General features: G+C 43.4%; 1 protein-coding gene and 2 long non-coding RNA genes across 4 annotated transcripts in view; all 3 read right to left on the reverse strand.

The window, feature by feature from the left end:
- Window positions 1-10,406, reverse strand: part of LOC142765637 (uncharacterized) — a 13,237-nt gene extending 2,831 nt beyond the window's left edge. Inside the window, exons 1-3 of one of the 2 annotated variants that reach the window (XM_075866964.1) lie at window positions 8,468-10,406; window positions 3,432-3,486; window positions 1,204-1,292 (exon numbers count right to left, since the gene is read on the reverse strand). In XM_075866964.1, coding sequence (XP_075723079.1) covers window positions 1,204-1,292; window positions 3,432-3,486; window positions 8,468-8,614 — 291 coding nt within the window. In that variant the 5' untranslated portion in view covers window positions 8,615-10,406. Of the gene's footprint in view, window positions 1-1,203; window positions 1,293-3,431; window positions 3,495-8,467 lie in introns of both variants that reach the window. The other variant, XM_075866965.1, reaches the window with a different exon arrangement.
- Window positions 10,407-23,600: 13,194 nt separating this feature from the next.
- Window positions 23,601-42,761, reverse strand: LOC142765638 (uncharacterized). Its single transcript, XR_012884339.1, has 5 exons — window positions 42,540-42,761; window positions 42,020-42,150; window positions 34,588-34,677; window positions 28,783-28,893; window positions 23,601-23,724 (listed from the first exon to the last, which is right to left on the reverse strand). It is a non-coding gene; the product is annotated as an uncharacterized LOC142765638 (long non-coding RNA).
- A 6,412-nt stretch (window positions 42,762-49,173) lies between these two features.
- On the reverse strand, window positions 49,174-60,171 carry LOC119167934 (uncharacterized). The gene is made up of 6 exons (XR_005109360.2): window positions 59,983-60,171; window positions 57,747-57,875; window positions 56,240-56,335; window positions 54,553-54,654; window positions 53,007-53,046; window positions 49,174-49,433 (listed from the first exon to the last, which is right to left on the reverse strand). It is a non-coding gene; the product is annotated as an uncharacterized LOC119167934 (long non-coding RNA).
- Window positions 60,172-60,948: the final 777 nt, after the last annotated feature.

Raw genomic sequence — 60,948 nt, forward strand, 5'->3', positions numbered from 1 at the left:
CCAGCACCTGCTCGCTTTAAAATGGCTTTGCATAAGCCTTTTTCTAAGGCTAACTGCATAGCCTGCACTTGGAGCAGTTCTGTCGTCACGGGCCGCTGTGCCGCTCACTGCTTAATCACATACTCGCCGAGCAGCTCTTCAATTTGTGGAAACTGACCCTGCTGTGGTCCACTGAAGCCTTTGCGTGAATCTTTGCTGTCGACAATATTCTGCTTTTGTTTCCGCCAGTCCCGCACGCACGTTTCGGGAACTCCGAATGACCGCGATGCGGCCCGATTTCTGTCCGTTCCGGCACACGCGACGACTTTTCTTTTAGAAGCAGCATTGTGGTGCACTCGTCAAGTTTTTGGAGTCGGCCCTACCATGCCGTCGATGCTAATGTACAACAAGATGACGAACTCCTCAGCACATGTATGAAGTGCCGCGCATGGGAAACACATAGGCAGAAATGACCGACGTGCCATGCCGACGCACGTAGGGGGCGGCCATTTTGTAAGTGGCGATGGCAATAGAATGACCATATTCATTTTTTTTTTTCGTACTCGATTCTAACGCACATGCGATTAATGAACTCTCTTAACCGGAAAAAAGGTGCGTGTTAGATTCAAGTAATTACGGTAACTTTCATTATTTTGAACTTCTTTTGCCCCGCCGCGGTGGTCTAGTGGCTAAGGTACTCGGCTGCTGACCCGCAGGTCGCGGGTTCAAATCCCGGCTGCGGCGGCTGCATTTCCGATGGAGGCGGAAATGTCGAGGCCCGTGTGCTCAGATTTGGGTGCACGTTAAAGAACCCCAGGTGGTCAAAATTTCCGGAGCCCTTCACTACGGCGTCTCTCATAACCATATGGTGGTTTTGGGACGTTAAACCACACAAATCAATCAATTGAACTTCTTTTAATTTGAACAAATTTTCTGGCCTCTTTGAGTACGAATTATTCATATTCGACTGCAGTACAGTGGCTCATGAGATAACCTGACTAGTTTGTTTCCCGAAACACAGTATCTTAAAGCAGTACTAAATTTCTGCATGTTACATAGGCATATTAAAAATCAGGAAATATACACCAAAGCCGCAGCCACAGCTTTACTCTGCACAGCTGCCTCTGCTGCCTCCACTTCTCCAATCGTACCAGCAGGCAGCCGGGGAAGGTCAGAGGGGCGCTGTGCTGGCTGGGCGTGCTGAGGCACGGACAAGAGCCGTACCTTGTGCTTCAGCTGTCGCACCTCCTGCAGAACCTCTCTCTGTTGCTGCCGGATGCCAAGTTGGATCCGCAGGATCCGTAGCAATAGAGCTGAAACATACAAGAGTACATACCATATTTACTCGCACAATTTGCATCCTCACATAATTTGCTCACCAGTATAATTAGCCAGCCTGCTTTACTACAAGAAACTTTTTGCTCGCATACTTTGCCCTCCCCAACCAGCCCGAGCCACCTTGCCAGCACACACACAGACACATTTGACTTCATGATGCTCTGGTCAGGCACATCTCTTGTCGAGCAGGCGAGTGCAGTCTTACACAAAATGGACTGAGTGCAAGGTCCCTTCTTCCATGAACTTTTATGCTTTCCCTAGAATATCGAACTTGAAAACTGAAACCTGTTTATCTGTAGTCCGAAATGCCTAAAGGTTTGCCTCCTATCTTCCCACCTCTTCCACGGCAAGAATGTATTCCCGAGACACAGCACAGATGTTGAACGCGTGCAAGGACCTGTCACATCAACTAGATGAGGCAGGTTTTCGCACTCATTTTTTTTTTTTTTTTCGGTTTCGCCATCTGGCCATTGCGTTTTTACCGTTCCTTGTGATAGGCTACAATAATTATATACGAGGCAGATTGCTGTTATAAAGCTTACCGAAGAAAACTGAAACCGTGCTACCGCTAAGCACATCAGCGTGGAGTTCTTCGACATGCAATATTCAGTATGGGAGCCAGCAGAAGAGTGCGTTGAATAAGACTTAGCATAGAAGCTTGGGTGTGTTGGTTAGATATCGGAGGGAACACAACGCAATAGAAGACTGGGACAAGGAATGGACACACACACACATGAAGGGCGACACACACAGCACTGTGTTGGCATCGCGCTTCCTTGTCTGCATCTTACTTTACGTTGGGTTCCCGACAATTATTGGAGAGTACTTATGTTCTCTGGTATAACCCTGTCGTGGGAACTGGTTTTTGTGAGCACTGTTCGGAAGAACTTCAAGAAAATGGGGGCATTTGAACAGGCTTAGCAAACAAATGACAATCCGCTTTGAGACAGCTGTGACAGCGCCTGCAACATATATTCCCAGTTGAGCTTTCAGGCCAGCGATTCCTACTAGCTTCGCACATGACCGGATTGACAAAAAAAGTACACATAATACGCGAGTATATACCGCATTTGACTCTGTAGCTTTGATGAACCAGGCAGATACAAAAATTTATCCAAAACTCCATTGATTCTGTTGCAAAATTATTCAACAAACAAATTGCGATGTTATCCATGTTACTATACGATTGTGGCACTTTACCATTGCAGCTTTCCAGGAGGCACACATAGTGCAGCGTTAGTTCACCACTCGCAGTTAATTGTATGCAGTAGGTTGCTCACAGCAACTGACTGCATGCAATGGTGAACATCTTGCATGCTTGCACCGCTGTTTCAGCATGCTGGCTGCTTCCCATACGGCTATCAATTGATGTTCACAAAATTGGGAAGATGAAGAAAGACTACACAGTGCCCTCTGGCCACCCTATACTCCAAACCTCCAGCCAACAAACAAACAAAAGAAACAGAAGTATGCAAATGAATATTATTCCTAATGCAGCTGGAATGGAGTGTAGTTTTCACCAATTCTGTGTGTTAAGTCAATATGGAGTGAGTTAACTCCATAAAGTAGCTTTTCTCATAACAGTGTTCACTCTATTGTAACACAAGGAGTGACTTCATAGCATCTAGAAGGAAAAATAGAATCCTCAGTACTCTACCTTAAAACAACAATAATCTGGAAAAAGAACTCAATACATTCGAAAAAAAAAAGGTAGCACAGTTGATCCCCTTTACAAGAGACACTGATGTAACAGACAAACGGGGATAAGAGGCACCAGTGTGCAGGCTGACATTTGGCCCATCATGCATCAGGCACTCCGTAGATGCGCCTGTGCAGCCGGGAGCCCTGCAGTCAAGCATGCTGAGCAAGACTGTTGACCACTGTACAATGACACATTGCCACAAAATTTCAAAACTTCATTTCACAGACTTCTGCAAAAGCTTCTTACACTCTTGCATAATTTTTGCACAAGCTTCTCTCATTCTTGCGTGATTTTCGTCAGAACATATAAGTGTTGGAAGTTGTATGTCCCCAAAAACTTGCACAATACAAATAGCATACATTAAAGTCTATCACTTAATACGTGCATAGTGTAACAATGAAAGGAAACTCACGCATGGTTTGCTCCGAGCCTTCCCCGTGCGGTGCCTCCTTGAGCCTTGGAGAGCACTGTACAGCTAGAGCAAAGTAGCATCAATCCAGTGTTAATGGCAGGTTAACAAGACAACAAAACTAACCCCCATATTCATAAACGCTCCCCGACTCGACTTTCACCCTTCACTTGACAGAGTTGAGCACTGTGCCGCTGCTCGTTTGAAAGCGACGCTGCGCTACTCGAGAATCACAGCAGATTATTGCTGACATGCAGCAATTTTCTCTGCTTAGACACGGTGCTCCCATCAGCCATCTCAAGTGAAGGTGAAGCGTTGAGTGGAGGGACGTTCTAGAATACGGGGGTAAGATTGGTTGCAAGAACACTACAATAGACACACTTAATTTTTACACTTCATCTATATTGTACAGCTACACACATTCTGCATCCTTATAATGCAACATATACATACAGGCTTATAAAGTAAACACTGTAGGCTGCTCAAATAACACCAACACGAAAAAATTACCCAAAAGTGGCCATGCGCAAAGTACTTTTATTTGAAACTCACAAAACTTTTGCGGTGATGGAGAATAAATAAGACAGGTTACGCTTGGAGGCACATGAGACCTTCGCAGCTTTCATAAAGTACAAAAAACAATATGGTATGTGTGTGTGTATGTATGCATGAAGCTTCAGCCTTTACATCCGGTTTCTTGAAAGAATCGACTATGAATTTTATGGCACCTGTGTCCTTCAGCGCAATTGAAAGCCTGCTGATCAGTGTGTGATATTGTGGAATAGTTACATGGAAAATGGCGTGAAACACCTAAAATCAAATTTTTCTAGCTAGGAAATATGCAGCTGTGTATACACAACACATGCTGCAAACAGTGGGAGGTGACCACAAGAGTGATTTGAGTGTAAGCGTCAGTATTCCGCATTCATGCACCCCGCCATTTTCAACTGTTGCCCAAAAGCAGCACCACTTCAGCGTGCTACTTTTTTTTTTACATTATAAACAGCACGGAATACAGCGAGGATGAAAACAACATATGCAATTAAATTTTGAGCACTATTTATGGTGCGCATGATTGATTGATTGATATGAGGGGTTTAACGTCCTAAAACCACTATATGATTATGATAGACGCCGTAGTGGAGGGCTCCGAAAATTTAGACCACCTGGGGTTCTTTAACGTGCACCTAAATCTGAGCACACGGGCCTACAACATTCCCGCCTCCATCGGAAATGCAGCTGCCACAGCCGGGATTCGAACCCGCGCCCTGCGGGTCAGCAGCCGAGTACCTTAGCCACTAGACCACCGCGGCAAGGATGGTGCGCATGAAAAAAAAAAAAAAAAAAAGGCCTTTGTACAACGACGAATTCATAATTTGCCTTCACGGACCTTCTGTTAGGCTGCACCACATACAGATTTTTTGTGGCTTTCAAAAGAGATTTGAAAAAAAAAAATAACCGTGTTTACTCTCGTCATGAGCGCACTCACTAAGTCACCCTCATTTCAGTCGCCAAAATTTTGAATTTTTTTTTCTTCCACATATTAAACACACACCTTACGTTCATCCGCTGAAGTCCCACGGGCTCCCCCCCCCCCTTGCCCCCTTCGCTCGCTGCCACGTGCCATTTTATTTTTGTTTCTATTTGTTCACGGAACGTCCCCTGTCTTTTTTAATTATCTCTTGTAACATATGTGGCATTTCCTTGTTCCCGAGGTGCCACAGGTGCTTTGCTATGTAGATGCACCATTAAACTAGTATTTTTGATCAACTGTGCATTTCTGATGTTTACCTTGCAAGTACGTAAAACTGGCATGCTTCTTGATCTACGATACACATGTGGCTTGTCTCACTTTGAAGGAAAAGTTAGCATACAATGGTGTAAATGCTTAGAATTTGAAATATTGAGGCAGCATCACACCGGAGATGATCATATGGTAAAGAAACAAGTGCTGCCTTATTACTGGCAAGTTGTCACTTATATGTACAAATAAATTTTGCGAGCTAAAAATAGTACAAAAGCACAGCGAGGCTATGATGTGGTTCAACCTGTGGATTCGCTTCATTTATCACGCCATATGATGAAGCTTCCTTTGGTAAAACTGCTCAGATAAGAAAAAAAGTTTGCTGTCCAATACAGCAACTATACAAAGTGTGCACGTGCATCTCACAGCGCCTTTTCATTACTTCCGAAATGCGCCACCAACATGCCCGGGCACCAACCGAATCTATCGCCTACAACTGCCATGTTGTCTCCTCGTGCTTGCACCCGTTTAGTTTTGCCTCACGATGCAAGTTTGAGAAATTATGAGCTGCTAGTGAGGCAAGTTGATTTAGTAGTCCACGCAGAGGGAGCAGAGCTTAGGGTGTTTCTTCGCTGAAAGTTATAACCTGAAATTGAGAACGCACATTCCGATTTTCCTAAAAGTACCAGCGTATTTGGCTGGTGCAGATGAACAAAAGCTACTTGAGGAAACTTTGCAATATTTGCATCTTCAGGTGCAACTTCATTACGGGTAAGTGCCATAGCCAAGTATTTACCTGCAAACAGATATAGCTTACCAAGATACTGTACATACAAACTTGCCCACAGTTAAAATCATGATGGCAAGGAAGGCGGTTAAAATCGTGATGGCGATCGCAGAGATTTGGTATTGCATTGAAACAAACTATAAAAAATGGGAAACAATATTAGTTCACTTTGAAGTATAGCCGATCGGTTCAAGTTGGGCGTCAGGATTTTTTTTAATTAGTCAATTAATTCCATACACGGTCTCTATCATGTTCAGTGACTCCACTGTACATTAGCGTACAACAAAAGCAAAATACAAAGTGAAAAGTGTGTTAAAGCATACGCAAAAAATAAAGTGATGACTGGCATTACCGCGGCACACACCACGCAAAGTCGCTATCTGCCTTGTATAATATTTTCCTCGACTATTTCCACAAATTGCAATCAAAGAGGCTCAAGCTCAACATCAGCACTGTTTAAAACACTTCGGGGGGTGGGGGGGGGGGCATTGCTACTTTGGTGGCGTAGGCCGTGACAATATATTCATAATATTATATCTCTTGTAAACTTGCCTAGCTCTGCACGACTAGTTTTCGATGAGAGCAGCTGCGCTTCGCACATCCACTCTTAAAATTGCGGCTCGAAAGATTTTGAGCTTTCACTTGTTTTTAGGCCAGGCAATTTGTAGTGAAAGCAAGATAATAGGCCCTCATAGGTTGTGGCGGGCAGCCGGTGTACGCCGTGGCTGGTATATGTGTCGCACATCTTGATTATCTGGTCTTGTATCGAGTGAACGAGCGAGGCCTTCCTAATCCAATGAGCTCGTTAAAGTAAGACAACAAAAAACCACAATGCTTCCACATAGTTCACAGCAACAGATGGCGAGCCCCCAACAAACCGCACTGCAGCACGTGAACTGCCGTAGTTACCCAGGGAGTTACCCGGGCATGGCGGGAGAGGGCGACATGGGCAGAAGTGACATCACAAGAACACTACGTATAAAGGGGACATTTAAAGACTTTTTTCCCATTTATAAACTTCGTGCACTGTTCTGTCACAATTTATAGCTCAGAATAGTTGTATTTTGAAAAGGGCACTAATTCATAAGCCCAATGGTTCAAGGATGGGTGCATTTAGGGGGCCCATTCTACGTTTTACTTATGCCCTTCAAGAACTTGCTTACAGGGCCAAAGTCCTGTTTTAGAAAGAACACGCTAGTGCGTGGCCAGCAGTCCTTCAAGCATTAGTGCTGGTGAGATTTGGAAATGCAGCGCATGAGCATCCTCGTCTGCTACTTCTCTGCTCATGCTCTCGGGGCTTACTTGCGAGGCACGGACCTTCGCACTTTTCATTTTCACACTGTAAATCAAGTGATGCCAACTCTGCCTTCCATTATTTAATAAACCAATATTTCAAGGTCACGAGGACGAGCTTAAAATGTTTGCTACATCAAACCTGAACAGCATTTTGAGTCATCGAAACTTGCTAGTTGCCGCGAGCATTATGCGAAAAATATGATGTGCTTTACGGTGACAACTTGCAAAACACTGCAGCAACGATTAAAATCATGCATTTTTTGTGCTCACAGGAAATACCTGAAGCAGGAGGCACTGGGCTAAATAAATTGCGCAGCTAAAATACGGATGCGCTTTCCAATGCTGTCATGCGTACAGGCGGAGAAATGGCAGACAAAACTGGGCGCACCCCGATTCTATGCGCATGCGTCCCATTCACAAGCCTCGCTGCCAGTTAGCACCACATGGCTCACTGTCCATGAGCTCGCTTGTTTCCTGTAACAGTGGACCATACGGTACACCTATTTAAAAACGAGGATAGAATGTATATAATGCAGCATCTGATGAAGCCATGACGATGTGTTGCTGATGAAATCTGGAACTCTAGTTAGTACCCTTATTGTTAACCAGCCGACCGACTAGCAAAAAGATTTGCGACTGAAATGATGGCATCTACACCTGCCCTTAAAGGGACACTGAACAAAGTTTTTGCCGCCGAGATTTTCAGCCAAAGCAAAAGATTGGGCCATGAAATTCATAGACAATAATTTCAAGCAGAAACTACGAAAACATACTGAATTTAATGAGCCTTTTACAAAATGCCGCGTCTAGCTCTTAGACACGGCGTTTTCTAAAAGATCGCGACATTTATTTTTCAAGTTTTTTTTTTTGTTATTCAAGACAAATCTACGGTGCATTGTTCACAGAAAAAAAATTGCCTCGGTAAGGTTTCTTTGCGAGCAGCTTACTAATTTTGAGGCAGGCGCGTTAATTCGTGAACTGAAGCATGCGAGTGATCGATCTTGCCTGCTAGTGGCTAGGCGACAAAGGCTTTACCTCATGTCCTGGTGTAGCTAAGTCACGCAAATGGAGCAGAAAATGTGCATTATCATTTATTTCACCTAAATATCACACGTATGTGACTTATTGCCGGTGACAGGTGATCAGGATGAAGTCGACAAGTTGCAAATCTGAACAAGAATTCACTCGAATGAAAAACCAACCTATACTCACGTGCACTGTGAAGTCGAACACGTCGTCCGTCAATGTTGTCGCTGATGCCCGAAGGAAAAGAGAAGAGGACAAGCGACGGGGTCGTCTCTTTCTATAAAGTCGGCGGAACTGCCAGAACGGCCAACACAAAAGGCATCGGGTTGACATTCCTCCATCTGGGCATCAGTCGCTCCACCCGGGCATGCAGCTGCTACTGGTTCTACTACTATCCTCTTCCCCGTGCCTCTTCCCGACATTGCAGTGTTGCTGCCATACTCGCGAACCTTTTTAAATTAAAGCACGCAATCATGTATTATCGTGCGCCATAGTAAACTTAAAAACAGTGCGCCGGTACATGAGATCACGAAGCGCGGTCCACGCCATCACAAGAGCAATTAGAGAAATGAAACAAAGAAAACAAAATTGTATAAAATATTTTGTCTCAACACGATCCGCAATTCAGTTTCCTGCAGCGGCTTTTGGCTCTGTATGAACGGCCAAGCCAGTGCCAAGCCAAGCTTGCGTCCCTGATCAGCTGTTTGTTTCCATCGAGAATTCAACAGTGAACTGGCAATTTGTTTAGATGATATTGCTAAAGGGCTTGAAATTGAATATTTCTCTACGTACTACTGCTGTACTTTTCCTCTCTGTTTCCTGATCACAGTGATGAGATTGAGGAGGTTACAATTTAGAAAACAGCAAGTGCAGCTCAAGCATTGCTAGTATCGCTGTTTCGGTAATAAAATGTTACAAAGATTTTGCCCCGCGACCTGCTTGCCGTGTTCGAGCACCCAGTAGAAATTTACGGTGCCGCGTTTGAAAGAGTTGAATAAAATTGCAATATTACGAAAGAAAGGCTCTGAAGCAACATCGCATTTTATCAGGCCTACACCTCCCACACCTAGACGAGTAAAACTCGTCGATATTATCTTGCAAAGCTGTGTATAATATTTAAAACACATTATTTAGCCCACGATGAATTGTTCTCTCGTGTGGCTTCTCCATTTGGTACTGTCATGTTAACTTACAAAGGCAACTTTCCATATTTAGTCTCTTTAGATGTTGCAAAAGCTTGACACGTGGTGTGTATGCCATACTGATAATTCTCCTCGTAACCTGGGTCCGCCTCTTTAAACAGCGTCGCATTTTATTGTTCGCAATTGTGTTTATTTTATACTGTAAGCGAGCTGTGTGATTTCATCAATATTCACGAGTGTTCCCTGACTATACAAACACGTGCGTCTTATTTGGTGCGGTGCACGTTTGTATGTAGCAAAAAATGTCATTTCGTCAGCGTGTGTCTGCATACACTTGCATGCCCTGCAGTACGTGTACATAATTAATGCAGTAAGGACTGCAATGCATAGCCTTGCATGGGACATATATTCCATGCACCCTCAGAGAAATGTTGTTTCTTATGAGCCTATTGTTTATCATTACAATTTTTTTTTCGTTATAGTTTCATCTCCATATAAAACAGCTGTATACAGGCACGAGCTTCAGCAGCTTCCTCGTTGTTCCATTTTAAATAAAAACACCAAGCCTACCCGAATCAATGATCTGTTTGCTATCATTACTGTTATGTGTTCTACGATGTACACAAGGACAGTAGTATACAAAAAATAGGGAGGGAATTGAATGCCCTGCCTGCATGGCTGCGCCGTTTCACAAGATCAGGCGCTGCGCTGTGAAGCTTCCTACCGGCCTGCAGAAATTCAAGGGAGCGTACAATAGCGTGGTTCAAGAGGACTTGTGGGGAATACTAGACACACTGGGTGTAAAAGATGGAGTCACTAATCGTTTAAAGGAAATCTATAAAACTAACAAGGTAGTTAAAAAGTGGGAAAAACAGGTATCCAAGCCCACAGTGGTGAAACGTGGACTTAGGCAGGCGTGCCCACTGTCACCCTTCTTATTCATGATGTACCTACAAGGATTAGAGGCCAAGTTAGAGGCAAGGGGACTTGGCTTCAACCTCTCTTTAGTCAAACAAGGAAAACTCATTGATCAGGCACTACCAGCATTAATCTACGCAGATGATATAGTGCTAATGGCCGACAACAAGGAAGATTTGCAGAGGTTGATGGACATCTGCGGTAATGAGGGAGATAGGTTAGATTTTAGATTCAGTTAGGAAAAACCAGTAGTCATGATTTTTAATGATAACAAAGTTAGTGAGCTTAGAATACAGGAAGTCACGCTAGAGATAACAGATAAATACAAATAACTGGGCGTATGGATAAGCAATGGGACCGAGTACCTGAGGGAACACGAAATATGCGTGACGACTAAAGATAACAGGAATGCAGCAGTGATGAAAAATAGGGCACTGTGCAATTACAATAGGTATAATGTTGTGAGAGGAATATGGAAAGGGGTCATGGTTCCTGGGCTGACGTTCGGCAACGCGGTCTTGTGCATGAGGTCAGAAGTTCAAGCAAGATTAGAAATTAGGCAACGTGAAATATGTAGGCTTGCTTTAGGAGCTCACGGGAATACACCAAACCAGGGAGTACAAGGTGATATGGGATGGACATCATTTGATGGCAGGGAAGCTAGCAGCAAGATAAAATTTGAGAAGCGATTGAGAGACATGGGGGAGGAGCGTTGGGCTATGAAGGTTTTCAGCTACTTGTACATGAAGAATGTCAATACAAAATGGAGGAAGCGAACCAGGAAATTGACTAGTAAATACTTAGAAAACAGCAGGTGGCCAAACCAGAAAGAACTATCGGTTAAAAAGGAACTGCAGGAAACGGAGACTGTAATGTGTAGAATTGGCATGATTAAGAAGTCCGCACTAGAGATCTATCGAACTTTTAAACAGAAAATTGCCAAGGAAAGGATCTATGTTAATACTCGGGGTAGTTCTCTACTGTTTGAGGCAAGAACGGGAGTACTGCGAACCAAGACATATCGGGCCAAATACAAAGGGGTAGACACAGTATGCAGTGCGTGTGAAGAGGAAGAAGATACTGTCGAACACTTGAAAATGTTCTGTAGAGGGCTTCACTCTATGGTTCAGGATGATGGCGCAGAGTTTTTCAAAGCACTGGGGTTTAGGGACTGGGAGGGCAAAATAGAGTTTAAGCAAGTAGACTTAACTAGAAGGAGGTTATCTGATTGGTGGCTAAAGTCAAGGCACGATTGAAAATTAAACCCTTCACTTCAAAGTACCTGTCCAACTTTACTATTTAAAGGGGAAAAAAAAATATAGTGGTTAGTTCACTAAGCATTACGGCTAGGTGACGTTAGCCGCCGCCCGATCTAAAGGGTACGGCCACATCCATCCATCTATCCAGCCAAGAATATGCTCTCTGGCTTGTTGCTCCAGGCCTAGTCAGGTAGATTTTCTGGCCTCACCGTTGAATTGTTTGCTCGGGTTGTGGCTTGCAAACATTGCGGTTTTGGGCTTCGTATTATCTTGTTCCGTCATCATGTCCTCCAAGTGAAGGACATGTCGCAGTGTGAGGAGGGAGTACACGACAAGGCGCTGATAGAATGAGCTATCAGTCTTACCAGGCAGGCGGTTGAGAGCGCACCGAGGCAGCTGACGCACACCAGCACTATTCGCTTCCTGTATAATACAGGCTAGGGAATTATAGAAACACAGAGCAGAAATCAACTCTTGTGCCTCTCTCATGCACTCACAAGGCGGAACCTGCTTCGAACACTGAGGACCGAGCTAAGCAACACCATGCGTGACGATAAATCATGGTCTCCTATTGCAATAATGATTAAGGCACGCATGCAACTTAAACCATTGTCACGCAAGATGAATTCACAACACCATCGAAGTGAACCCAAGGCACGTGCTGATTATTATGTACGGTACTAGCGCTAAATTCATGCAGACGTTTAGTTGGCGCTGCAGTAGGCCTAGTTGAAGGAATGGCCACAGTTACTGCTGTGATGGAGAACGGGCTCATTAACATCTTCATGTAGATTAAAACGGCTTACCCCGAAATGGCTGGGAGTGTCACGCTATCCCTAGCAGTGGCACATGCAGTTGCATATTTAACGATTACAGAAATGGCGTACCGAATTCCAAAGCACCTATCAATACTTCCGTCAAGGCGTAGCACCAAACACTTTATCGCACATTTCGGGAAACATTCCTTTTTCTCCCAATCTGGTGGCTAGGCATGACTACGCCCAAGAATAAGCATGTTATTATGTATGTCGGAGGTATTTTCATCTGATCCCTGAAAAATTATTTCCCTAAACCCATGGAAAAAAAAGGAAATGGAATTCGCACCTGTCATCACATTGCACCCCATCACAGGAATGGGATCAGATTGGCCTGGCGCTCAATACTCCCTTACGCTTAATCAGAGCTCGGTCTGGCACCAGCTCCAGACAAAACCATTTATAATCTCCTGTCTGGCACATCTGTTTTACTCTGCTCTCTCTCAACCAGAGTGCAGCATGTACCTGTGGTTCACCCCTGGTGGATCTTTTTCACTGTTTGTGAATTGCACACAAAGCCCTTACTGGTACTATTCCCAATTCTTCACTATTCTCACGGGAGGCCACTCTTTGGGCAGCTTACATCACGACATGTGCGTGTCATGATGTCAGTGCCGTCTTTTTCAGTCGGCGCCGTCTTTTCTTTCTCTTTTGCTCCTTCCCTGTCCTGTGTTTCTGGTGTTGCGCTGCAAACAAGTGAAGATGTTAAAGAACACCAGATGTTCAAAATTTGCTTCTCATTAATATATCGTGGTTTTGGGAATTAAAACCCCAGATATATTAAAAGAAGATGCATGAAAAGGGAAGGATGATATTGGAAACTGGCAAAAAAGGGATGACAGACTTCTTAAGCTATGCTGCCATTGAGATTTTCAGCTGTTCACGCAATTCTCACACGTGGCTTTGATGCAGCTATGCACATATCACACAAGCATGCTGACTGTACAGTTAGTATAACTGCAACCTTCATGTACCCAGCCTTCATGTACCCTCTATGACATTTCAGAACATCTGAGTCAGTGTTAGCATCAAGTTATGTTCTTCATGCTGGGGAACCAGTGTGATGAGTTACCATTTCTACAGAATGAAGCCCTGTCTACCTGGAACAAGCTGCAAGATATATAACTAAACGGCCCTTTTCAGGGCCAGTCAATCTCTGTCCGGCTTGGATGCACCAACTGATTCCCTTTATCATCAACCCTCAATAAAACTAGCAAATGTTTGTACATGTGCAAGCAGTGTCATTCAATATCTTAGGAAATGCTTGTGAAGCAATTTCAAGGAGAATCGTTTTTCTGATCTCATAGTGAGGCATTAGGAACACCTTAGTCACACCAAATGCCATTATTCAATGAGAGGAACAAGAGAAATATTTCACTGGTAACTATGAAGTAAACAAAAAAACAAATGTTTTCAGATACTGCGAGATCATTTCATAAAAAAGCTCAGAAGTTGCTATGTGTGGCCACATTTAATCTGTGCAAGCATCGTGTGGTTACAAAATTCTGTACCAAACATAGGTTCAGCTTTCTGGAATAGACCGCGCTGCACAAGCTAGCTCAGTGCATGCACTTCTGTACCCTGCCAGAGAATATTTTTACCACCAGTATATATGTTGTAACGTGAAGTGAAATGGTGATTGCATACTAGGGCGCGTCCTGCAGGACCCCAATAAAGTTGTTTCACTTGATCGGTTGGTGTGCTGTAAGCAGAACATTTCCAAGAAAAATCGTATAGTTTGGAGGAGGACTTAAGCAAGGAAAGGTGTAGATAAAACACTGGATTCACTGGCATTATCCTCACCAAGTATAACATTGTTTTTCTGGTGAAGCTTTGTGTCTGAACAGCGAGCAGGATAAGTTGGTAAAAACATGCAAAATGGGAAGTCTAGCACAGCAATCTGTGCAGTACTGCTCATTTCATGGAGCATTAATTTCACAGGCTTTGCTCATTGTTAGCGTTAAGCCTATATTATGTCCACTGCAGGGTGGAAGCCCAATCAATGTTCCCTGTCCTGTATGAGCCAATTTCATATTATGGCTGATAATTTCTCGATCTCATTGGAACTAATCGCCTGCCACCCTCTGCTACATTTCATGTGTCCTAATATAAATTAATTGACATTACTGACCTGTCATCCATCTTTTTTTCTCATTCCCAACTAATGCATTCATTTTTGATAAACTCTGCTTTCTTCCCATGTCTTAATATTATGCTAGCCTTTTTTCATTTTTCTGAAACATTATCTTTGCTCAGAAGCTAGAAGTTATCAGAAAGAACATAACGACATTCTACCTCCTGAGCATATGGCATCATCAATACAAAAATGTAATAAAAGTGAGAAAACATCCTATCTATATAAGAGGCCCTAAAATACTGCAGGAGGCAACAAATAAACTGGTATTTGTATAAAAGCAGTGACAAAAACTTTGACTACTGTCACTTATTCTGATTCTTGGGACATCTTTTTTAGTACATCATAACACATGATTACACATTTACACAATTTACACAGAGGAATCGCCACCACGTGCATTGAGGCCACCCTTTAGAAGTCATGTGAGCACAAGGATGAGGTAAGCCTTAAAAACCAGATTAAAAGACTAAAGGATGCTGGATATCCCAACAGCACCATAACACCCGTGTGCTAAACCCTCCTGCAGAAAGTCAAGTTAAACAAAACAGGACCAAAATAAAAACAGAATGACCAAAGATCTTTGCGTGCTATACCGTACGTACATAAGGTGTTTCACAATATAAAGAAAATAGCGAGCCGATATGATTTTATCTTGTTATTTGCCATCCCTTGCAAGTTTTCAAAAAAGTGTGTACTAAAAAGCAACAGGAATAGCCATTATTTCACCGTTCGTCACGAGAATAGGTATACTGAATGCCAATATAATGTTGTGTATGAGATACTATTGACACATGGAAACGTAAACATAAGACAAACTGGGCAATGCCCCAATGTTTGAGCAAGACAGCATGCTTAAAATGTTAAGAATGGCTATGGTAGTCGCATGGCCATACACTGTAAAGAATGTAAGTGCAGTTCTATGTTTCATAAAACACTGTTTTTGAAAAAAGCAAGAACAAGAAATGAAAGAGAGACTGTGAAAGCATTTTCTTGTCAGGAAGGCCATGGATCAGTGCATCAGTATACCTTCACTCAATTATTCGGAGAGAGAGTATTCTTTTCTCAGTTAAGATTATATTATCATGGTCTCACATGTGTCGTTGTGCATGAGCACTGTTCTTGTACTCTGTAAAAAAGTGGGCGTAGTACCTTCAATAAAATTTAGTTGGCAGTCAGCGCTCTTTCCTGTCCTTTTTGTCTCTTCCTGAACTTCTCTCACTGTTACTAGAACACAACCACGATGAACCAACTTGCCCAGATTAAGCTATTGTTGGCGAAAAGTCAGAGCATGAAAATACTTCAGGGGCTCAGAACCTCCTCACTACCCGTCTAGTTACGGCCCTGGTCTATGTGTTCCGAGAGTGAAGCACTAGTGGAGCTATCTAACTACCTAACGGTGAGGAGGGTTTGTGTATACTCGAGCTTGTTTCATGACATGGTGAGAGGTGGCAGGTTGTTGAAATAATATGCTGTGTGGGAGGTCAAGATTTTGATTGAGAACGCTGAGTATGAGCCACTGACATTAGGCGTTCAAGACTTTTTGCGATATTCACTCTAGCATAGGACCTTGGTTGGTTGTTGACGTGTGCATTTGATCACATTGTTTCCATCATAATTTTTTTGCCACTTGGCGTCGACGCTCTTGAGTTGTACCAAAGTAATTAAGCATCCAGGTACAAGTATCTTCTGTCAGTGTTTCAATGAAGAGCTGAATATGAGTAATAGCTTCCATTGATACTTCTGGCATTGGTGTATGCACATTTCTTTTGAAGTTCTCTTGTAAAAAAGGTATTAAAGGTATGTTTTTCTGACTTTTTAGTGTTGGCCAGAACTGCTGGTGTGTCCGAACGGCTCTTCGATTGGTTGTGGTGTTGTCTTGTTCAGGGCCACAGAGCTTTCAGTCTTTTTTTATATTTGCCTTTACAGGAATGCTCTTTGCATGCTTCTTCAGTACTTTGTACTATTCCTAAAGCATTGACTTCCAGATTTTGATTGTGGTGCTTTAATCTAGTGTTCAACTTCACGCTAGCTTCATTTGCACGCAAAGCAAGAACTCAGGAGTATAGTAACTTTTGCTATGGGTTTTCCCTTCTTCAGTCTACTGTATTTTTGCCTGTGTTGTCTAAGCGCTGACAGCCTCGTGCGACAGCTTTTTTTTTTTTTTGTGCACTTAATGTGTGCCAATGACTTATTTGCCTCCTCAGCTAAAGACTTTTTGTATTATAAGAGAAAGCTCTGTCTGTATTGCTTTTGTCATTTGCTGATGGTGTATCTTCAGTATCTTTTCTCAGTGTACACTATACTTGAATGGAAGAGCAGCATGACTACCTTCAGCTGTTAGCAGGCTTTTAGCTGCTGTAATACTGATTGATGCTCCTTTCTCGGGCGTTCTATTTTGGATGGTTGGCATGTCATTGCTTCTTTTAAACTTTAAAACTGCAGGTGCACCTTTTTCTGGTTACACCTGGTATATTTTTCCAGTGGTTATATATATATATATATATATATATATATATATATAATATATATTGCTAACTTGAGAAACAAGGCCTCTTTACGTTAGGTGCAGATCAGGTGGGAAGAGTACTTCTATTACTTGCCAAGATTGTGGCCCCTTATGGTGGGAATCATAATGCACTGTTGATGTGTCAAATTCACATAGCATAATTCCAAGGCACTCGATCAATATCCAAGGAAGAAAATTATGTTCTTTTGCGTGAGTTTCAGCAACTCATAGTAATTTGTATGTAAATGAATACTTCATCATTCTTGGCTGTCATGTTTATGGAAGCACATGTGCTTCGTTAATAACAAAAAAACACGCACGCTCACGCCACTGCAGTGGCGTGAGCGTGCATGTTTTTTTTTTTTTGTCATTAACGATTTGCCCTATGCATTCACGTTTCTTCTTTTTTTGTGTGTCGTACTTCTCGTATCGCGCACACGTAAAAAAAAGTACATAAAAAAGATGCGTTCCACGCCGAAATTCGCGTTCGCAACGAGCTGGGCACCGAAAGGGTGCCCTACGACGCCCACACACTCCGCAACACCTTACCAACCGTTCGCTGCGATGTTGTTGGGAATTCGTGTGGTCGTTGCATGAATATAGCGCGTGCGTGCGTGCGCACGCGCGTCTGTGTGTTAGATCACGGCAACTGCATATGTTGTATGATTCAGTCACCATAACGCAACTGACGACCCCCGCTCTTCCCACACGTCAAGCAGCAGCAAGTGCCGTTAACCGTACTGTGCTGTGAACGCAAAACAGATTCGAATAGGTCGCGTAGATAGCTAGCCCGACACATGATACGATAAGATTTGCGTCAGATATTCGACGTCTACATGCACGCGTAAGACAGCGGTATCCGCAGTAGCTTTGTCATACGTACGGATAGCACCGCATCGGACGTCACGTCTGACAGAGAAACTTGATCGGTAATTTTTTTTCACTTAAAAAGTCTACCTTGCACAACTTCAACCAACGATTATGCATTTCAACGAGCTGTTCATGGTTTAATGATTGATTGATTGATATGTGGGGTTTAGCGTCCCAAAACCACCATATGATTATGAGAGACGCCGTAGTGGAGGGCTCCGGAAATTTCGACCACCTGGGGTTCTTTAACGTGCACCCAAATCTGAGCACACGGGCCTACAACATTTCCGCCTCCATCGGAAATGCAGCCGCCGCAGCCGGGATTCGAACCCGCGACCTGCGGGTCAGCAGCCGAGTACCTTAGCCACTAGACCGCCGCAGCGGGGCATGGTTTAATGACGAAAAGATAGTTCTAATATTGTGCCCGGCACATATATTACTCTCTCTCTAACTTGAAAAATCGGCGCGTGAATTGGGGCCAGAACAGCGCCAAAAAGCAGCACACGCAGAAATTGGCTCATATTCTAATATTATGACATCGTGATGTTGACTTTTCAGCTGACGCCGGCAATAACGTTCAAACGGCGGGCCAATAATGCCGGTCTTATTGGATGGCTCCGCCCATATTGGCTGCTACTTGTACAACCTGGCCCGATGTGTCCGTTCTAATAGACCGGCACAGCCTATATGGGCGGAAAGTTCTGAAAGCTGGCCCAATATAACCAATCTAATAGACTGGCACAGCCATCATTGGCGGAATGTTGTTAATGCTGGTCCAACATAGCCGTTCTATTCGGCTGGCAGAACCAATATTGGGGGTACCTTGTCAACGCTGGTCCAACGTCGCCGTTCTATTTGGCTGGCATAGCCAATCTTGGCGGTACGTTGTGAAAACTGGGCCGTTCATGGGCCAGGCTATGCCGATCTATCCCCAATATTGGGCCAACCTTCTGTGCTGCCTGGGTAATGCCGAGTTCCTCACCAATTTCGATGAGTTCCTTCACTTTAAGTTTCTCCATCGTTCACACTAGCCTCTTGCTGTTTGCCCTTGTTAACAATTTCCTTGCCGTACCCACTATAAGTGAACGAGCAAGACGCGCAAGCAATTTTTCACACTCCCGTGTTTACACCCTCCGCATTACCTTTGGTTTCAAAGCGCTTCGTCTTGGCTTGAAACGATCAAAGCTCACGCTAATGCTTCACACAGCCCTTCTCTAAACTACTATAACCTGAGCTAGAGTAGTCTGGTGAACTTAGGGGAAAACGTCAGGCACTCACCGCATCGATGTCGCTGACGCCGGCCAATCCCGCCGCTGCCAACCACTGTTACGACGCGCGCCTCCGACGACGTTACGAAAGGCGCCTCGAAATCCCACCGCTGCCACCACTGTTGCGAAAGACGGCGGCGCCAACCCGGTTCCGAAGGCGCCACTGCTCCGAATTCCACCGGGAAGGTCGCCAGCCGTTTGGTAGCGTAGGTTTCTCAGCTCGCGACTGCTTCTGCGCAGAGCTGATAGACGAGCGGACGAGACGACGGTGAGTTAAACAAGGTTTATGTACAGCATATATACAGAGGCGTTACAAATTCGGCACTGGGGCCGACAGAGACGCGAAGAGCTTCTCTCTAACACATAGCTCTACTCTCAAATGGGTCCGCTAACACATAGCTCAACTCTCTATCACATAGCTCTCTTCTCTGACACACATGTCTGCTCTCCAACAGGTCTGCTAACACATAGCTCAACTCTGACACACAGCTCAACTGCGACACACATGTCTGCTCTCACATAGGACTGCTCTCAGACAGGACTGCTGCTCGCGACGCGCCGCAGGGCTTCTTTTATATACACCGGGTGGATTCTTTGAATAGCAAAATGTCCAACCAGAAGCGCCGCTGGTCGTGAGGCCAGAATCCTCCAATGGGGTCGCCGCTGGGCCGCGTCCTTCTTTCTCATCCAATCTGGAGAGGCTGCGCTGCAGCTGGCTGCACCCTAGGACGAGTGACGTCGCAAGCATTGCGTCAGACCCGCCAGACAGGAAGGCGCCAGTTGTTTACTGGACGGGCTCGCGGGCTGAGGTGACTCACTGCACGTGCGCGCCAGAAAGGCGCCGTCACGTGTTGACGCCGTTGAGTTGTTCATCGCGTCAGGCGGGCTCGCGTGCTGGCCTTGACACAGATTTCCTTTTTCCGAGGCATGGAGGTTCGCTGCGGGCTCGCAGGCATAACAGTACCCAGCACTCAAAAGCCTTTCTGCTTGAGCTGCAAAGCTGCGCTGCATGACGTGATGACATGGTTTCCTAAGAGGATTGATGAGACAAAGATTTGTGATGCTTCGCTTAACTAACTTGGAATGGGAAGAGTCATAGGGTAAAAGAGGTTTTCCAGTTCTAGGTTCAAATATCTAGCACACATGGTCAGGTGAAAGAATTAAATTCAAATATAAAAAGCGTAAGCTGTTGTCAACTGGCATCTCATGAGTCAATAAACGCGGTTTAAAACATTCTTTAAAAGTCACTACATTACCGTCGGTTAGGTGCTGGCAGGCAGTGTCGCTGCAGTCGATGAAAATTAAAAAGTCGTCTACGTAACGACATATTTTAGTGACAATATTTTGGTCAAGCATTCTCATCAGGAAACGGTCATGATATGCAAGGTATATGTCATAAGGATCGGGGCGAGGCATGACCCGATGCAGACACCACTATTCTGTATGTATTTACGATCATTAAAAGAGACAAAAGTCTACTTGATATAAAAAGACAGAAGCTCTAAGAGGTTACTTTTATGGACACCCGTGAGATTCTGGAAGGCTACAGCACCAAATGAGTCAATGGCATTGTCAACACACTGTAACAACTTCTCATGCGGGAAAGAGTAATACAAATCCTTTATATCGACAGAAAGTGATTTTAAGCCCCAGTCGTTATGTTCCAGAAAGTTAACCAAAATGTCCGAATTCCTAATTAAAAGACACTTCTCTTAGAAAAGTTAAATCCCAAGCAAAAAAGCTGTGTGCCCCCTTGGGTTTCGAAAAACTTGCCAAAGCAGTGGGTAAGTGCAAGAAGCTTAGCCTTGATATGTTCTTTACAGCGAAAACACACAAGGTCCATTGCCCTCTGCTGGTGATTGTGACAGAGAGAGGAACATGACAAAAAACCGTGGCATTATTTCTGAAAGAAAAGCTCAATTTGGTCACCATCGATGACCCCTTTTAAAATAGGAATTCGGACATTTTGGTTAACTTTCTGGAACATAACGACTGGGGCTTAAAAGCACTTTCTGTCGATATAAAGGATTTGTATTACTCTTTGCCGCATGAGAAGTTGTTACAGTGTGTTGACAATGCCGTTGACTCATTTGGTGCTGTAGCCTTCCAGAATCTCACGGGTAACCATAACAGTAACTTCTCAGAGCTTCTGTCTTTTATATCAAGTCGACTTTTGTCTCTTTTAATGATCGTAAATACATACAGAATAGTGGTGTCTGCATCGGGTCATGCCTCGCCCCGATCCTTAGTGACATATACCTTGCATATCATGACCGTTTGCTGATGAGCATGCTTGACCAAAATATTGTCACCAAAATATGTCGTTACGTAGACGACTTTTTAATTTTCATCGACTGCAGCGACGCTGCCTGCCAGCACCTAACCAACGGTATTGTAATGACTTTTAAAGAATGTTTTAAACCGCTTTTATTGACTCATGAGATGCCAGTTGACAACAGCTTACGCTTTTTAGATTTGAATTTAATTCTTTCACCTGACCATGTGTGCTGGATATTTGAAACTGGAACTGGAAAACCTCTTTTACCCTATGACTCTTCCCATTCCAAGTTAGTTGAGCGAAGCATCACAAATCTTAGTCTCATCAATCCTCTTAGGAAATCATGTCATCATGTCATGCAGCGCAGCTATGCAGCTCGAGCTGAAGGCTTTTGAGTGCTGGGTACCCAGCTATCCTACTGGCATCAATAGCTGAAAAGCTATTAAAACAGATAAAGAAAGGCTGCAACTCCGAGGCTAAGCCGGAATCTAACGACCGAAAAAGACCCGTAGTTTTACCCTACCTGCATGACATTTCCCACCGGCTAAAAAAGAGAGGGGAGAAATTGAGCGTCAAAGTGGTGTTTTCAGCGCCGGATAAGTTACAGCGGCTTTGCAAAGCAGTCAATCCTCTCAAATCACGTGCCACCGGTTGCTCAACCAAGCACAAAACTCGGTTTGTGCCGTGTGTAGCGGGGGTTGTTTACGCGATTCCACTCTCATGTGGTAAGTGGTATTTCGGCCAAACGGGGCGCTGCCTTAATGAAAGGCTAAAAGAGCACCATTATAATGTTCACAAAGCAATCCAGGGCCACATTAGAATGCACTGCCGCGATTGTGGATGTTCCCTCGTGGTTAAAAAGCACCCGTCACAATTAACTCGGTAAATTTTAGAAGCCCATTCTATTATAGCAAGAGCTGGCAGCTCGTGTATTAGCGCCCCTTTGGTTTTATGTGAACATGAAGTGGCCTTCCTTAATCAGGATAACCGCCTATGAATCTGTCTTATGTGACGGTGCGATGTTGTGTGTAATCTTGTCGTTGCGTTAGGGTGGTTTTGTATGCTTGCGCCGGTCTACATATTTGATGAAGTTTGACAATAAAGCTCAGTTGGAAGTTAGCGCTCTGTCCTTTTGTGTCAGTCTGCTCGGCCGTTTCTTCTTCCCCGTAATGCACTATACCAGTTCAATTACGACGAACCAACTCGCCCAATCTTCAACACTCGTGGATCGGGATCATTTCCATTTTTACGCGATAACGATGAAGAGCTTGTTTCGCCGGAATTCCGGCGTCAGTGTCGGCGTGGGCATGGTTGGTTGTCAGAGAAAAGTCATCTCTTGTGTCACCGAAAAATCGAGAAAGACGCAAATGAAATAAATAATAAAAAATTCTGGGTCCGAGTGAGGATCCAGCCCTACCTGTTTCCTTGGCAATGTGCTCCACACAGTCGCGCCTCTGCATTTTTTTAGTTTCATGATATTTATTACAAGTGTGCGTATACTATAATGTAGCGAACGAAATACTAAAGCTTGCTTTTATAAGTGCACATGAAGTGGTGCACATAGTGAAACAGTCATGCCTCTGCTTCAAAATATAGTTAACATAACTTCCTCTACTTGTAAATGCAGTGAAAATAACGTTCATGCACATCCTGTAATCGGGCTTCCCACTACAACATGTAATATCGCAGTAGTGTGGTGTGGTAGAAGCTTACAGTGACGTTGGGCGTCAGAACATGTGAATATCAAAATGACTTCGTGTTTTAAAGCCGGTCGAGCAGTGCGAAAGGCACACGTATTCCATCAACACCACATAGTGTGTGCATAGCACTCAAGTTTGAATATGTTTCAGCACATAATTGGCCGTGGTTTAAAGTATATGCTACTCATTACACAAAATGGGGCCATATGTTGAAGCTTCCCTCACACCAGCCACTTTCAACTTTATCGATTACATGTGGCAGTAATGCAGATTTCACACTTCTCGAGTAACGTGTTACAATAACAAGTATGTACTACGTGGTTGAAGTACGTACCAGGAACAGGATATTGATATCGTGTTGAACTCTTAAAGGCAAAGCTTAAGGATCCCGCAAATTTTGAGAGACCACTTGAAGGTAGTCGCAGGTATTTTTACTTAGTCGAACTTTTAATAGCCAGAATTTATTCAGGACGTTGAGAGGCACCGCTTTCTTGCTGTCCGTCATATTGTGGTGGGCGTTTCTTTGGTTTCTTTACTCGTCGCACTAAGGCTGAAGAAAGAAGAGTAAGTTAAGGAAAACAGTGTTTTTTATTTTCGTACAAAGTGACACAGTTTCTTTCTTATCGGGAAGCATTGACAGTGGTAGCACAACATTATGAAACTGTATAACGCATTCATAGAAAAATTAGCGACAAATAGACAGAGGCAGGATGAATAAGGTAAACATACTCGTGGTGCGTGTTTACCTTCTTCGTCTTGCATCTCTCTATACCATTTTGGTTTTTCATGAATATACAATACCATATTAACCATCTGGCCATTCCGTAAGTATACTGTAGTTCAAAAGTTTATCGGCTCTGTAAATGGCGATGCTGGCTGGGTTGCCAATACAATAAATCAATACATTTAAGGTGCAGTGGAAGAATAAGAGTGGTGTCAGAGCTGCATGAAACGGCTGTGTAGGTATCGGGACGCTGGTTGCGTTATATTGTGGCTCTTGTCAGTAGGTAGCGCTCGTTGTTGAAAAAGTTTTGTGCACTGACCTATCACAAAACAATCGAGCTCATAGTTATTTTGCATGAGCTTTCCAGGACAATACGTCGCCGTCTGTATAGCTAAATGGGGAAAGGTGATTTGTGCTCTTTTGCTGTGCGGTAAACGGGCCGTGCACTGAGTCCGCTGTGGTGACGCACTGGTTATGGTGTTTGGTTGCTGACCTGTAGTTAGTGGTGTCAATCATGGTCGCAGCGGTCACATTTCAATGGAGGTTAAATGGCAGAGGCCCATGTACTATTCAATGTCAGTGGACGTTGAACAACAGTGTATGATCGCAATTTTCGATGCTCTACATTATGATAAACTACAACGTGTAAACACACAAAAAACATTTAAATGAGATCACGCATCTTTGATGTAACGTTGCTTCTCGAGCTGTGATTCAACTGAAGCAAGAAAATCAAACTGACTCTGGAATTCAACACACTGGTAGGTCAGCGAAAGAACAGGGGACATAAATTATTTTCCGCCACTGCAGTGTAAGAGGTAATTAAGACGCAGACATAAATTAGAGTCAACAAAAATTTCCGCCTTCCCAATGGTGGCATCAGCAAGTATTCTGTTGATGCATCGTATGCAATTGGTCTACTACGGAAGGCGCTTGTCTGTCTACCCCATTTTGTTTTTAGGAATAGACAATTAAAAAAGCTAAATTGCGACAAGAATGCCACTAGCAAATATAACGTTATATGGATTTACATATAAGGTCCCGTAGACACACTGGACACAGTTATCTATAACTGCGTGCTGCAAAACAGTACTGTATAAAGCCCCGCGCTATCTGAAACGCAACATACATGTTCTTATGTAACAAAAGCACCGTTCTCATCATTATTCGTGGTGCTCATTGCAATACGGGACGGGTTAACAGTCATGATATTCAAGATGAAGTCATTGTCACGCCATAAATTTCTTGTTATGCGGCCTCCATGCGAGCACTTCGAGAGGTGCGAAAAGTGACCAGTTCCTTCAATAAAGCCTTTGATATAAGCCGACCGACTCGTGAACCTGTTCTGTACGCGAATTGTGGATCCGCCAGTCTGCACCGGCTCAGTTGAATGCAGACGGTACTTGCCATCCAGCGGAAGTCGAACACACGTTGCCTCTACTTCGTTTTTCCCCGAAGGACAGCTTGCTTGTGCACAAAAAACCCTCCGGCACTCCACGCGCGCACTCATTACTCATTCCTCCGCGTGGATCAGATCTTCCCGGTGGTTTGACTTTAGGTTGCACTCAGGGGCAATTGTGTGGGCACCACCTTGATTCGTGCAATCCGGCCTACAGGACATCTGGTGCACAGCCTCCCCAAACGACACTCCCATTATGCGTTGCCACCAACCACAGATGCAACGCTCAATCACTTGTTGGGGACCTATCCAGGCCTTCACCAGACTCGCACTCGCCACGTACGCGGCCTTGACCACCACACCGACCGACCACCTGACTTGACGCGCTGGACGCACGGTACACTGCGTCGACCATGCACTCTTGGCATTCATACGAAAATCGTTACTTTTTTCTTTTTATTTACCTTATGCTGCCGGCACATTGGCGCCAATAAAAATTGGCAGATCCCAAACAGTGGGAATCGATGATATGCGAAGCACGAATTAGAGGTGTTAATATATGTCACTTTAAAATCAGCACAACGTTACGAGGTGCAGGTAAATGATGGTGTACATGACTTCTGTGTCATGATTAGCATGCTTGGATGTGTCGTTTACCTTCGCCATCTATTCACGTCACGTGATACCAAGTTTAGTATATACGGAGCTAGCGAAACGGCTACGAGCATGCTATGGGCGTGGTATGTTGTCATGTTCTTACATTACACGCATGTCAGAATTATCATGTTTGCACCAGTCATATATTTCATCATCGCCCCGCCACGGTGGTCTAGTGGCTAAGGTACTCGGCTGCTGACCCGCAGGTCGCGGGATCAAATCCCGGCTGTGGCGGCTGCATTTCCGATGGAAGCGGAAATGTTGTAGGCCCGTGTACTCAGATTTGGGTGCACGTTAAAGAACCCCAGGTGGTCGAAATTTCCGGAGCCCTTCACTACGGCGTCTCTCATAATCATATAGAGGTTTTGGGACGTTAAACCCCACAAATCAATCAATCGATCAATATATTTTATCATCCATTTACGTCACGTAACACCAAATTTGGTATGTGTGGATCTAGCAAAACAGCCGCGAGCGTATCATGAAGGGCCCATTATACTCCAATGTAGCGTTGACGCGTGCGCACGCTGGGTACAGCGACGCTACGTTAGCAAAACGCGAGCACTTTGTAGTCTGACGCCAGGCGCAACCAGAGTCCGTAGGTGCGGCCCGACGGCAACCAGTGCAAAATAGATAACCGGCGCGGAATGCCACATGCTACATTTCGCGCCGATGCGTTACCCAGACAACACTGCGTCTCCCTCTTTTCGTGACGGAGGGACGCTGGACGTGCTGCGACGCGCATGCGTTAAAGCAGCGCACCGCGGCGCGCTCCTGCGAGTATAAGGCAGGACCAACACCTGGCGTGGCAACGCCGGCGTGACGCGACGAAATGAACGCCGGCGAGCACGTGCACCATGTCAAGTCGAAATGTATTGGCGCCTCTACTGTGGCATGCAGTAATGTTCTCACATGACACGCATCTCACGATTATCGTGTTTGCACCCGTCACATGCCTTCGTCATCCATCGGCGTCACGTAATACCAATTTTGGCATATGTGAAGCTAGCGAAACGGCCGCGAGCGCATCATCAGTGTGGCATGTAGTCATGTTGGTACATGACGCGCATGTCGAGATTATCATGTTTGGATGCGCCATTTACTTATGTCATCCGTTCGCGTCGCGTAATACCGAGTATGAAACATGTGAAGCTAGCGAAACGGCCATGAGCGCATCATGAGCGTAGCATGTAGTCATGTTGTTACATGGCATGCATCTCATGTTTAACATGTTTGCGCCAGTATCATACCTTCGTCATCCATTCACGTCCCGTAATACCAAATTCGGTATAAGAGAAGCTCACGAAACGGCCGCCAGCGTATCATAAACGTGGCATGTAGTCAAGTTGTTACACGACAAGCATATCATAATTATCATGTTTGCACCAGTCACATACCTGCGTCATCCATTCACGTACTATAGTACCAAATTTGGTATATGTGACGCTAGCGAAACGGCCGCACGTGCACCATGAGTGTGGCATGTATTCGTGTTGTTACATGACACGCATGTCATGATTTTCATGTTAGTGTCTGTCGCTTGTGTTCGCCATGCAATCATGCCATACCATACCAGTTTTGTAACATACCATGCGAATCAAACCACCGCAAGAGCTGCAAGACCATGAGATCTAAATCATGACATTCATAACATGCATATCATGATTTTCATGTTATGACTTGTGAAATATGTTCTTCATGCAGTCATGTTATGCCATACGAAGTTTAGCATCGATACCATGATCGAAACGTCAAGGAGAGCTAAAAGTCGTAGTCGGCTAGACTGATAGATACGCCCAAAGTCGTCGAAGTTCGCTAAGAAATGCTCCGCTTTTATAAGTGCACTGGAGGTACCCACATGCAGCGTTTCTCGTCATTCCATAGGTCAGGCACACGCTTCATTGTTTCAATGAGACTTTGATGCTTTAAAATGCGCCCAGCGTCCTTCGCCGACGTTTAAGGAGCCCGTTTTCAAGCTTAGCTTGCATATACATGCTCACGCACGAAAGCACATGTGCGCGTGCCAGCGTTTGCGAAACCCACGCAACAAAAATAATGTGAAAGAGATATTGAGCACTGCAGCTACCACAGTGTAATAAAGAAGAAATCTTGCTCAAATAAGCATAAAAGTGCATATGACGGCACATAATATAAAGAAATCCTAGTTTTGACGCAATGGTTAAGAGTTACAACCAGGCGTACGTCTACAAGACACTGCCTACAAATAAGCAAGTACTTATGGTCAAGGGGGCAAATAAGTTTCCCTGCTATATGGTCCCTGATTGCGATGTAAGCCGAGAGCGGACATGGCGTAGAAGAGTATGAGCTCGCCTTGATGCTCGCTACTATGAGCCATATACTAATTTGACTGGAGAAAACAGGCTTTTTAGATTAACTTTCTAAGTCACCTACTTCCACCACCTGCTTCCACTATGCTGTTTCACCCCTGCTTGTTCATCCTCCTTAAGCGTTTGAGAGCTCTCGCTGGTATACGGCATGACAGGCGATGCTATAAATTTAGACTTTATGAAGAACACGATGGTGACGGTCAATATACAAATCCAATGTACGTGTCTTTCCCGTCACAAAAATGCAGTAGACTGCAACGTATTCATGTACATAGCAATATTGTCAATTATACGTTTAGGTATGCTATTTTTACGAAATATGCTTCCCCTATAGCGCTACAGCTACTTTTCAAATTAATGTTACGCAGGTAACCACCTATGCATGTTATCTAAAATGGCGTTAAAGTACGCGAATAAATACAGTTAAGACGTAATGAGTAGTTAAGGATGTTCTAGGTCGAAATCGATGAATATGCTCACCACAACCGCAGACGTAATCTCTGTCAAGCATTTTGCACATCAGCTTCGTTTCTCTAGGACAGAGCTCACCCCAGAATTTATCAAGATGTGAAAGGTTCTCTCTTGGTCTCACTGGTACATGTAGACAAACATGAAAAGGGAACACCAGTAAATAAAACGTCCATTATGTTGCAAAACAACTGCACGAATATGAGGCGCACTGCAGAGCTACGTTCTCCTAATTAGATTTGTAAAAAAACACACACACACAAAGTTTCAAAAATAAATAGAAAGTACATTACCTCAAAAAGTGACAGCACGATCATGAGGTGAAGCACACAGTAACATTGCCTGGATAAACTTTGTAGAGATATTTGCAAAAACAAGCACAAGTAAATGAAACGTAAATTGGTTACAAGGCACCTACGTGATTATTGGTACGCCGCATACTGGCGTTTTTTGAACTATTTCTGTAGAGAAAGAAGAACCAGTGAATATGAACTGCATGAAGAGGAGAGAGAGAGATAAAGATGCAAGGAAAGGCAGGGAGGTTAACCAGACGCACATCCGGTTTGCCACTCCGCACTGGGGAAGGGATAAAGGCGAGAAAAGAGGTTGCAGAAAGATGAGAAGGTACACACAATCACGAGCACACTCGGGGAGCACACACAGTTTACAGGCGGTCGCTCAGGTTTGTTGACTTGAGGTAATGTAGCAGTGCTTTAGTTGCTTTCTGCGCAACTGAGGCAGATGCCCAAGGTCCTAGTATCTTCTGCACACAAAATGGTCCGGGGTCAAGTCGATTCAAAACCATCCGGAGCTGGCATCGCTGTGTGTCGTAGCAAGCGCAGCTGCACAGGACGTGTTCGATGGTCTCTTCAGCTCCGCAGTAGTCGCATGTAGGAGTGTCTGCCATACCAATGCGAAAGGAGTACACCTTTGTAAATGCAACACCCAACCAAAGGCGGCATAACAGTGTCGCATCGGAGCGGGAAAGTTGTGATGGTAGCTTTAGCTTGAGCGAAGGATCCAGTTCATAAAATTGACACCTTTGGAAGCTGGTAGACGACCAGAACGTGCGTGTGAGATCTCGAGCCAGCAGGTAAAGTTGTCTTGCTGCATCATTCCTTGATAGAGGAATCGGGACTACACGGGTTTCTTCATGGGCTGAGCGGGCTGCATCATCGGCTAATTAATTTCTGGTAATACCGATATGTCCAGGCAGCCATTGATATATAATATCATGCCCTCGTGCTAGAGCTTCATGATGGCAATTTCTTCTTTCTTGTACCAGTTGGTCATGACTCCTCCTACGCATGGCAGACTGCAAACTCTGAAGCGCTGCCATCGAATCACAGAATATGACCCGTTTTCCTGGACGTTCTTGAACGAGATATTGTAAAGCAGCCCTTATAGCAGCAAGCTCTGATGCCGTAGATGTAGTCATATGCGACAACTTAAACTTGATTGTCATTTCTGCAGCCGGAATTACAGCGGCACCTGATGAGCTGCTGGATGAGACGGACCCATCAGTGTATATCTGCGTTCGGTCTAAGTACAACTTATGTAATAATAGCAGTGTTGCTTGCTTCAATGCTACTCTGGAGTGACTGCTTTTCTTTTTGATTCCCGGAATTTCTAGACGTACTTGCGGCTGGTCGAGGCATTACAAAGGACATGCCGTTCTCGCAGCTGGCGTATATCCTGATGGAATGCTGTTTAGGTGCTTGGCTATGACGTCTGAAAACGTAACACGTGGTCTTCCGGAAGGTAGAAGGGCCAAGTGGTGGTCGGGGACACGGCTAGCATGTCGAATGTGCGCTCTGAGGCAATCCACAACTATATATGTCCTGACCGGATGGTCTTTGGCAAGCATGATTGTGGCATAAGTCCTAGGCAGATACGCAGTGCCTGAACCTGCAAACTCTCCAATGAATGAGTATTCGATTTGCAAGTGTTAGTCAGTACCGGCAAGCTGTAGCGCAATAGACCCAGAAATAGGGCCCTGTACAGCTGTAGCACGGAGGCCACAGAAGTTCCCCATACTTTACCGCACAAGAATTTCATGATATGCACAATAGATAGCAGTCTCTTCTTCAAGTACACACAATGTGGGCTCCACGAAAGACTTCTGTCGATTATTATGCCCAGGAAACGATGCGTCCGTGCATATTTGACACTCGGCCCATTGATGTAAACAGGGTATGGCGTCATTGGTTTGTGTGTAAACGCCATCAACGCGCACTTCACAGTTGATATATTTAGGCCTTGTTTCTGAAGGTAGGCTGTTGTGAGGATTGCTGCCCGCTGTATGCGTGCACGCACCTGAGGGCGAGTAACTGCAGCACTCCAGAGGCAAATATCATCGGCATATGGACAAGCACACCGACTTTGGCAGAACCTTCCCCAGACCAATGAGGGCCACATTGAACAATGTGGGGCTTAAAACACCTCCCTGAGGTACTCCGCAGTAGTTGTAATGTTGGGCAGTTGTACCCTCATATGTTTGCACAAAGAAACTCCTGCCAGTTATATAATCTTTTATCCATTGAAAAATTCGTCCACCAATGCCCATTGCTGCGAGTGAAGTGAGGATGGCATCGTGAGCTACATTATCATATGCACCCTTCACGTAAAGAAAGAGTGCCACTGATATGCGCTTGCGACTTTTTTCTTGTTGAAAAAAATATCGATAAGTCAAGGACACAGTCAATGGAGGAGCGGCCCCGACGAAAGCCTGCCATGCAAAAAGGGTATTTGGTGTATCGTTCCAAGTACCACTCGAGACGAAATAGAACCATTCTTTCCATCACTTTTGCGAGGCAGCTTGCGAAGGCAATAGGGCGATACGCTGTCAAGTCCAATGGTGATTTTCCCGATTTCAAAAGTGGTATTAATCGACTTATTTTCCATTCTCGGGGAACACTGCCGCTGAGCCAGGAGTTGTTGAAGCATGTTGAAAGTTCTTTTCTGGCTTTTTGTCCAAGGTGTCCCAACGCACTATAAGTAATACCATCAGAACCTGGCGATGACATGCGCTTAGAAGCGACTAACGCACCTTCCAGTTCTTCCATGGTGAACGGAATGTCCATTTCTGGTAATCGCGTCGCAGGAACGATCACGGCGTCGATGCTCTCGTTCATAATATTCCCGGCAACTCTCGTGCCAAATTCTTCAGCCACCTCGAGTTCTGTTTTTCCATGATGGAGTGCCAAAGCTTTAAAGGGGAGCCGTTGTTGTGGAGAGGAGCGAAGACCACGAACTGTTCTCCAGATATATGACAGCGGTTTATGAGGGTCTAGAGATTCGCAGAATGCTTTCCAGGGTTCGCTCTCCAGTTTGTAAATGCGTCGTTGAATCTTTTTCTGGAGCCGCCTTGCTTCCCTCAGATCGTAAATTGATCTTGTGCGTCTGTATCGTCATTCAGCATGCCTTCGTATAGCTCGTAATTTTTCCAGTTCGATGTCAAACTGTGTTACTTTAGACGAAAATAGTAATTTACATTTGGACGCTTGCATAGCTTCCGCTATGGTATTTTCCAGGCTGCAGGCGAGGCCTTCATGGCAAGCGTCCTCTACACGCGATGTAAACATCGACCAGTCAGTGCCAATTACAACATCGGAAAATAAATTTTTTACGATACCATTCATCGTCACGTAGGTGGGTATGTGATCACTCTCATGAGTCTCAATATCGCAAAACCACTTAACTTTGTGAGAGACGCACCGTGACACCAATGTCAGGTCAAGGCAACTGCCATACGTGAGACCCCGCAGATATGTGGGGGTACCATCGTTCTTGATGGAAAGGTCGTAATCGGAAGCGAATGAAGTTACAAAACTATATTATGCGATCAGGAGGGATAACGTATAGTAACCTTCTTTCTAATAATTTTGTAGAGAAAAGTAAAAAAAAATACACTCAAGTAAATGAACAACATTAAGCGACACAACTACGGAAGTAAGAGGTACACCATATATTGCCATTCTCTTGAGTATTTTCGTACGGAAATGTATAAAAACAAAAAGAAACACAAAAAATTGCATGCGTTACAATATTACTAAGCGATAACGAAGTGCATCACATAGTGGCGCTTTCTGAATGATTTCGTATAATCCGAAATTCATATCCCCCATAAAGTATGAAATTCAGCATGCAATAAAGAAAGCTGGAGTACATTTTCAATTATTGTCTTTCAAGGCTGCAGCAAAATTAGGAAGAACACTGAATGATCCTCAGTTAAGAATGCTGACTTCGCCACTGATACGAGCAGTCGGGAATATATTACCCGTACGTGAACCTTTAATTATTGAACCAGGTGCATTGTGACCCGCAACAGCAGTAGCACCTTCTAAATTCTAATATGCTTTTTTCGCAATACATTCCAGCACTGCGATGAAAGTAATAAAAGAAGCTCTAAGACACACTAGATGAAGACCACATATTTTCATAAACATGGTCTCACATGTTAGTTTTACTTCATGGACGTGTTGGGGAAGTTTTTTGGGAGATTTAAGGTTTTACGCGCACAAGCGTGACCTCAACAATCACGCATCTTGACGTTGTGAAGCCTGACTCCTTCGCCAAGAGTCCTCCCATCCTGTCGTTCTTCATGCACTTTCTATAGGACATCTGAAGCACTAAGAATATTGGCTGAACACCAAGTCCAGCGAACAATAAATATAGTCTGAGCACCAACCAGTTCCTCCTTACACGGCAATATGGCCCCAACACGACAGTCTAGTGGCTAAGCTACTCGGCTGCTGACCCTTTGGTCGCGAGATTGAATCCCGGCTGCGGCGGCTGCATTTCCGATGGAGGCGGAACTAGTGTAGTCCCGTGTGCGCTGATTTGGGTGCACGTTAAACAACCCCAGGTGGTCGAAATTTCCCGAGCACCCCACTACGGCGTCTCTCATAACCATATCGTGGTTTTGGGATGTTAAACTAAACATATCAATTATTCATTACACGGCAATGAGGCGGCGGCACACCAGAGGAACGTTTCATAGCAGCATCACAGTGTCCCCTTAAGGTGGGACTACAAAAAAAAAAACTGAAAACTGGCAGCGTGTTCCTGTGCATTGCAATATCGAATGTTAGCTCTAAATCAACGGTCATTGCGTTTGCAGCTTAGACCGATGTATGCACTGTATGGTGGCGTGCACGCAGTAAGTCGGCAGAAACTCTATTGCAAATGTGGGTGACGTCTACGCTTGCAGCTGAATACAGATGGAGAACAGTTAATCAGTATAGAACTTTCTTCTTCGCCTAACGTTGCATATGTAAATCTTGCGGGGTCCAACAGATGTGTCACTCTCTAAATAAAATAACGCAATATACGCCATTGTGTAAGAAACGTATGTGAAATCTATGAGCTGCTTTTACACAGTGGTGAGTCCGTTAGCGGAATCTTGGAGATCAACACAGTAATATGCCAAATACCCCAGGAGATACGGGCATAAGACGTAAAAAGAATACAAAACAAAACGTAGCTCTAATGCGGTGGCATAGACGTTCGACTCAGGCGTGAGTACTCGGTAGTCAACCGCGTTGTAGACCTCGAGGATCTGCTACGAGACGTTGATCCACGGTTGCGCCAAGCCCCCGAAACAGAGTGATTGTTGCTCCCCGTGTGCCCGCCTGGCTTCGGCGACAGGAGGGCGCTACAGCGGGAGCCGCGCCATCTCTCGCACGGCAGCGAGAGCGGTAACGACGTCGACTTGCACGCATGCGTCGTCAAGTGCGAACTTCTTTACAGTAGTGATTGCATCCCGGTAGCCTGAACAGCTATTGCAATAGTTTATGAGAAGAACAAAATACTTACCGCATGCAACTTTTTGGGGACCAGCTCCAAAAAGGCACGAGTAGATTTTGCCATTTCTGCACGGACGTTTTCGGCAACATTTGGGAAGCGCTGAGGAAACAAGCGAGAAAAAATACGGAATCAGTGCAGGTGAATATAGGTAAACTTAAGCCATATACTTTAGTATTCAATGACCCAATACAATTTCGTAGGCATGCTTTATTTCTTTATTTGGTGGTAATTCATGTTATGAAAAATCAGAAGGGGTAGGACACAAAAAACCTTTAAATATTGTTAGTTTGTTACTGTATGTTTCTTAAGATAACACCCCATTGCACTTATTTTATTATGAGAGATCGATACAAAATTTTATTGCTTTCAGTAAAGCTGTTCATAAAGAGATGCTCAATCACTGACTCTATCTTGTAGCTGGAACTGTGAGGGTACCTCTAAACTTTCCGCGGCAAGAAATATGGAGAAAAAAACACATGTTGCACAAACGCCACGTTATCTCAAGTAATAATTCGATCACGTTTTATTTCTGCCCTACGTACTCCGTCAAAACTACAAAACGCACCATTACTAGATACCACGGCCATATTGAAGCGCACACCGTAGCTCTAAAATAGAAAGAATGCTCACAGGTGGAAGACGTCGATGAAATGGCTAATGAACATTTAGTAGTATTATTAGCATTAAATAGCACGTTCGAGGACAGCCTGCAGTGCCTATTTCTGCTATGCGACCATAGCCTGAGAACACAGATGCAGCTGTATACACACGCGGAGAGACAGAAGTTCTTGCGCATACTTCATGAAGACCACCTTGGAGACATAGCATATCAATGACGTATGGCAAGTAATGTTCGGGAAGGGCGCTGCTGCACTAAATGAGGATGAAAAGACCGAAGTGCGGGAATGCTAAGTCATCGTGAGGCAGGCGCACCACAATTATTATCACTGCGAAATGTGCCTCTTTCTATACAGAAGCAAGAGAAGCATAATTGCAGAGCCGATTCCTGCACAGAACCGTCATATTTAAAACCGTATTCGGAGGGTCACTCGTGATTCTCAAGGGCATCCGTTCTCCCATGGTGGAGGTTTTTGTCGATACAGCTAATATCACAAGAAAAAAAATATTTTCTTTAACGGTTGTTGACACGCGAGAAACACTAATCGATGCAGTATAATTGCATACATGGCATTTAATATGTGGTGGAGGAGACCGCCAAAGCTCTAGCCCTTCATACAGCTAAAATGTCCGTCATTGTCACCTTGAATTTGAGTACGGTATCAGAGCTTGCTCCAATGCTTCAGTTTGACGTCAAGCTGCTAGTATTATCTTTTCAAGGTGGATTAAATAAAAAAAAAAGTTCAGCAGTCACAACGTTTCGCCCTTTGCAGCTCACATTGAAGGATGCTCACAATTGCTGCTCCCATTTCAGAATGCAATGCCAAGAAGTGGGCTAATTTTCTAGCTCAAGAGCTCAAGTAGCTCACTGGGACTAACGAACCAGCTCATTCACATGACCAGGACCACTTTATCACATTTAGCGATCTCACTATAAGGTGAGTCGGAGAAAAGTATCTCTATAGAATGCCAAAACAGAGCCCAATCTGTTACTCTGAGACATATGTAGACACGTACTTATCTTACTCATAGAGGATTCATTTCGTTCAATCTCGATTTCGGATAGTCGTCTCTAATTGCGGACATGAAAACTAATTTTTCGGCCAAATGCTTTGGCTGTACATATTTACCTGGACTAAGCTCTACATGATGCGGCCAGCTTGGATGAGTGACCGTGCATTCCGAACCTCACGCCTCGAATCCAGGCCATTCGGAGGGCTTGCGTTGCTACCGACATCGATGGAATCACCGACTTGATTGAGGAGGTTTCATGACCTCTTTTATGCTTGTCTCTCAGTACCCAAAGATATTAGATATGAAGCAGCTCTTTGACTAGTCTGTGTAACTCAGTCCCTCCGTAGAGCAACTCGCATTGTGTGACGCCTGGCTGTTCCTTAACTGTTCTGAAGCGTTTTAACGCAATAACATTAGAGAGCTCGTGTCGCGGAAAACCCACCGCCGGCGTCGGCCCCGTTGTTTGAGAGCGAAAAATCGTCTATGCGTCTGTGACCGAAAAATCTCGTTACCGAGATAGCCGCGGGAAGCCACTACTTGTCCACGCGTGCGCACGTGATCACACTGAAAAAGCTACCAGTTCTAAAAAAAAGTGCTCAAGGTTACGAGCCGCGGTAGTTTCTTTGCCTTGCCACCCCTCCTTGCTTAGCTTCCAGCGCTTTCGTCGGGACGAGAGAAGAGATGATGCGATTGCAGCATGTGACAAACCTTTGTAACTCCACACGAACTGGACGGATTCTTATCATTTTTGCGGCGTTGAATTCGCGAGGCAATAAGCTCTTCTAATGAATTCATTTCATGGTGACTTGAAAAAGGGTTTCAGGGCCCCTTTAACGCATTTCGTTGAACAGGTGTCACTATGAATACGAGCCCATTCGGCAATAATAGCGCACGCTGGTACTATCTACCGTGTGCGTGTTTGTGTGCGTGCGTGTGTATGTAACAAAAAATATTAATAAGTATGCACTTAGCAGTTGAAGGGTGCACTAGGGGCCGGATTTCACTATCGCGTTCAATTCCTAAAGGCGAAGCTTAAGGGTCCCGCAATTTTTATTACACACATTACTACGAGTCCTTTGCCAGTATGAAGCCCACCTGTGGTCATTTTGCAATGGAGTTCCAAGCACCGTCGTAGCTCAGTGGTATAAAATAGGGGTTTGGCCCGCAGAAGACCCGTGTTCGAATCCCATTGTGTCCTGGGGGTTCATTTACTAATTTTTCATAGGGGTTTCGGACACCTGAGGCGGCGGCGGACAACTACGGTGCACGCGGCCCTTGTGATGTCATAACAGCTGTCACTGTTAAGTGACTTACATGTTTGTTAGTCCTTGATGGATGCTTCACTTTACACGATAGAGTTTTTCATAATAGTGGCTAGAGGTAAGTGTGGCGTCACCGTCTATACGAATTTCTTAAGGGGCGCCGTTGGAGCGCTGGGAATGATCGTATATGTGTCTACGAGGCTCATGTTGGCTGGTGTTGAGTGAGGCTTCAGCTCAAAAAAGCGCATACAACTGTGTAAATGAAGCTTTCCAAAACAAAACGTTTATGAACGGATATAATCTACGCGTATCATATTCTAAAATAAATGTCCGCTGAACTTGACGGCACAACCAAACGGCGAAAGAAACATACAAGAAAGAATGGCGGAGAGAACACTCGCTTTGTGATCTTCCTGCCGAGTTTATTTGCCGTTGGTTACTTCTTACGCTTCGTAAAATTGTGCATCAACGCGGAAATTTCCAGTGTTAAACAAAACATGTTTCTGTGCAATGACAAAAATAAGTAGCTCATTACGTACCCTTTTAACATAGAGTTTCATACAATAATACCTAGAGGGGAATCTGGCACTAGTGTCTACGCGGGCTCCTTCAGCGGCGCGTGTACTCCCACGGGAATTACGGGAAAAACAAGCTTCGGATCTACTTCGGATGGATTACGTTCTTGAGATTCACGACGCTTCTTTCCCGAGTGTAAAACAAAGTGACATGAACTTGGACTTTATTGAAGCTTGCTTCAATTATTCGTACGCAAACTTCATTGCAAAAAGTTTTCATGACCAGGTGGCAAAAGTGAAACCTGGGCAAATTCAACCATCAGGGTATGCATCATTCTGACATTGCCCCCTAGATATGGCATCAAAATTTGATAAATTATTTATTAAAGCACTTGAAAAGCAACATGCTTGTCCTTCTTTCAAAAAATACGTATCCCATATTTCTGAAAATACCAGTACAGTATTGAGTGAGAAACAGTTATCGTTTAGTCTTCTGCAACATTAGGTGCGTCTGTCCCAGTGGTCTGTCTCCAATGCGCCTCTGGTTTTGTTGTGAAGTAGACTCAGCGGAGTGTGATGGTGCGTCTACTTAGCTTCGTCATTGCTTCGCAGTCGATTTTAATTGGTTTTAAGCAAGACGTGCTCGTGAAAAACATGAACTCGAGGCAATATCCTGCAACTGGAATGAGAAGCTACAACTATGCGCAGCGGTGAGTGGACCACGCTTCGTTTAAATTGTCAAATACGACTCGTAAAGCTCTAACGTCGCAGCAAATAGGAGATCTAGTGGTAGTCAGCCTCTTCGAACAACAAAAGCAATGGTTCGGCATTTTGACCTCACCCCACTATCCACAACGCGAGAAGAACGAAACTGAAACTGTAGAAAAAAGTCTGTAGAAAGTTCTCTAGCTAACTCTATCCAATCTGAAGCCTGTATTTCCCATAATTTCCATGGAGTTACACGATTGCAGTGCTAGATTCCTCTCTATGTCTTTTATTAAGAGATCAAGCATTTTAACCTAGCGCCAGACGCGTCTTTGAGGTATACAAATTCGAGTGAAGTTACAAGCTCTCATATACCGGCATTTCCTTGCATCCAGCCGCTCACTAGTGCCAGATTTTCCTTTAGGTAAGCCTGTGAGAAACTCTATGCTCTACACAATTCTCCCGGCGTGTGAGATCTGTCAGATTTGGTCGCTGCCCTCGCTACTACACACAGACTGCCGCTAGCTGTCGCGTGTCAGCGCATTGATGACAGACTTCTGTCAGAGCAATCAGTTCTCGCATACCGACACAAATTGCATTAGCACCCAAAAACCAATCAGGGCATTACTGAAAATTTCGCGTGATATGCAGTATTCTGGTAAATAGGCTAGTGTGCTCCCGCTGTACACCTTCCCAATTTTCTCTGTTTTTCTCGCGCGTCTACTTTACTGTTTGCTTTCCTTTTCAGATTTCCTTCCCGGTCCCTCTAAGTTGCTGTAGTGTAGCGAATCAAATGATAAAAACCTTATTATACCCCCTACCTTTCTATTAAATTATTCCCCTCCTCTCTTTTTGCCTCATACCGTCCTATCGCACTTGCCAGTTGTGTGGGAAAAACGATGGAACGAATGATTCTAACACGATTGGAGTGGTATTTAGAGCACTACGAAATCTATCCAGTATCCATGACCGGATTCAGGCGCGGCCATTCATCAATCGACAACGTTGTTGATCTGGTGACATATGTTCAACACCAGAAAGCCTGTAAGAGACTGTGCGCCGCCCTGTTTCAAGACGTTAAGGGGGCTTACGACAATGTCACCCATGAAGCCATCCTTAGTGCTTTGGAAACAGTAGGTCTTGGTGGCAAGATATATATGTGGGTGTACAGCTACTTACAGCTGAGATCATTTTACGTGATGACAGCGAATGGCCCAACACCTGATTATTACAGCAGCCGAGGAGTTCCTCAGGGAGGAGTGCTAAGCCCTACCCTTTTCAACCTAACTCTCATTGGTCTAGTCGAGCAGCTACCTAGCATTGTAGAACTTTCTGTCTATGCTGATGACATCTGCATTTGGACATCAGGTGTGACAAGGCCTCAGCTTCGCGCCCGCCTTCACAAGGCTGCTACAACGGCGTCATGCTATCTTCGTAAACAAGGCCTCGAGGTGTCCTGCGGAAAGTGTGCAGTGGTAGCGTTCACGCGGAAACCAATGTCTGCTTACAGTATATCGATTAATGAAGAATACATATCGTTCAGCAGAAGCCACAGGTTCTTGGGAGTCATAATAGATAGAAACCTGTCGTGGACTCCACACGTGAACTATGTGAAGAAGCGGCTGATCGCAACATGCCACATGCTCAAATTCCTTGCAGGAAAAAATTGGGGAGTGCCCATATCATCCATGCTACAACTGTACAGGGTGCTGTTTATCGGATTCTTACGGTACAGCTTACCTGCAATGTCTAACACCGGCAAGACCAACCTGCGCGCAATTCAGAGCATTCAAGCCCAAGCACTTAAGATATGCCTTGGAATACCCCGCAGTGCTTCAACGGCTGAAACCATTGCCATCGCTCAAGATCACTCGATAAATACGCATATTATTACCGAGACAATGCGCATGCACCTCAGGCATTATGCCAGGACCCCTTCTCACCACCTGGCGAGTCTAGCTGCTGAAAGGCCCCGCACGACATACGGCACTATTGTCTCCAAGCATCGTTCATCGTTTGCTGAGACATACGCACCTGCATCAAAGCCACTGCTTCCTCCTTGGAGCTTGAGCTGGCCGCGAGTTCACCTAATGATTCCAGGAATGAGGAGAAAATCGGACTTACCGACACATGCCCTGAAACAACTAAGTCTATTCCTACTGGAAGAAAACTACAGTAACCACGTGCACATTTACACGGATGGCTCTACTACGCCGTCTAGTTCAGGTGGAGCAGTGGTTATACCATCACAAGGGATAACTCGGTGTTTTAAGACTTCACATGTGACGAGTTCGACGACGGCAGAACTCGAGGCTCTGCGCAATGCACTGGAACACATCAATTCAGAAGAAAGACCAGGTAAATGGGCTGTGTTTTCTGACTCAAAACCAGCGTTACAGTGCCTGATATCAGTTCTCCGACGCGGATGCCACGACCAGTTGACCTACCAAACCGTGAAACTACACCACCTGTTAATACAAAAAGGCCATGACATCGTCTTTCAGTGGTTACCTGGGCATAGTGGTATAGGCGGCAATGATTCTGCAGATCATGCTGCTCGCACGTCACATAAAGAAGGGAACAGTGTTTCGATACCGCTTTCAAGAGCGGATGCAGCGAGGCAGATTCGTCAACTGGCCCGCAGTCTCACACTGACCGAGTGGAACACACCAAGCATACGACGTACACGACTGCACGAGCTCGACCCATCACTACAACTCCGGCCTCCACCCGGCCTACATCGACGTGAAGCTTCGCTTCTCTATCGCCTTTGGCTGGGAGTTGCTTTCACGAAAGCATATACCACGTTAATCAGAATTACTGACAGTGCGGCGTGCGATGTTTGCGGCACTGACGAAAATATCGAACACCTGCTGTGTCATTGTCCTCGATTAGCCTCAGAGAGACAAGTACTTGCCAACGCAATGCGGCGACTGGATGATCGGCCTCTTTCTGTGCAGGTGCTATTACAGCAACGTACACATGCCTCGACAGCCCACAAGGCAGTGAAAGCCCTGCTGCGTTTCCTGAGAAAGACAGGCTTGTGTGAACGCCTCTGACATGCGGTAGATTTCTACACGCTGCAGTGAAATTACTGTCAGTCTCTCCCCCACCCCCTTTTTTCCCTCTCTTCCCTCTTTCTCGTCTTTCTTGTCCCCTTCCTTTATCCCCCAGTGTAGGGTAGCCAACCGGATGTCTTTCTGGTTAACCTCCCTGCCTTCTCCCTTTTTGTTGCTTCCTTCCTTCCTTCCTTCCTTCCTTCCTTCCTTCCCCTCCTCTCTATCTCTCTGCATGAAAATAGCAAGTATATATAAAGCAGGTACTTACTGAATTGTGTGCTGGCAAAAACAAAGGTAGCAAGTAAGCAGAGCAATATACAATACAATGCGAAGTTCTTGGCTGTCATAATTTTGTGGCAGTTGTAGATCGAGTGAACTTCTTTCGAGGAGCTTTGATGTCTGCATTACAAAGTTCAATTATTAGTGTGTCTGCAAAAATGGATAAGGTGTTGCACACGCATTTTGATTGAAGCAATTAAACTGAATATATTTAGCAAGGGAAATATTTCTTTACTACGCTAAAGAAGCAAGTGGGAAACTGTACTTGCACTACGTTTCTAAGGAATGGCTACCATGCTCTGCGTGTAATCGTGTACACGGCTAAAACGTTGTCTACAAACTGTCCTTAACGGAGAGTGGGTAGCCAATGAGAGCTTTTCTAAGTAAACATAAACGTTCTATGGATGAGTAAGTGTTGTGGCTCACTGTAGAAGCTTTTACGCTTGAAGCCGCGATAAGTATGATAAAATGGTACTCGTGCACAACCACTCCAATAAATTGCTACTCACATCTAGAAGATTCGTTGTGGCGACACTTTATACAATGCAATGTTCAAATTTCAAAATCATAACTGTGAAAGCATCCTGGTTGAGATTTCGAAAACTACGCACACTGGTCGAAAGCTTACTAGTGGGCGAAGTCCTAATATAGTGGGCGAAGGTTAAATGGGGTCTCTTTTTTTGGTAGCAAGTTATATGGACATCCAAGAAACTGATGCGGGACTGAGGACGGACGAACAGTTCATGCATGACGGTGAGGGCTTTGTTATTGAAGTAAGAACAATGGACGCGTGGCGAGCTGCCTTTGTGCTGTCAATTCATACAATAGTGTGCTCTTCATACAAGCAGCGCTGACGATGCGAATGAATGTGTGGCAAGTTGCCGGCGCATTAGCCGTGCGAGATTCACTGGCAATTGCCCGTCCACTTTAATGCTCTCAGATTAAACTGACGCTGATATATTGCCCTTTCTTTTTTATAGGTGTGACATCTCCTTTTGTACACGTTTTTTTACATTTCGACGAGAATTCTGGAAATCCTGTTCAGCTTAGAACAATAGCTGTCAAGGCGTAGCTGTTTCAAAAATAAAGCTTGATACAGTGGTTAGTTCTCAGAAGGGCCCTGCCAGCAGCGTTTGTTTGCGAGAGTGAGCCTCACGCACAGCTATGCTATGTCAATCGCTGCAAGCATTCAATCAAAAGTGAATGCACTGCCAGCAACCTACTTTTGGCAATGAGAATAACAGCGAATGTGTTCTTAAAGACACCCGCGAATGCATTAAAAGAGGCTGCTCATTCATGTCTAATTCACACGCAAAATGAAAAAAAAAAACCAAGAATTTAACAGAGCTGCAAATAATTCGCAACTAAGCTTTTATTGAACTGAATAACATTTAAAATTTCTACTGAACCATTCGCACATGCGCAGTAGAACAAGCAGCCAAATTGCCCTGCAAAGCAGGACAGCAATATTTGTCCAGGTTCTGCGAGCAGTTAGTTCTTCTTTTGGACTACGCGTGTGCAATTGGTTCTGTAGTGGTTTTAGATGCTATACTATCTTGTCAAGAGCTCGACGATAGTTGGTATGGTCGTGTATCATTATGAGTATGCCGATGCGGTCTCTGAAAAAGTCAGGGTGAAAAGATATGTTCCGGAGCCCATATGATTTCCTTGATCGCAGTCCTTGACTCCTTTCGGGATCTCGTACAGATCTTAAAACGTCTCCCTGTTTTCACCTAACTTGGTCAGTGGCTACATCTGCATCCGAATCGCTGTCGTTTTGATAAATAAAAATTCACTTGTAAGTAAAGCGTTGCCCTGTCAAAGTACTACTTTGCCCATCTTAGTTTTTCACCTGCTTGATAAACTCGTGTTTCAAACACGAATGTTTATCAATCAGTTCATCTCAACGTCTTGTGGCAAGGTCGTCCTCGACAGCCAACAACAACAACAACAAAAAACATTCAGGAGATCTCGACCATTGTTGCAATAAATTTTATACAAAACATCTTTCGAGTAGCAGCCAATGCCAGTTTCGGTTTCTGTTAGGAGTATACCTAAATGGCTACTCTTCATCATACTTGCATACGGTCACGGGGTCGATCGTACTTTCATATTTTCAATAAATGTATGCCTATTGTGAGCTTACCAGCCTTATGACATACACTGGTCCGACGTAACATCAGCACTTTCATTAGAGCAAGCGCATCAGCTCTATCGCAATAAGGTGCCTACTACGGTGCGATGCCGTGCATACCATAAGTGGCATAGGCCATGTTCGTTACATAGTTCTAAAAGCGTAGAGCCAACGCTCATGCCCAGTTGTCGCTGCCCAAAACGATGGGTTTATGGGATCTTTCTTTGAAGCAGTTTGGTTAAATGACAAGGCTTCATAGTAGAAGAATACTTGACGGCCGTAGTGAACGACTATGTTCTGATCTTATTCGAGTCATGATATTTGCAATAGACCTGTTTATGACCTTTTTGGCGTGGGGCGCTAGCGAAAACTTAGGTGGGTATTCCCTCCATAAAGCGCTTCGTGTGCTGGTAACACTGGCCGAAAAAAGAAAGATGGCTGACTACAGACCAACTCATTCTGATCGGCATAAATAATTTTACCCGTCACGGGAAATACTGGTGCGGTGCACGCAAACAGAGTTTCTTCGGCGAACCGCATCATATTTTCTTCAAATTGAACAACCTGCCTAAAGAGGCCGAGATTAAAGAAGGCGACTACTCATGTGCAGCAGGATTTTTCAAAACCTGCTCCCCGACGCGGCGGCCTAGTGGCTAAGGTACTCGGCTGCTGATTCGCAGGTCGCGGGATCGAATTCACGCTGCGGTGGCTGCATTTTCAACAGAGGCGAAAATGCTGTAGGCCCGTGTGCTTCATTTCGGGTGCTCGTTAAAGAACCCCAGGGGATCGATATTTCTGGAGCCCTTCACTACGACGTCTATCATAATCATATGGTCGTTTCAGGACGTTAAACCCCACGTATAATCACCATCTTTTCGAAACATGGTAGCACTTTTGTGCTGCATCCCCACACTGCTAAAGACAAGTCCTTGACAGTTTTTGAGCTAAGTGCACTGCGACTCTTGCTGCCGATCGCACGTATCTCAAGCAGTTCCCTTGTCTTGTCGGTAACTAATGCATGCCATTCACTTTATTATAAAACAGAGCTATGCCTGGGACAGTGTATGTTGAGATAAGGTCAGTCGTACTTTGGATTGTAATAACTGTGGTCCTGTCTTTTCGTTCGCGATCATGTCATGAAGTTTCTAATGAATTAAGTCGTGTGCTTCCGAACACTCGCTTGTTCGTGTTGGCAGTAGCTGATATTTAAAGGAGAGATATGCGCGCACATTAAGCATGCTACGAATGCATGGTCTTGATATTGTCACGGGGTTGAGGTCTCGACGAAGGAAGCAGACTGTAGGTCGAAGATGGAACTGCTTATTTGGCTGAGCTTGTGGCAGGTGAACAGAAATTCAGATTACAGCGAAACACAGCGGCACTGATAGCGGTGAACACAGCGTCGACAGTCGATGAACTCACTAGCAGTGAACCGCGTTGGCAATTATAAACGTGCCGTCGAATATAGTCGTTGTGCAGCACTACGGCTTGCAAAGAAAAAAGGCCTTTGCGAAAAATGCAGTCACACACGTAACGGACCAAATGAATGCGCTTGCTTATATCGACGAAACTATACTCCATGCTTGGAGACGCTAAAATATTGATGAAAATGCATGCTCACTGAACAACGATGTACTCACCGAAGATAATTAAGTCATGACGAGTGAATGGATTAGAAAAAACTACTGTAGTGTCTATCACCTTTCCGATGCGCAAGTTTCTGATTTGCGCGATTCTCCGTCGCGCGTCACCTGCATTGTTCGGGAAGAGATAAATACGTTGCCGTCTTTACACCGTGATGCCAAGCATGGCTTAATGGACACCACTTTATTCTTTTTCGGGCTGGCCCGTGCGGCATGGGGCAAATAAAGGAACTATGCGGCTGCTTTTCAACGCGCGCCGCGTGCTTACATAGACCATTTTAAGGTTGGCCCTGTTAGCGTCGTTTTTATGTGCTGTCGACAGGTGGCGAGTGCTTAGTTTGAGTCGTGAATATGCCACGCAAATCGGGAAAGACGCAATTACGAGAGTAAGCATTTATAAAAAAATAACGTGCATTTGTTGCTATGGACGAGAGAACGGTAAGAGAAAAAGAAAAACAAAAGAAAGATTGAAAAGCAGCACAGCAGAGAAGTATAGAATGAAAGTGATAGAAAGAGGGAAAACAAGAAACAGAAACCACGAAAAAAAAAAACAGCTTTGGCCCCCACAGTCAATCATACTTGAGTCTATCATTAACAACAACAACCACATCTCATGAAAGAATGACATAAATAACATCAAAAACTGGTGTGATCAGTGGATGATAATCTTGAATACAAATAAATGTAAGTCTATGTCGATTTCTCGCGGAGACATTTGCAATCACATTACTTTCACAATTGACAACACCCCCATTGACCATGTCAACTCATGCAAGTACCTAGGCGTTAAAATTACACATGATCTCAACTGGTGCTCCCGTGCGACTAACATAACGTTATCTGCAAACAAAACTTCAAGATTTTTCAAACGTAACCTTCGCAGTCTCCTTAACCCTTGAATCTACTCGCGTATCAAACACTGGACAGGCCTAAGCTCGTATATGCATCGCCCATATTGAATCTTCATCAGAACTACCTCAACGACGCCATAGATTCCATGCAAAGTCGTGCAGTAAGGTATAATAATTCATCATTGTCATACGTCATCAGTGTTCCACCTTTAAAAACAGATTCTGAATTGGAATCGACGGCTCATCGCCGTCGTACCGCGAGCTTATCATTGTATCACATGTTATACAACAGTTCACTTCGTCGTGCACCTTACATTCCTCCTCCTTCACGCATTTCACTGCGCATTGGCCATTCATATAACGTTGCTTGTCCAAGTGCGCGCACTGTCACTTGCTCGTCATCATTTTTTTTTTATCGCACAGCCAAAGACTGGAACGGCCTTTCTCCCCACATCGCATTTATCGCCACCTCAACTGCCTTCACGGGCGCATTAACAAGATTTTTTTGTGAACAGTCTCTGTATTTTTTTTTCTGTTTATATTGTATACCCCAACCCTTGTAACACCCCCGGGGTCTTTAGGGCTAATTAGCTGAAATAAAATGAAATATTTATAACATAGCATGCACTAGTTAAATGAATAATTACCACGCCCAATATTACTAGCCTTTACTATCATTAACCCTTTGCACATTGTACAGTAAATAACAATGCAGAAAAAAATGGCATCATTCACTTTTTCTTGAAAACTTAGCTGTAGTGTGTACATTGTACACTTGAATAAAAGAAATGCTAATCCTCCTCTTACTGGGCATGTTTGACTATATTCAAGCTATTTGCAAGTTTCGTCGCATAAAGAAGCGCATAAGGTGGTTCAATATGACACCCACAGAAAGTGTAGGAGTCTTTAAACACATGTGCGGCCTGCACTGAAGTGTTTTGTTTTTTTGTTTTCATTCGTAATGGCTCTACCCCATTTTGCAGTCGCATATTATGTGCCACCTAGACGTTTCAAAAACTCGGATATGATGCGCCGTTGAACACGAATAGGTCCTGAATGCCAAACACATCACTTGTTTCGGCGTGCGATGACCATGCACGCCACTCCTCACTAAAGGCGTGCCACACGATCATTACGTGGTTTGTCATGCAATACCCCAAATAGTGTTATAACATATAGTGTTTTTTGTGTTCTCAGTTGTGAGTGGATAGTTGCCTATGTAAAATTTCACTAAGTTATAGCAATGCTGATATTTTTGACGCGTTTTTGAAAGAAGTCAAAGCTTTGCCGAAAAGGCGAAGCAATGAGCGCAATAGCAACAAATTGGAAGGTCACGCGCCGAATGGCAATTAGATCGAAGTGTGCCTCGCAGTTCTCCTAAACAAATGACGCACGAAACGTACTCACAGGTGCAGATGAACGCGAATAAGCGTCTCAGTTGTTACTTCGCTGTGTCGGAAAAGTTCACCCTTTGCGCAAACGGAGACTGTGCAACGATTGCAGTGGCCTTTGTGCGCCCGCCAACTACAACAGAAACGTTCTAGTGAAAGCCCAACGCCAGCCAAGACGTACATGCACATGCTATGAGTGCCGCTGCCCCGCTGCTACTCCGATACTCTATAGAAAAGATAAGCTGGTGAGCGTGGGGCAGCGTTACAGTCTACGAAACTTGCGAATACTCACCTGGTTTTTTCTTCAAACATCCTCGTCCAGGACAACAGTTCACAGCTTTATCACAGACTCCAGCGACCGCATTTGCCTCCGCTGCCATCCTGGGTCTAACCAAGGCTGCTGTGGCGCGTATGCCTTAAGTCGTCTTGTCCCAGAGCCTGCTTGCTTGTTACCAGTTATGGCCCCAGTCCTCAACTTGGGTGCTAAGGTAAACTTAGGCTACCAAGTCCGATTGGTAGTCAGACCCACGCCTGCTACCACACAGCTCCTCAACTCGAATGAAAGAAAGTTTGGTAGAGCAAAGGGGTGCCAAAGAGAAGTGATAGTCATGTTATCAATCAGATAATGTGAACAAGACAAAGAAGAAAAGAATTAGAAACACAATGAAGAAACACCAATTATTACTTTCGCATTAGGTATAACATTAGATTTTTGATAGACAATGTTCACAAGTGTGAACGCAGCTGTCAGTTCAAGATGGCTGTACGTTCAGCAAGTGCCTAAACTTTGGCCAGGTGGCTGAATCATATGGCAGACAGACATACAGACAGACCAAAATTTCCGCCTCGAAAAATCCGAATAAGGACTATCGTTTTTAAAAGTGACATGGCGCTTTCTTAGCAAAATCACCGCCCAAGCACTCCGTATACACACACGGTTAACCAGCAAAGCTGAAACGTGCCGCTCGGTCTGTCACCGGGTAACCATAAAGAAAGCTGGTACTAACCTTTGTAATTACCGCATTACACGTACAACACATTCAACTGCTCATTACAATTCGTTATGAAGGGGAACATACGAGGCAAAGTGTTCGGCTTGTGAAAGAAACACCATAATAAAACGCTTGAAAAGTGTTGTAATGTTGTTTTATTTATGGGTGCCACGCTGAGAACAGTTAAAAAAAATCAACTCGCGAATTGTTTTTACACCAATAACTCCGGGTCGAAGCATTCAGAAGAACATAAAATCTTGTTTTTTTTTTCGGCTGCTGAGTGAACATGGCTGTGTTCTTCGGTCAGTTCTCCATGACTCGAATCTGTGTGGCATTCTGCAAATGCTTGCTCATATCAATGATAATGCATAGGCTGGTGCCACCAGTCTGTTCTGATGAAGAGGTAAAATAATGTAGAAAACGTGAATTAGTTTGAAAGCACTGACACCCGAAAGTTACTTTAAGTAGACTAATACGTTTTGAAAAGCAAGTATGGATGTAACTATTGCTCTTCAACCTTTTTTTTTTGACCACCGCAAGCTAATGCAGTGGCTGGTGAGCTAGTGATCAGTTTGCCGAACTGCTCTCAGGCGTTAATTTTATTTTGTTTCATAAACTTGAGTCACTCTTATGCCCTAACGTAACGCGGAAGCACTCAGTTTTTCATAAAAGACCAGTAATCGCTTTTTCGAACTTCTGTAGTGTCTGCTTCGTCCAAAATATTTACTTCATATCGGACGTTACGAGAGAGCTGGGGGGAGATAATGGGCACATTCGATAACTTGCTATTTACAGTAAAATACTAGTGGTGCTGGAGGTTATACATAGTAACAATGAACAGATCCTAAAAAAAAACATAAACCTAGTCATAGCGGCATTTCCTTGTTTACAGATGCCAGACACCGCTGTTCTAACTCTTCTCTTGTATATCGCTAGCTGCTCGATGCACTCCTACACCATAGCCATATGGAAGTCACCGAACGGCATCACGAACAGACAAGGAGTGTCATCCGGACCTACCGGAATTACGAGATAGACAGAAAAAGAAGCTGCCAGTGAGACTACAGGTACTATGTGCTCGAACACACCAAATATGGCGAGCAGAAAGTACATTGCAAGATCACGAATGATAAATGGTCTTTATTGAAGAGTTAAATGTCACTCTTTTCTCTTTCAAAATTAGCAACATGTCACCTGCGCCATCGGTAACCAGCTCCTGAGAGAGAAAGAGCTGAGATTTTGCTGTAAACTTGAACGTTAGTTTCCAGCCAACTTGAACATATTCTACTGTTTTGTCACGTGTCAAAATGAAGAACACTGTTGACAAAGGTAACCAAAGTGGCAACGTGGACCCATGATGTAACGTCCTCGATATAGGTTCCACGTTGGACGGCAGCAAGAACAGAAACTTGGAAGCACCGGAGAGACTGTGGTCTGGTCATGTCGCGTGAGGATCAGCGACGAATTTTAAGACATCTAATTTAGCATATATGAGGAGGAATCCTTCGCTGGGATCAGTGAAGATATGTAGGCCTTAGTGCACTCCATCATGTAGAATGTCAGAATAAACTCTGCTTCTTATAGTCCATATCTGCCGTAGCGCTGCATTGAAGCAGCTCATATCACTGGCCGCCATTATGTTTATGCATGGTTGATATAAGTGGACACTGGCCCATACTGATGTTAACACAATTAGCAGCTAAAATGCGGTGGGTGCTTCCGCATTAAGTGCAACAAACCTCTCAACCTATGATATATTCCTAATAACCAGTCCGCAAAGTATGGTAGTATCTGTAAATGTTTACCGTGCTGGAACACTCGCAGCAAACATTAGTGCACCCTCCACAGCACTAAATATTTGTGCTTTGTCAAATGTTAGTAAAAAGAAGGAAAATAGATGAATACACAGGCATAAACTTTTGGGATAGTAAAATGAGAGCTTAAAAAATGCCACTTATGTTGAAACCTGCACACTAAAAAAAGTACTATGGAAGACAATGCTCAATTACCAATGCTCAAGAGACTTGATTTTGACGCGTAGAATACACGCCCACACATCATTCTACAATTACAAATATTCCATGGCCCCTGTTTCAAGTTTTTTTTAGTACGAGTATTCCTCACTAGAACAACCTATCATAATGATTCATAAACAGATATAAAGGGCTTCCGGAAGTTAGGTCGCATGTGCGTGTGCCTCTCACGGTATGCCTACTAAGAGCAAGCACAATATAGGGGTCTTAGTTAAACCATGCTTTTGAGCTTCTTTAGAAATATTCATGTGTTTTTATATAGTATTCATAGTCAGAGTGGTGCAGCGCTAGTGCACATACGAAGAATGAATGCGCGGGACATACGCCAGCTCTCAACTGAATTTCTATTTGAAAAAACATAGAAGAAGAGGCAATTGGGAGGTCATCCAGCACTGGGAAAGCCAAGCGGAGAGGGATTATTCTTCCCCCTCCCCCAAACTTGCTGGCTATACTACCGCGTATACGTGACACATCCTCAAAACTATATGAAACTTCGTTGTTTCCCTTACACTACACCTATTGATAGTTTGTGGGTTTTTACGCGCCTAAATCATGATATGATTGAAGGTACTGTAATGAAGGCTTCCGAAATTGTCAACCAACAGGGGTAGTTCTCGAGAACCAACGCCTAAATTAGGAACGTTAGCTCTTAGATCAAAGACTTCGGTTAGAATAAGTGCGTTAGTCAGGCAATGTTGATAAAAAGTGTTCATGTTCGGCTCGACCTCATGAACAAGAAGGCCCGTCCCACCAGCTTTTCCTACTTAGAATTATGAAACAGGCAGCTTTACCGACACTTCATGGCTAACGCGCCAACCAACATTGTAGTTAAGGCTATTTGTAGCTGTTAAGTTGTTAAGAGTCATGATGTTTTCGCTCTAGTACAGTATAAAACTGGTGTTAGTGTGCTCCTCAGAAGATCGTGAGCATCTTACTTTCAACTGCAAATCACCTTTTGACGCACAGTGTTACTCACTACGTAGGTTTGGGCCTAATCTGTACTTCCGACTAAAGAACTTCGCAAGTACCACTGTACGGCACCAACTACCAAAGTTCTTGTTGCAGCAAGTTTACATATTTGAAGATAATTTTCTTTTGAGTTTAGCCAATTGACTAACACCTTAAAAAGTAAATATGAACCTGTGTATTTGAGAAGAGGCACTTTTGTAAAGACCAGGTAAACTTGATGAACATCAAGGCATGTAAACTTGAAGGTATACTTACAATAAAACAGTATCTGGAAGCTACACCAACAGCCACCACTGTCTCATGCCAAAAAAAAAAAATGCATCGGTGCTTCGTTTATTTGCATTAGGTGGTTTCCACGGCATCATATAATAATAGTAATTGTCGGGGCTTAACGTCCCAAAAACACCATATGATTATGAGAGACGCCATAAAAAAGCTCCGGAAATTCGAGCCACCTGCGGTTCTTCATCGTGCACCTAAATCTAACTACACGGGACTCAAACATTTTCGCCTCCACCGTAAATGCAGTCAAAGCAGCCGTGATTTGATCCCATGACCTTTGGATTAGCAGTCAAGTACCTTAAGCACTAGATAACCATGCCAGATGCCGTCACACACTTTTTGCAAATTTCAGGTATACGTGATTCTCTTGCACGGAAACATGATCGTGTCCCTCGTTTTCCATTAAAATTAATTTTCTGGCTAATTTTGACAAGGATTTTCACATTTCTGCTGCCGCAAAAAAAGCAATATGTGAAGTAGAGACGACGAAGTTCTTGATTATAAATATGCGCATTGATTAGGTTAGCCGCGAAGAAGTATTTAAGTTTGGAATGAAAAGCACCTGGTACGGCTCTCTAGCTTAGACAAATGACAGATGCGTAACAGTTGTAAATGCAGAGCTTGTACTTATTAAGTTGTAACCGACAATGAAAAGAGCACGCAGAAACCAACTATACGTACTTTTGAGATCATAAGTTCTTCTACAAGCTGGTTGCTCTTGCTGTGAAAAAGAAGAGGAACTGAATGAATTCAAAGAAAGATGGTGATACAACTTTCGTACGTCTTCATTTTTGTTAATTTATGCAATTTATCAGGTAGTAGGATACTTGCACTGGCTGAATCGAAATTTCGACGTCTGCTATAAGCTGCGGAATTCACTACATCGTAACGCAGGTGTTGAATTTTAATATTAAAACTTCTTTATAGACTTACGTTCACTTCCTTGATGCCTCGAAAACAGCTGTGAAGCTTTAAATATTTTTACTTACGGAAGGTCATGTAAATCATGAGCCCTCACCGCAAAATTAGCGAATCAACCAGAACTACCCTCGTAGCTCAGGCCCTGTATGAGAAATTTTCGCCATTTTATCAGCATTTCGCTCGCTCTGACAATCCTGCAGCGTGTTGGTAATGTGATTTTTTTTCGGTACGTGATCAAGATAAAAGAGCTTCTCCTAGGGTGCTGCAAATGATATCTTTATTTAGTGCTAATTTGTTTTATACCTATGCAGAACCATGCCAATCATAATTATGAGCAAGCATAACCAGTAAAGCAGTTGAAACACCACCATACCGTACTGCTGGCACCAATATTTTCGGGACATTTGTTTTCTGTGCGCAGATGCTGGATTTTGTGCATATATTTATTACGCGCATCAGCCTAAAATTTACACTTTCTTGTAAACTTGTACACAGAGCCAAACGGACAGAAAATAAAACTTTATATGCCGAACCGTGTTATTTTCTTATTAGAAATTGGTATTCAAAGAAAATGTGGTGGAATATCGCACACAATATCAGCTCATTCATAATAAACACCCAACAAATGTTTAAGTGGCCCATTTTTGGTAACTTTTTTGAAAACTTGCTCTCATGTAATGCCATTCACCGTAAGTTGCCCGAGACTGTGGAAGGCTTGGTAACGATGGCTGCTATCTTCTATTGAAGAAAGTGTAAAGTTAAAATGAATGATTTTATTTCCATTTGCAAAGCTTGTTAGGGGGCTCACAAGCGCTGAAGATTAGGTGAAGAAAAAGAAGAAAATGCGATATAAAATGGAATGTCTCAAAGTGAGAGATAAAGAAGGAAGAATGGTCAAAGAAAAATACAGGTAACATATACTTGTAAAATGCTTTGCGGCACAGTCAATTGACGCTAAAGTGAGACGACATGGCTGAAAGTGTAGAAAACGCTCAACAAAGAAGACCCAACTGGCGCTCACTGAGTGTTTTGTGTTGCGAGTGGATCAGTTATTTAATGGGAATGTCCGTGTCAACAGAATAAGTTATGGGAAATTTTCCCGCAGCTTTGATTTATTCGTAATTTTGATTGCTGAAATCAGTTCGAGTGCTTCCAGTATAATGTAGAAAAAAATTGTAAACGACAGTGGCACATTCGGTTTGTCATTAAATATTTCAAATACAGAAGCACATTTAAAATCATTGTGATCAGTTTTCTAACACGTACCATTTTTGTTGCTAAGTAAAAGTATTTCGTTTTCACTCACCACAACGACACATGCAATGTACCCTACTTGATTGGCAAAAACGAACAGATGGTCGGGCACAAGTCGATCGCCAATAGCTCCGGCAGACTACTCTATTTTCTCCTGGTAAAAAACAAACAAAACAAAACAAAGTCCACAGCGAAAAAAAAAGCGTGTTTTAATTTCTGAGCAGGGAACGGGATATCACGTAATGGAAGAAAGTGTACGTCAAGTGGGCTATGCTGACAAATAACATGCGTGAAAGCTATATTTATTGAGAGTTAGATGTGCCGAAACATAGTGATGTCCAATTTTTTGATGTGTCTGTCTAAACCTTGCAATCTTTCCCTGATTTTCAAACAATATTAAGAATACAGTGGACACTGGTACGTTATTGGCTTTTCAAATGCGTTCAATCGTATCAATCACATTACTATGCTAAAAAGCTAAATTATCACAAAATTAGAAGTACTGTACTTCACTTATTAGGTAGTTAGTAATCATGATAAATTTATTCTTTCGGCTAGTTGGTGATTCGCAATCAACATCTTTGCACAGAAAAAATAAAAAGAAAAAAATTGAGGACAAGAAAAAGAACAACATGGGAGCTGGGTTTAGCTTATTATTTAAGAAAAACTGATAAAAATGTATGAACATGATACAAACAGCACGCCTCATAACAAGTGCACAACATGTTGCGTCGTAGCCAGATACAAAATTATTATTTTAGTGAGCGCAATGAAACGCACGGTACCATAGAGGTCACCCAGTTGTTGATTAACATTAACCTCGATGATTGTGTGTGTGAGCTGCTCGCGATGTTTTGCGACAACGATGCACTCTAAAAAATACAGTTTACAACCACAATCTCTACAGGGAATGCCCAGATGACGTCGAACTGCTGTATTTACGAGACAATAATGCTACAATAAGTGAGTGTTTACAGGAGCAATATTATCACCAAAACACAGCTGTTCAAAATCATCTCGGCATTCACTGTATAGACTTTGTTGTAAAGTGCACATTTCTGTGAATACACTCCAGAACAAGATGAGGATAATGATGCGAACGTGTTTTCATTGGGTCTGGCATGACAGACCGACTGAAATCTATAATAGTCGTTCGTGATTGCAACATCATTATCTCCTGACAGGGCATAAAGTGGCTAACACGATTACTGTTGGAGCGCTTCGGATCCACTTGACACAGAAATGGAACGATCCGCACTACTCACTACCTGTCAGGGGTTATACGCTGTGCTCTGGCGAAGGATGCCTCCAAGTTTGTACGTGGGCCGATCAGTGTCGGCTCGCGCGACAAAGCCATCGACACCACCACCGTAAAAATAATAATGACCCTGCAAACACAATAAATAGTGACGATCGATCAAGACAGTCGAGAGATTCAGTTAAGCGTCCACGGCAGCTCTCAGACACAATCTGTTTTTTTTAATGGCTTGATGTCACAGCACGGTTGCGCACACATAGCTAAAATAGTCTATTAAATTAGTTAGTAGCTCTGTTCAAGATTCTGTAATCTCCTCATCGTGTGATTTGCTCTGATATACAGGTTCACGGAGCGAAATGGGATAGTTTTTTCAGACTCCGTTTTTTTTGTTTTGTGCCGTGTGTATCGTCGCCTTTTGAAACCATAAAATTGGACGAGCAGGTTCAGATCCTCAGGTTTATAGAATTGCTGAAGTACTTACCACAAGTTAATAACCAGTGTCCACCTGCTGAGCGGCAGAGAATTTCCCATTGGTGTTCGCAAACTGCTGTCTGTTTGCATAGTTTTGAATCTGTTACTAGTAAGAAAAGTGCGTACAGAAGGTCTTCAGAAATTACAATAAATTTCAGCGCTCAACAATAACGCAGAAATTTCCTTTTTGTTCAACATATTTTTGAGCCGGTCTCAAAAAACAATAGCACTAAATGTGGTCAAACCTGGTATACCGCATTAAGTGATTACACCTGCGGCACTTAGCGTCGTCGGTATAGCATGAAAAAAAATTATAGGTATGGTTATAGACAGTGACATTCATCGTTGGAGCGCTACTCGTTATTCAAGCTACTGGTTTCTTTTCAAGTTGTACGCTCACTTAGACTCCTTCAAACGGAACTGCATGCCCTGAATAAAATACTTCAATTAACCGGCCAATTTTGAATAGGATCCGCCTATCTAAAAATATCAGTACTAAGTAGCGAAAAATTATTTGCATCATAACTTTTTTTTCATGCCTTACGAAATAATCGCTGAGATGTAGTCTGCTACACAGCTCGACGACTTCGAACCGTTTCTAAGCCGCACTGGTCACATTTAGATCCAACAATCAACTGAGATACTGCTAGATGTAGGAACGACGCATACAAGAACCACTGCATTAAGCGTGCGTCGTTTCTTCACTTATGAGTCCAATCGTTTTGTTCAACTCTAGTGAATTTAATTATAAACCGATGCCAGCTTACCCAAGTAGCAGTAATACTGATATACTAGTTAACTGAAAATTTTGTGCTCGTGAAGCTACGCCATGTTTTCAAAGATAAATGTTGTGTCCCGAAAGGCGTTGTGCCTGTTCATCGCGCGATTTTGACAGTTAAAAACACGTAAGATTGTTCGTAACTTAGTCACCAAGATTACTTTCAAAACAGCAGTGATTATTTTGCTTGAATTTTAAAGAAGCGGGTCTTAATAGTTATACATTATGTGGTGATAACGGATGCAGCTCCAAGCCACCTGTTACGAAACCACTGCTCTGCTCGGTTTCGAGACAGCGAAGACTGTAATAAAAAAACCCCGAAAGATGAAGGTGGCGATAAGAAAAAAAAATACCTTACCGCAACTTTGCAAACAGACACTTTACGTGCTTTGCCCTGATATTTAGCGGAGAATGTGGTTCATTAAAAAAAAGGTGTGAAGGAAATGTGTTTATATGTTGGTTTCTATTTCGAGGATGTGGATAGGACGGATGACTTTTTTGCAGTATAATCACTACTTAACGTTCACTCGGGCAGTTTTGGACATATTTGACAAATCAAATTCGCGCTCACAAGAACACTTTTGACGTACATCAAGACGGCCTACGAGCACCAATATTACCTAATGACTAATCTAATTTAGGCAACGTAGGAATAAAGTGGCATTATAGCTATATTTTGGAAAAACAATGCATGAAGTTATTGTAGTAGAATAACAGTACTGATAAAACAAACACTTACACGTCTTTTTGCTGGCGGAAAAGGCAGAAAATACGAGTATCATTGTACAAAACAGGGAAAATAGCTCCATTGTCTTCATTTTGTTGGAGAGGCTTAAAGCATGTACCTTCCATCAAACAGCTTCAGTCTCTGCATTGAGGTATACCAATACAAACGGAACTGGTTATAGAAGCTCCTGCACAATCGAGCGAGCGGTTGCTCGAAAGCTTTGTCTTAAATAGTAAGCCGACAACATTGTTCAACAAAGTACGTTTTAAGGTGTCTTCAGCGAAGGATAATAAAGGCACAGTTGCGCTACATTTCTATAGAAACACTTCAATGCAATTCTTATAATCAAATTCACAACTGAAGAGGCAACAAGCCGATACTCAGGCAGAATTTCGGAGAAGGTACTCAGTGCTTTTCTTACTACAAATAAAACTCATAGTGCCTAATAAGAGCCACTGCTTGTTGTAAAAATATTCACATTTGAAAAATAGGAACACCGTTATGCGATGCACTCCTAGTGAATGTTATTCCCGGTGTGCTGTACTAAAAGCTTTAAATTTTAAGTTACTCAGCAACAAATTGAAATTTAACTAACTTATTTTAAAGATATAGGCGTATATTTTTTCTGACTGTTTACTAAAAACAACACATTTAAAAAAAGTAAGTGCATATCGTACTCAGTGAAATTTTTAATTGCTGTAGTATTCTGACTTTACAAAAGTAATCTATTGCCGCTATAGCATAAATTATACTTGGATTTCGAAAAGGACATTTTTCCCAAGACATTTAGCATTTAGAATATTTTTCTCTCCCCTTCTGAAAACGTTCATTCTATTTACTTAAACATAAAAATAGACGAATGAATGGAAAAAGAAAGTTTATATAAATTTGTGTCGTTTCTAACGTTCTAAAAATTTTCAATAAAATTTTGCAAGAAATTAGTAGTCACTATATGTTTTTGTTAGTGAACATTAGTTCATTAGTCATAACTATGTTTTATTCGACAAATACTCATTTGATTATTAAATATGACTAAGACACATGTAACCATGTTAAAATGACATCTAACAGCGCTCCTTTTGGAAACGCTCTGATTCAGCGCCAACTTTTTTGGACAGATAAAGGAAGCATGCGAAATATGATAAATAACGCGTCACTACTCTCTCACAGGCAAATGGTGGGATTGTATAAGTCTTGACATGCTACCTCAAAGTGGTTGGCTTTGAGGTCACTACTTTCTAATGCGCACTGTAGTCTAGGCAAGTGCCATTTTTTTATTCCGCAAACGTTCTTTATTAGGAAAATAAATAAAAATAACCATGCAATTAGTGCGTTGTTGAAAATATCACATTCAGATATTGTTTGAAGATCACTAAATATGACTTATTGGTACGTTAATGATTTCGTGACTGTTTCTTGAGGTACAGAAACATGAATCGGAATACTAAAGTAAACCTCCTAAATGCGAAAATAGAACCGGCTGCTGCAGTATTGTGGGAACAATATCTACTAAGTGTGCGTCGAGTAGTAACGCAGTTTTTTATATATCGCGCTCTGCTATACCTTATATGCATTTTGTATATATGCTCGTCGAAAATGGGTAAATTCAAGGGAAGGAGAGGTTTTGAAATATTTGGCTAGGCCTGTATTAGAAGCAGTTATTTATCTAAAGTGAAGGAGTCGCACATTCATGCGGTATACCTTAATCAGAAACTTGGTGTACGCACTTGTTGTACCTTAATGAAAAACCAACATTTGGTTATGCACTTAGGCCGTGTGAAACAAGGCAACGACCATTGAGAGATTCTCTGCTTTTCCTTATTTAATGTAAACATTCGTAAACATGTGAGAAGAAATTTGCTCACACGAACCCCATGAAAACAACTTAATTCAAAATATTAGGCCTGTAGAATGCACAAGGTGCCAACAACAACAACAACAACAACAACAACAACAACAACAACAACAACAACAACAACAACAACAACAACAACAACAACAACAACAACAACAACAACAACAACAACAACAACAACAACAACAACAACAACAACAACAACAACAATGACGACGACGACGACGACGACGATGACGACGACGACGACGACGACAACAACAACAACAAGACAAAGCTGACTCTTCTTTCTTTATGTCATTGAATTTCTTACTATTTCACCCACACAAATTTAGTTTAACATTAAAATTGCAGCTGATCTCGTTACCGGAAAACCAAAGGTATTGCGCTCACCGCTCATGGTGTCCTCGCAAGGAAGTGCTCACTTTGTAGTGAGTACTTGCATTTGTACCTAACCACGAACCCTCATCGAATAGAAATGCTTACCACTGACTCTTGGAAACTCTAGCACAATTGGAACCTTCGAACAATGCGTGAAATGCTTCTATATAATATTTCAAGTTTAAATAAATTTCTGTGTTAAAAAAAAACTTGGATTATATTTTGTAAGAATTTATATATCCTATCGTGTGCGTCATCGCTGTGCAAGCGTAAGAAACAGCGACAGTGGCTAATTGTCCTATATCATTGCTTACTTCTACATTTTTTTCGTTGACTTTACGTGGAAAATTGCAAAACAAGCAAACAGGCAAAAACTGCGTATGTCCTTCAAATCTACCGTGCCTCGAGTTAGTTAAAGCGGCAGCCAGTCCTTCCCTATTTATAGTATGCTCAGATTCATGATTAATATATGTATTTTCTATGCCAACTTTTCATTCAGTACTGCAGCTTCTTTGCCATGAAGTAACATGAGGAGTGAGTAAACGTACGTGTATGAAAAAAATGTTGCCTTTGCTATTTATCTCTTCACTGATCTGGTAACACATATTAATACAGGCACAAATGTTTGCATGAAAAACACACGTCTGTTGCATCCTTTCCCCCCAGTCACGTGGGCACCTGCTCACGTACCACGCACAATGGGGTGTTTCAAATGGGGGGCAGAGAGAATGTAACCACTGGAAACGCCATCAGACAACTTACGCAGGAAAAATAAGAGAATTTCTTATGGTTTGTTATAGTTAGAGAATAAAGCTGCAGAAAATAAGTGCTGAAATACCTGCTGCAATGAACTTTAGCCAGTAAGCATGTGATTTAGGCAATGAATAAATGTGTTACTTGAACATATGCCTAATATAGAAGCGGTGGTAGCCCTTGTCTTACGTGAACGGGGACAGCAGTTTTGATTATTTGTTCTAC

The sequence above is a fragment of the Rhipicephalus microplus genome, chromosome 6 (assembly GCF_043290135.1).
Source record: "Rhipicephalus microplus isolate Deutch F79 chromosome 6, USDA_Rmic, whole genome shotgun sequence".
Classification (NCBI taxonomy): Eukaryota; Metazoa; Arthropoda; class Arachnida; order Ixodida; family Ixodidae; genus Rhipicephalus; species Rhipicephalus microplus.